At 41.2% G+C, this 72,089-nt stretch overlaps 2 protein-coding genes across 2 annotated transcripts; both read left to right on the top strand.

Annotated features, from left to right (window-relative positions):
• Positions 1-35,095: 35,095 nt before the first annotated feature.
• LOC140728268 (secreted phosphoprotein 24-like) lies at positions 35,096-45,103 on the top strand. The gene is made up of 7 exons (XM_073046762.1): positions 35,096-35,424; positions 35,626-35,729; positions 37,236-37,364; positions 39,663-39,929; positions 42,093-42,137; positions 43,601-43,642; positions 43,748-45,103. The coding sequence occupies exons 1-7, from the start codon at positions 35,256-35,258 to the stop codon at positions 43,787-43,789; spliced, it is 798 nt and encodes a 265-aa protein (XP_072902863.1). The 5' UTR covers positions 35,096-35,255; the 3' UTR covers positions 43,790-45,103.
• A 14,839-nt stretch (positions 45,104-59,942) lies between these two features.
• On the top strand, positions 59,943-63,659 carry LOC140728267 (secreted phosphoprotein 24-like). The gene is made up of 7 exons (XM_073046761.1): positions 59,943-60,100; positions 60,229-60,332; positions 60,920-61,048; positions 61,395-61,526; positions 62,354-62,393; positions 63,228-63,272; positions 63,402-63,659. The coding sequence occupies exons 1-6, from the start codon at positions 60,049-60,051 to the stop codon at positions 63,257-63,259; spliced, it is 489 nt and encodes a 162-aa protein (XP_072902862.1). The 5' UTR covers positions 59,943-60,048; the 3' UTR covers positions 63,260-63,272; positions 63,402-63,659.
• The last annotated feature ends 8,430 nt before the right edge of the window (positions 63,660-72,089 follow it).

Genomic DNA, 72,089 nt, shown 5'->3' with positions numbered 1-72,089 from the left:
TTCAATGGATTAACAGTTAGGGAGCAGTGACCACAATCATTATCTTTCAGGATACCTATAGATAAGGATAGGTATAGTCCTTGTGGGAGAGTTTTAAACTGGAGTAGGGCAAATCACGAGGGCATTAGACAGAAACTAAGAGAGTTCATTGAGAACATCTTTTCTCTGGCATGTCCACATTAGAAATGTGAAGGGTGTTTAAAGATCAGTTGCACAGTGTACGGGAAAGGTATCTTCCTGTTAGAAGGAAGGACGAGAGATGGAAAGATAAGAGAACCTTGGATATCTAGAGACATGACGAATTTAGTCAAGAAGGAAAAGGAAAAGTATGTAAAGCTTTCAAAGATTGGATCAAGCAAAGCACATGAGTATAAAGAAGCCAGAAAAGCTATTCCTCTAACTATAGAATCTTCTATCACTACTGCAGTCCTCTGAGCCACAGCACCAGACTCAATACCAGTGACCCAGTCGCTGCAGCTCCTGCTGGCAAGTCATCCCCTCAACTGTATCCAAAGTGGTATACTTACTATTGAGGGGAATGTCCACTGGGGTACTCTGCATTGGTTGTCCAGTCTTCTTCCTTCTAACAGTCACCCAGTTACCCTTCCTCCTGCAACCAAAGGCTGACTACCTCCCTATAACTCTTATCCATCACTTCCTCAGTCTCCCATATGTGCTGAAAGTCATCAAGCTGCCATTTTGGTTAGGCTCTCAAAATGACTGGCCATATGCATGACAAAAAAAACAAGTAGTTTTTTGTAAATCATGTTCACTGAATCAATTGATTCCCAAAGCAACCTTAAAGTAGCAATGGACAAAATCTATCTTGTCCTTTGTAACTTATAACATGACATTTATAACAGCCTAACATGGTAGGGAGATCAGAGAAAGGGAAGAAAGTTTGATCATATTTTGTGTGAGAGCTTTTTTTGATTCTTTGGGGTTTCAGATACTGAGGCTTCAGTTGAATATGGGATGAGAAACAGAACAAATTTCGACTTTCTGTCTGTGCTATTTTAAACTCTGTAAAATATCTAGAAATTATTGATGATATTGCTAACAATGCATTGTGCCTAGATATTTATAAAGCACATATCGTATTTATAAAGAAAATAGTAGTTGCAATGATGAGCTAATGTGAGAACTAATCTTGCTACCATTGCAATGAAAAAAAAAAAACAGGATATCATTTATATCCTCACAACACACTTCAAATGTGATGTTGCTTGTCCTGAAAACCATGTTGTTGAAAGATTAAACACTTGGAAGTGACTCAGAATAAATTATAGGTACCTTGCAGACAAATCAGGTAATATAGTCAGTGAGTGGGGTAGAAGTCAACATTACTGATGTTAACACAGGAAGGAACAGATTGCAGATTCTTAAATAATGCCACAGCCTTCATGACAACATCACTGTCGTTTCCAAACACTCACCACGTTTGGTTTCAATTGAAAAAGGAGCAGGTAGCTTTAAAGTGGAATTACCACCAATAACCACGATGTAGTTTTGTGCTGAATGTCCATGACAAAAGCCAAAGAAGGTGTGAACTCTGAAGTGCAGACTTTCAGTTTCCGGATCCCATTAAATGATCTTCACCTCCACAGAGAGCTGCTATAAATCAATAACAGCTCAGAAGGATGGGGTTTAGAGATTGCCAGCATTGATTGATTTATTTGTCAGGACAGGCTTTGAAAGAGACCTGAAGCCCTGTCCTTGTGCCATCTTTGCCTCTTGCAGTGATGTCAGTAAGGTGTTTGGTTCAAGTTCTTCCCAACTGCGGAAAATTAGGCTAATAATGCACTGCAGTACTAAACAAAAGCAAACCTGTCAGAGGTGAGATTGTTCACATGGGATGTCAAACAGTAGCATTTGCTTGATGCAGAAGTGGTCTAGAATTCCCTATACCCACTCCCCATATCACCCCTCTTGGAATGTCATAGTTGTTGACCAACTCATCAATGTTAATTCCTGCCAAGTGATGGTCCAATCATCAAAGGCAAGTCTTGTGCAAGGTCATGGATGTGTGAGAGACATCAAATGTGGCAAGACAGTACTAGCACAAATCATAAGATGGGTAAGAGGTAAAATAGCTGGCTAACTTAAATAATTCTGTATTATTTGTAGAGAAACTAGTATAAATCAACCAAAATGTTCAAAAGTTTAAGATATAACTAAGTGCATTTAAAAACATTGTAAAACTATGAACTTTATAGAATTCACTTCTTCATGAGCGGAGGACCTTAATGACCTCCTTGATGCAACAGGGGCATCAATTTTGCATTTCTCCAGTCTACATCCATGTTAACAGGACCTTGTTTTCCACAAGCTGTTCACAATTTCCCTACATAACAATAGTGACCACACTTCAAAAATAGTAGTTGTCTGTAACATTCTTTGAAGCTCTGGAAATTGTGATATATGCATTCTCGGTTCTTTAAAGTTGGTGATAGCTGGAAAGATAACTTTGTAAAAAAAAATAAGAGGGTTATTGTTGATAAACACAAGAGATTCTGCAAAGGTTCTCGGCATGAAATATTGACTGTTTATTCTTCTCCATAGATGCTGCCTGATCTCCTGAGTTCCTCTGGCATTTGGTGTGGGTTCTAGATGATACTGACTTTGCTATAATAAGCAGAGCAGAGCTTAATCATGTTTACCACAGTGGCAAAAATCCATTACTCTGGTGCTAAAGTTCCCTTTACCTTTCTCCCCGACCTTGCACTGACCCTTAACAACATGGGAAAGAAACGATCTGAGGAAAGGAAAATGTGGTAAAAAGTTTTGGCTTTCTTTTATGCTTATTTTTGTTACCACCTAGCCTTGTTAAAGAGAGTTTAATCAATGAGTTGTCTAGTAACTGATTATTTGGGAATCTTAGTCATGTGCTTAAGTGTCACAAGACAGTAAAGTCCAATTTATTCTTCAATGCTCCATCTGCAAATGTTTCCAGACAATTCGTCTGTTAAGCACAAATGATTCCACAGTACACAACACTTCGTAAACAAGTTTCAACTCAGTGTTGTGAAAGGCTCCCTTTATTTTTCAAAAGAAGGGGCGTGCTTGGTCTTGACACCTGTTAATCTGAAATTTCTATATTTCCTTTTAAGGTAAAAAGGATTTGGGATAAGGTTATGCAAGCGTAACCTAACCTGACCTGAGCTGTAAAATGAAAGCTACACTCATCTCTAACTCAGGTTGAAAGTAAGGTTAAGAAAATAAAATTGCTGGATTTCAATTCTACTATATCTCAGGGCGTTCTCTCTGATCATGATTGCTTCATGACAAAAAGACAAAATTCATCCATCAGGAAACCTTCAGGGTAATGAAATGTTCAATGAGTGTGTAAACATTCTGACATGAAAAGGTAATCAAAGAATTACAGACTCAACATGTACAGCACAGGATGAGCTCACACCCTCTATTAGCTTGACATCCAGGCTAATTATTGGTTTTATTCCAACGTCTGTATAACTCACAACACATCAAGTAAAGTAGGTAGTTTTAACCATTGAGAGGGTCTGACTAGATGTTGATGGGCTGGTTTCACTTGCTCAAGAGTTTAGGGCTGAGAAACAAAAGCCTTAATTTAAGGATTCAGCTATTTGAGTTTGAGATGGAGACATTTTTTCATATAGACAACTATAATGGTTTGAAATTCACTACCCCAAGGGCTGTGACTGTTTAGTTCATAGATATAAACCTGAACAGAACAATTTGGTACAGAAGCAGGCTGATCAAGGAAGATCGAGGAAGACAAAATCCAAAGGATGGACAGAGGTGGATGGCTTGGTGATTTTTTGATTATGCTATTGGATCAGCATCTAGAGGTCTAGATTATTCAATGCAGATACAATTTAATTAACTACTCAGGGGCTTGTCATGGTGATAGAAACTATGAAGGTATTTTAATTGTCACCTGCGTCACCTCTGTCCTTCAGAAAAGGACGTCTGCCTTCATTCCTGGTCTAACCTCCAGTGCACGTGACCCCACACTCCTTCTGAAATGGCTCGGCAAGCTTAGAGCTAACAGGGATGAACAATAAATGCTGGCATTGCATCTATGCCCTGGGAATGAATGAGTCCCTGGACTAGTGGAGACAGGAGAAGTTTATTCCTCTGCTTCTCTGACTGGCAGAGGGGGTCCATAGAAGGTAATCCTGGATCCTCACTAGCACTCAAATGGAGCCCAGCATATGGTTTTGGAGCTGCCAGGAAAATGGGCAACACATTCCCCAAGGCACAGAACATAGCCCTATTAAATGTTATTGACCTTGTTCTCCAATGAGTGGAAATGGAGGGGGCATTGATACTGAAATGAATGGAGTTTTGGTGCAGAACGGCAATTCAATTAGTAAGTGGTAAGTGAGGGAACAGCTCCTCATGCTAGCACCTTATGACCCAGCACTGAGACAGGCTTTTAGAATATTGGTCAACAGTTCTGCTCCCCTTCATGACCAAGTTTCCTGATCTCTTTGCATCTTATGCAGTCACAGTGAATTCCAAATCAGGCTCAGGGAAATATGTGGATGCAGTATTCCACCCCTCTTCAGCAGGGCTGCCACATGTTTTGAAGACCATCATTGTGAAATGGCAGAAGTTGCGTATGTGGTGGAATGGAGACTCATTTCTTATTCATTCAGTTTTAATTCCTTAAGGATAATATTGAGGTTTTACTTCTATAATCCAAAGAACACATTCATGGAAACATAGTGGTTAGTGCAATTGCTTTATAGCACCAGAGATTACTAATCAGGGTTTGAGCCCCACCACTGTCTGTAAGGAGACTGGATGGTGCATTCTCCCTGAGAGCTCATGGGTTTTCTCAGGGTGCACGAGATTCCTCCCACACTCCAAAGTTAGAGTTAGCGATTTGTCTGAATGCTATGTTAGTGCCAAAAGCATAGCGACACTTATGGGCTGCCCCCAGCACATCACAAATGAGACATTTCACTGTAGGTTTCAATGTACATTTGACAAATAAAGCCAATCTTTAAATAGCCAATTCTTTAAATTTCAAAACACGTTGTCAAACAACTAATTATGCATTTGTAGGTATGCAAATACTAACAAATGCCCCATAATCTACCCAGTCCGCTTTGTTATAGTTGGCTCATTAGAATTCTCCAATGTCTGATCAAAGCTGACAGTCTGACATTTCATTATTTCTCTCATTTGGCAGAATTTCGGTTTCTATAGCATTCCTGTCGATGCAACTAAGTTCAAGCTAAGCACTCATTCTGCCCTTTTAAAGAGATCACAAAATCCACTTCAGTAGAGCTGTCTTCCATCCTTGGCTTTGCCCAGGTTTGAATTTGTGAGCCCTGCATCCTCTAGCAGGAAGGATCTTGGTTCAGTGACGCCCTGGATGCGTGGGTCCTGAAATTCTGTCATGGATTTATTTGCTCATTTTCCAAGCTGGAGCATGACTCATTTCCCTGACCAGCTGAGATATCAGAACCCTACTGTTATGATGCATGGAAGTACTGTCTGGAATCACCACATCGATGGTCTCATTTCAGCTGAGGTACTTCAGATAGTTTATTGTCCTATGCACTACAGCGCAATGATATTCCAAGCTTGCATGATGTTCACAGCGTAAACGTATGCACAGTAACATAACAAATACAACGATGACTGCTCAGCAACAGCATGCACATCTGCCTTTCATTGACGTTTAAGCAGGTAGTACCCACTTCTGGCAGGCTCTCCTAATTAGAGCCATGTTACAATTTGTAACTGGTTTATTATAGTTTAGAAAAGAAATGCTGAAATGACAACAAAAATAACCGAAAAGCTAGAATTAAAAGTCCAAGAATGTCGCAGCATCTCAGGGAAAGGGATTTTTAAAAAAGTGATAGGGTTAATGGTCTGATATCAGTGGGAAGGAACCTGTTCTTGAGTCTGGTCACCTTGGCTTTCAAACTCCTGGATCTTTTCCAAGAAAGGAAAAGAGAGAAATGGGAACGGCCCAGAGTGCTTCCCCGATGGTGTTGTGGCACAGCTCGTCGAGCTGCTAACTCACAGTTCCCATGATTTGGGTTCAATCCCTCTTGTCCAACCTATGGAGATTACATGCCCTTCCTCTGACTGTGGCTGCACTGGTTTCCACCTACACACTAGGATGTGTAGCTTGCCAGGATATTTGAGAACTACATTGCACTTCAGGTGTGGTTGAGGGGCAGAAGCTTGTAGGATATGGATTACAGGGAAAATTAATGAAGGGATGGGACTGCTCTGTGCATGGAAATGGGTTTGATGGGCTGAATGGTTTCTTTTTCTCTTATTTTGGAATAACAGATCAGATCATCTTTGAAGATTTTAGGAGTAAGTTTCTTTTCCCAACTGACTAGAGGAATTGAAGAATTGAGTCATCTACTAAAAAGCTTTCTTCACTGTTTGACACTCATATTGATCAGAACACGTATAGTTACGCTAGAATATGGATGCAATGGTGGCAATTGTGCTATCCAAGCAGATTTGTGGCATTGTTGCACAGCCTGCAGTCTCCATGCCTTGGTGATTTATACCCATGGAGAACTGCGCTCCAGTTTTCTTCAGTGCACTGTGTACACTGAGTGATGTAGATTGCATCTATAATGGCTAATTTTCAGCTCAGACACTAGCGTGTGGCAGATGAAAATGTTTTGCTATGCAATAAAATTCCCTCGCATGCCGACACTTCAATATGTTTCTGGGGGAGGATTCATTGCACTTCCCTTTCAAAGAATTTCTTTCAGCAGAACCCTGCTGCAGAGTCAGCTAAAAGATCCAATGCCATTCTCCATTTCACCTGGGATGAGATGAACCATTACCCCTGTACACAGCATGCGGCTGTTCTCAGAAAATTACAGAGAGGAGGAATTGTTTCTGTGTACACAGAATAAAGCATGATAATGGAAAGATGTAATCAAGTCAAATTTGTATTCTCCTAAATATATAGATAGGTTCATTCTGCACCTCTGATAATCGGCAACAATTATCAAAGCCACAGTATTGGCACCTCCGCCTATTTGAACAGGTATTATCTATTCCTGGTAGGCTCTCCTAATTAGAGGCATGCTATAATTGGTAACTGGTTTATTACAGTCACATGTGCAAAGATGCAGGGAATAGCTTTGTTTGTTTTCCATCCAGACAGAACATTCCATATACAAGTACATTGAAGCAGTACATAAGGAAAAGCAGATGCAACCACTGAAAAGACAAATCCTCTTTTACTTCTAATTCTTAAGGAGATCAGCTTTATTTGTCATATGTACTGTACATTGAAACATGCCATTTGCAAGGGCATCGAGGATTGTGTTGGGCAGCCCGCAATTGTCGCCACACTTCCGGCACTAGCATAGCGTGCCCACAACTCACCAACCCTAACCGTACAGCTTTGGAATGTTGAGTAAACCCACGCGGTCACAGGAGAGCATACGCACTCTTTACTGGCAGCGGTGGGAATTGAACCCTGATCATTGATTGCTGGCTCGCGCTGTAAAGCGATGCCTTAACACTACACTACCGTTCTACTTGCATGTCTAAACACATCCCAAATTGCAAAATAGAAACAAATCAAAAGAGGTTCCAGGGAAATGCTAAGCGATCTATAAGTGTGCATCATAAAGCTTGAATAAAATATCTTTCTATGGATGAATTAAACTAATGAAACTATAGCTGTTTGAAGTGGTGTATTGGCCAATTCTTTGTGTTGATTGAACTATACCACATATAAATATTGTTCCAAAAGCTTTGCTTTGCCAAGAATTTTCTTTTAAGGTCATATAAAATATTTACAGTAGATGCGCACACTCGGGTTTGTATATGTTTTGTCCAAAAGCTTATGGAAAGCCTAGGTTCTGGCACAGAGCTGACGGTGACCTGAAATGGCTCGAAGGTAAATGGATCTGATGCTGGGTGAGGACTTGTCTTCAGTTTCAAAGTGATATCAGAGAATGTGGCGGAGTTATTCCTCGACTTAGCCAGGAACTGCGTTCCTGGAATACACTTAGGGAAAATTCATAAAGTTCCTCATTACTTTCATCATATGTTCTAGAACTCAAGAACTTCAGACAAAGCTTTCTTCAAAGTCCAGTGCGAGCAGAACATTTCTTGTTGACAGAATCTTGATGAGCAAGGGAGAAAAGTTGCCGGGGGATGATGATGGATTTAGATCAGTAATAATCATTGAAAGAGGGAGGGGAAGTTTGATTAGCCAAGCAGGTAATGGAGTCAATGCAGAGGATTGATACCCAGAGGTCTGATTTGAAGTCCAGATGTTGAGGCCTATTAACTGGAGCCCTGGATCTGCAAATCTCTGCAAGTCTGCAGGGTTAGCCAAGGGCCCAATATCTGCAAGCCCAAATCAGAATCTGTGTTTCCAGCTGAATGCTGGAGTCCAAAAAGATTACCTGTCTTGCGGTTAGAAGGCGTGTATGTGATTGGACGGGAGCCATGTTTGGCTCGTGTTTTTTTGTTGGTTATGTTCTGTCGTGTTCTGTCTGTTGTTCTGCTATATTGGGGCTGGAAGGTGAGGCAACACTGGACTGTTCCCAGCACTCCCTTGGATGTGACTCATTTCACCGCAAGATTTGATTTCCATGTAATAAGTAATCTTGAATCTTGCTCCAAGTTCATTCCTTCCCGAGTGATAGTGATGGTTTTGTGCATTTGCACACTATTGTGTGATTGGAGGTGGGAAGAAGTTGATTTGTCATTGGTGTTGGACTGGTTAGCTTGAGCTCGATACAGTCAGCAGCACTGATGGCGGGTTTCCTGTTGTGCCTGTTCCTGGAGGGCGCTGGTGAACAAGGCTTTAGGAAGGTGTTGGTTTAAATCCCGAGAGCTCTCCTTTTCATCTTATAAAGCTCCTCTTAGCCAAATTTGGCATCTTCCAACTTCAAACAAATCTGAGGATATGCTCAATAAGATTGTCATGCTCCATGAGTAAACTCCTTTAACCTTCTCACATCATCTCACTCCAACTCAACCCTATTCACAACCTGGATTTTGCCATCTTGGAGGACTTAAAGATTCTTATGTGTGCTCTCTGGCAAAATTTTCTTCATACACCATTTACCATTGCTTGCATCATCCCAAGAAGCATTAATGCAGTCTATAGCCATCTCATCACCACATTCGAGGGCACTAGGGATGGGCAATAAATGCTGGCTCAGCTGGTCATGCCCACATCCCGTAAATAAATTTAAAAAGATATTGCACCTGTTGAAACGTGAACAAAGTCACTGGAGAGATGCAGCTGGCAGACAAAAAAGTAGCCTTTACTCAACAAAATGAGACACTCTGGAGGAACAGGCCTGTCAACCCAATATTCCATGACATTTTATATGCTAAAGATCAAAGGACAACTCTATAGTTACAATGTATCTACAATGCTTCCTTTGAAGTACATATAATAATCACACCTTCTTATTGCACCCAGAATCCAGACACTCAAAATGAATGTTAATCAGCATTGTCTGGTTTTGCAAGTAACTGATGGCCACAGCTCCAGGAAACTACTGTCCACGGCTGTATGGTTGCTGGTTAATGTGTTATATACCACAAATCCAGAATATGCGCTAACAGTCCTACCTCTTGGCTCTTCTGGACAAAAATAACTTTGTTCCAAAAACAACAACAACAAAAAAAAAAGGCCAAACCTTGGAGGATCTAATCAAATACGGCAGCAAAAATGCCCTGTGCTTTGGAACCCCTTCCTCAATTATCTTATGTGCATCTACATCTATGCTGTCATTCCTAATGGCTATATCCAAGACTCTAAACAGATTTTGTTCCAGAAATTTGACCAACAGTCTTTACAGCACTGCTTTGTCATTTGTATGACAGTTGCCTCCTTCCCTGCTGACCGATTACAGCTTAATCACACTCTTTATCTTCACCCCTTCCTTCTCTGATAGCTAAAATTCTGTGACTACTAGTGGTTATTCTGTTAGGGGCACCAGCAAAGTTAGTTATTAGGCTCACAGGCCCTGTCATCAATGTACGGTGGCAGCTGTCTCTACTTGAATGACTGCAAGGACCTCTCCTAGGAGGCATTTCCTTCTGGACTGTTCAGTCGTTCGCTGTCCCAACCACTGAATAGGCCCAACTCATTTTGGATTCACTCCCTATTCAGGCTGGATGTCTACCCTCAGTCACTGTGTATTTTCTTCTCTTTATCAGTCTACCATGCCATTGAAGTTATGGAACTTTATCGGCCCAGACTCTTGGGACCTCCTGATATGATTCCCAGATATTGCCCTGTCTCTCTTCCAGGTTGGTGCTGTTGTCTTTCTCTGGATCATGTGATCTGCTTTGTGGGTTATAACGTTTGCTGTCCCAGTCTTGTCCATATTATTTCTCCTTTCCCTGACTCTATGATAGCTCCTGCCTTACTCAGTGTGTCTGTCCCCAGGATAGTACCTTCATTGTTTGGGCTCAGCCAGAAATCTACAGGAAGCTGCACTCCCAAGTACCTGGGGCTGACTTCTCTCCACCTTCATTGTTTCACCTCCTGCACTGCTAATGCAAATAGTCTTTCCAGACATGAGCAAGGGTAGATCAGTTATTGATACTGACAATGCCTTGTCCACTAACATTTCACATTGCTAATAAACCTCTTGTATACATCTGCAGATGACCACTACTGGCAATAGAGGTGGCTGTCAGCTATTTGTCTGACCTGACTGTTCAGCAGTCAAATTGGAAAGAAAGGGTGCTGTTGTGGATTCTGCCTTGTTTGGTGAGTGATTTTCACACTTTTCTCTGCTTTTAGGACACTGCCAACCATGACCTGAGAAGCCATAACTGTAACAAATCATCTCCTTTACCTCCCTCATCTATTCCAGCATTTCTTTGCTCTGTGACCCAGCTACCAGCACATAAAGCAAGTTCTCTGTGATGTCATGGAAACTACATTCACTACAGCTGCTTTATGACTTCTCTTCCTCCTCTGGTCCATCTCACTGGCCCAAGACACTATCAAGTCAACCCCACCACTATCTCCAAATCAAACCCTTTCTGATGGGCTGAGCACAGGCAATCCTTCAGCATTTTCAGGAAGACTGGGTTGTCCCTCCTTGATTATCAAACCCTGAATACTCGTATGCCTGATATTTACAAACTGCATAACCGAAGTTGGCTCATCAGCTCTCTGAACCTTTGACATTATCGTTCCCCAGTCACTGCTTCATTTCCCCCTTAAAGAAGCGATGTCTCTCTTCAGTGCTGGCATTCCCAGTTATTGCCCATGTACCATCCTGCACCCCCGGACCATACTGTCCTACATATTCTGAGCACTTTGCTTTTACCAGCACATGTATATCTTTGGGGTGCATCTGGTGAATTTCAACCATTTCCTTGAGCTTTTACCAAAGCTCTCTATTCTCACATGTGACTTCAGTGAGGGCAGCTCTGACAAAATGTTTTGCTTCTCCCCTGGGGGTGAAGGGCTTATGGATGGTTGTAGTCAAGGTCAAGGGCTGGCTCAGGTCATCAGAGTTCTCGACCTGACTCTGCCAGACCTCAGTAGGCACTAACCTAACATACATCTGGGTAAAACTTTCCCTCAAATATCTCCTCACTAATTCCCACATTATGCAAAATATAAATGAGGGGTAAAAACTAAACAGCACACACTTAAATCCACAGAGTTCAATATGTACTTGTGTGTCAGAACTCACAATGCTTGTTGCATTCCTTTGCATCTAACTGTTGGTAGGTCAAATATGATGACAGAATAGAGTATTAATGGTAAGACTCTTGACAGTGTGGAGGATCAGAGGGATCTTGGGGTCTGAGTCCACAGAACACTCAAAGAGGCTGCTGTGGTTAAGAAACCATACAGTGCATCAGCCTTCATCAATCATAGGATTGAGTTTAGGAGCCAAGAGGTAATGTTGCAGCTATATAGGACCCTGGTCAGATCCCACTTGGAGTTCTGTGCTCAGTTCTGGTCGCCTCACTACAGGAAGGATGTGGAAACTATAGAAAGCGTGCAGAAGAGATTTACAAGGATGTTGCCTGGATTGGAGAGCATGCCTTATGAGAATAGGTTGAGTGAACTCGGCCTTTTCTCCTTGGAGCGATGGAGGATGAGAGGTGACCTGATAGAGGTGTATAAGGTAATGAGAGGCATTGATCGTGTGGATAGTCAGAGGCTTTTCTCTCCCTAGGGCTGAAATGGCTAGCATGAGAGGGCTCAGTTTTAAGGTGCTTGGAAGTAGGTACAGAGGAGATGTCAGGTGTAAGTTTTCATTATTAATTATTATTATTATTATTATTATGCAGAGAGTGGTGAGTGCTTGGAATGGGCTGCCGGCGACAGTGGTGGAGGCGGATAAAATAGGGTCTTTTAAGAGACTCCTGGACAGATAAATGGATCTCAGAAAAAAAAAAGGTCTATGGGTAACCCTAGGTAATTTCTAAGGTAGGGACATGTTCAGCACAGCTTTGTGGGCCGAAGGGCCTGTATTGTGTTGTAGGTTTTTTATGGTTCTACGTTGCACCAAAGTTACAAATGTGTTTTTAAACCACACACCGCAAACGTGCCTGCCAAAATATAGCTCCCAGAACGAATATACGTGCTTCCAATGGCATCCCGAACCATCAGTAACCACCCTTCACAAATGGTGGCCCTGGCTCACCAAATTAAAACACAAATGTTTAGTCTCTTACCTAAATGCACATGCATGCACACACTACTTTATCTACTCATTCAGCTCTGTTGTGTTTGTGATCATTCATGAACCTGCAGCCACCGACCCGAATAGTTGCAAGTGTGAATGCTAATTTCAAAAATATTTACCCACCTAGATTGGTGAGATCGCTGGCCACGTGTTGGGTCACATGAAGGTATCCCAGCAAAGAACCCAAATGTTGTAATGCAAACAAAGTCGCCAGAGAGACGCAGCTGGTAGATACAAGTCTTTTATTCAACAAAAGGAGACTCTCTGGAGGAAGAGATCTGTTCGACCCAATATTGCATGACATTTTATATGCTAAAGATCAAAGGCAATCATATAGTTATAATGGATCTACAATGTTTCTATTGAATTACATACAATTTTTGCACCCACACTCCAAACACCCAAAATGCCTTTAATCAGCATTGTCTGGTTTTCAATTAACTGATGTCCACAGCTCCAAGAAACTATTGCTAGGGCTGCATTTTAAATTTAGTCTACAATCCACATTCAGGTCTACGTTCCCTATCAGTACCTATTCCAAATTCTCAGAAAGAGGGTTGTCATTGCTTGAAGAAATATGCCTTTATTATGCACTGCAGGGAGCTGGCAGTGGTATCCTGGACCATGTGCTCTGACAATGAACTGGTGTTAGTGGGCAAAACCTATATTTGGACTCTAAAGTTTAACCACATCTTTCCTATAACAGGATGACGAAAAATGTAAACAATACTCTAAGTGCAGCCTCACCAATGCAACACAATATCCTAACTCCTATACTCAGTGCCCTGACTAATGAAGGCCAGCATGCTAAATGTATTACATTATATATCAGTGACACCACTAACAAACAATGCACTTGTACTCTTGGGATCTTCTGTTCCATTGTGTTCCACCATTCACAGAGTATGTCCCAGACTGGTTTGACTTTACAAAATGCATTACTTATCTGTACTGAAATCCATTTGCTGCTCCTCAGCCCACTTTCCTAACCAATCAAGATCCACTTGTAATCTAGGATCACCTTCTTCAGAATCAACAATACCTTCTAGCTTTGTGTCATCTGTAAATTTACTGATCGAGCCTTGTGCATTTCCACCCAAATCATTTCTATAAATAACAAGGATCGCAATTCCAATCACTGCAGCATACCACTGGCCACCAGTGTCCATTCTGAAACTACCAAACTCTGCTTCCTATCTCCGAGCCAATGCTGAATCCATAGATGATGCCTGGCCTGCTGAGTTCCTCCAGCATTTAGTGTGTGTTGATTGGATTTACAACATCTGCAGATTTTCTCTTGCTTGTGGCTAAATCCATCTATCTAACTCTTCCTGAATTCCATGGGACTTAATCTTCCAGAGCAGCCTACCATGTGGGACCTTGAAGGCCTTGCTAAAGTTGAAAGAGACAACCTTCAGTGCCCCATCCTATTTTACCTTTCGGCAAAACACAAAATGGTTCATCCCAGTCACAAAACCATGTTGACTCTGCCTAATCAGTCATCTTTCGGTCTTGAGGAACTTCATCAGTGGTAACAAAGTAAATATTTCCACAAGGACCTCTGCAATTTCTTTTCTCACCTCCCACAAATTCCAAGGATGCACTTGGTCAGGTCTAGGCAATTTAGCCACCTTAATATGCTGCAAGGATGCAAGTACATCCTCATAATAGGAATACCCTTCTGTTGTCCTTTTCTCTTGAGCAATCATGATTTTCTCCTCAATAAACACTAAATCTTGGTTAAAAATCCCACCCATCTCCTGATTGCTCAAGATGTAGGCTTCCCTGCCAATCTCCAAGAGAAATTACTCTCCCTGTTCACCTTCTTACTCTTAATGTACTGTAGCTATAGAACCCTTTGGGATGTTATTTAACCTTACCTGCCAGGTTCATCTCATATCCTTTCTTTGCCCTCCTGATTTCTCTTAGGATATTCTTAATCTTTTTATAATCTTCAAGGAATTCACTTGAATCCACCCTCCTAAACCCAATGTACACTTCATTTGTTTTGACTAAGAGTTTCAATTTCCCTTGTCAGACAATGCTCCCTAAACTTGCCAGATTTACACTTCCCCTTAACAGAAACTTGTGAATCCTGGACCTTGATATCACTCTTTTAAAAGCTCCATCTTGCTTTCCATTCCTTTCCCTTCAAACAGGCTCATATAATTTCTGCTGGATCCTGTCTAACTCCTACATAATTAGCCCTGCTCCAGTTTAGGACCCTAGCCTTTAGGCCTGTCCTCACCTTTTCCCATGACTATCTCAGAACTAATGGAAGTATGGTCACTAAGCACAAAGTTCTCCCTAACTGCTACTTCTGTCACATGCCCTGCCTCATTCCCTAAGGGAAGGTCCAGTATTACACCTCTCAAGCAGTGCTGTCTTTCTATTGATTCAGGAAATTTTCCTGGACACAGACTCTTAGCACCCTGTGTAGTCCTATCAATACCGGAGAAATTATAATCTACCACTAATACAACCCCTTTATCCTTAGAATTATGATCAAGTTCTCCACACACCTGATCCTGAAGTCCCTTCTGACAACTGGGAGTTGTATCTCTAATATATCTCCACTAGTTTGACCCTCCTCTTCTTGCTTCTACACTGTACCCATATGACCTCACTAGATAATCCTCCAAAACATCACTTCAAAGTACTATTGTTTTGTCCTCTTATCAAAATGGCTACACTCCTCCTTGCATACCTGTATTTTGGTCTCACCTGTAGCTTCTGTATCCTGAAATATTGGGCTGCCAGTCTCTGTCACGCTTCTGTTATGGCTATAACTTCCCAGTCCTCAGAGCCAATCCACACTGTATTTGTCCACTTCACCTGCTAAACCTTGTGCATTGAATTAAATGCAGGTTTAACTCAACATTACATTCCTTGCCTTCATTGTGTTCCTGGCTATCTTGGTTAAGATTGCATTAACCCCCGTCTTACTCATGCTCAGAGTCTTAACCCACCTCGCAGGGGTAAATGATCCTGAAGGAATGTGAGGAAGAACTCTTCTACTCAGGTGGTTGAAATGTACCTCCAGAGTGGGTGATGGAGGCAAGTTCCCTTGTAAAAAAATGCTCTCAGTGGCCACCTTATTAGGTACCTGTTCACCTGCTCATTAATGCAAATATCTAATCAAGTAATCATGTGGCAGCAAGTCAATGCATAAAAGCATGCTGACATGGTCAAGAGGTTTCTCAGACCAAACATCAGAATGGGGAAGAAATGGACCTCAATGACGTTGTGGAATGATTGTCAGTGCCAGATAGGGTGGTTTGAGTATCTCAGAATTGCTGATCTCCTGGGATTTTCATGTACAACAGTCCCTAGAGTTTACATAGAATGATGCAAAAACAAAAACATCTGGTGAGCAGCAGATCTGTGGCCAAAAATCTCTTGTTAATGAGAGAGGTCAGAGGAGGATGCCTAGATTGGTTCAACCTGACAGGAAGCCAATAGGAAGGTAACAATAACTCAAACAACCATGGAATACAACAGTAATGTGTAGAAGAGCGTCTCTGAACCACATGTTAAACCTTGAAGTGGATGGGCTACAGTGGCAGAAGTCCATGAACATTCACTCAGCGGCCACTTTCTTAGGCACAGGAGGTCCCTAATAAATTGGCCACTGAGTGTATCTTGGCGAGTACTTCAATTCCCAAATCATAGTAGACTATGAACCAAGTGCTGGTAAATGGGATTAGTATAGATAGGTACTTGATGGCTGGCATGGACATGATAGAGGGAAGGTCTTAGCTCTGTATGCCTCTCAGATTCTATCCACTACTCACCTCATGTTTTTACAAATATTGCAGGAACAGCCTTGATTTTTTCCTACATCAAACTGAAAGACATGTTTGATCCTGATCTTCTAACAACACACTTAATACTTCTATTCTCTCCTTTATAACTTCTGTCCCTTAGAAACACACACTTCAGGGAAAACATGAAAGGCATTAACTTTTATTTTTGTCCGTGTTGTCAAGGACTGTTTGCACCATTGACTATAGAAGATTTAATGATGTCCACCAATGCTTATCTTATGTTTCTGCTAATCACATCCAATTCTCTTTTAATGCATTCAGCTTGCCTTGATTTCTTCAGAGGCCCGGGGGATTCTCAAAGCCATTTTGAATGATGCACAGAATAAATTGTAATGTATTCTGAAATGCCATGCTCTGGAAAATTTACAATTTTGAGAAAAACAAGATAGTTTGAGAAAGAGTACAGACTGCATTTAGGAGCACGAGTGCTTTACTTTTTACAAAACGGTCATTAATCAATCTTAGCTATCCTGAAAAATCAACAGCATTACTGTGAAAATTTGTAAATTAGATGCTTGTATATCATGGGATATCTGCACTGCATTAATTTATATGCACTATTTGATATGACTACCATATCAGAGGTCAATCAAATGACTGATATTTATAGATTTAATGCAAGTAAGAGCAGATGAGTGAAAAAGGTAACTCAAGAACAAAGTAGTCAATTAATCCAGGATTTTGTTAGAGGAAAAAGAAACATAATTCTTATTGGGAAAATTAAGTTGAGCTGGTCAGTTACATGTGCCAGGTGGACTTGGGTTGACAGAACTTCTGAGAACTGGTGGCAACATGATAATTGAGAGATCGCTTGCCCATTTTAAAACTGCCCCATTTTTTGTTCCATTCTTGCATCTACCTGGCACCTTTCTCAAGACATGATTCCAAACCAATAAAATAACCTCCATCACTGTTGTGGTGTGGGAAAGATAATGAAAGAGTACAATGATTGGAAAACAAACCTCATAACATAACTAAAAGGTTTGTTAGAACACACACAAAGTGCTGCAGCAACTTAGCAGATCAGGCAACACCTATGGAAAGGAATAAACAGTCAACAATTCGGGCCAAGATCCTTCATCAGGACTGAAAAGTAAAGGGGACAAAACCAGAATAAAAAGATGGTGGAGGGGAAGAGGTACAAGTTGGCAGTTGATAGGTGAGAGGGAAAGTGGATGGGTGGGGCAGCAGGGATGAAATAAGAAACTGGGAGGTGATAAGTAGAATAGGTAATGGATTGAAGAAGGAATTTGATAGGAGAGGACAGTGAACAAGAAAGGGAAAGAGGAGGGGCAGAGGGAGGTGATAGGCAGGTGAGGAGAAGAGGAAAGAGGCAAGAAGAAAGCCAGAATATGGGATGGAAAAAATGAGAAGGGGGAAGAGGGAGAAATTTCTAGACATTAGAGAAATTGATGTTTGTTATAAACTAGCTTTGTCCCATTCTCTTCATATGTTAGCCAAGCTGAAAGACAGCCAGATCTTTTACTGCTGGTATTGCCTGCCTGAGGAAAAGGTCAATATTTCCTTTAAGTTTTATATTTTCACTTTTCAGTTCAGAAAAACAAGCCCACCCACAAGTTCATTGGGAAAGTTGTGGAGTGCATGGTGAGAGGTTACTGCACACTAACACCAAGCCTTTTCTTCACAACATCTACTGAACACTGACTTGAGGACTGCCTTTTATCAAAACTAAGAGTCTAAGCCAAGTCTGCTCCAGGGGACAGAGACAAGGAGTATAGTCACCATTCTTCTAAGAAGGGCAAGATATCTGATCTGAAGGTATGCATTATTATTTTATAAGAACATTGCTGGAATAAATTAACATTATTTGTAATGCTAAATCCTGAAAATGGATTGCCCAGCAATACCTTTTAAAGTACAATGTACTTCACAATTTGCTTGAAGTAGCTCACAGTCACCACACAAGCGACTGCAAATGCTAGAATTCTGGAGCAACACAGTGGGAAACGGACATTTCATTCATTAGGCCAGATCACTGGAGGAATTCAGAAGGTCAGGCAGAATCTATGGAAGGAACTGGACACTAAACTCAATAGTGATGTGATTTTGATACCATTTAACTGAGTCTGATCCGAGTTCGAGTCTTCATATCCCACAGATAGTTACTTAAGTGTTTGCCATTCTAATATTTGGCTCATATCTGAAACTTAACAATTAACACAAGGACATAGTGAAAATGCAGGTAAGAAAATGATGTGGGCAGCTCTTCTAGAAATGAAGCATGGATATCTTGTCATCTTTCAGACAATCGAGCATTAGGGATTATTCTGGAGTTCTGCAATTATGATAGCAGATATTTATTCAAATGAGGACTCAAGACTTGGCAGAGGAAGCATTTAGAAAATAAAAACTGTTCCAATGTAACTTCAACTGATACTTTAAAGCTTGCTTTAAAACCTATCACTGGTGTGGGGCATTCTGCATCACGTTCATATTAATTGGTAGCCATTGAAAACTTCAGGAAGAGATCAGTGAAAACATTAAGTGGTCGTCTATATAAATGTCAAGGGCTATCTGAGGCTACATCCACACTAGACTGGATAATTTTGAAAATGTTGGTTTTGCGTAAAAGCGACAGGCCTCCACACTATGCGTTTTTAAAAATATCTCTGTCCACATTGAAATGGATATTTCAGTGAATCTCCTCCTACTGCACATGCGCAGGACACATCTACCAAAAACAAGTGACATGTTTGGTGTAGAATCTCACTGTGAAAGATGGTGCACGTCTGTTCAGTTACAGACTAGAAAAAAACTTAAAAGACAGACAGCTTTTGGCTCTCACGCAGGAGGACTTAAATGTAAAATAAAAACAAATACTGGAGCGTATGGAGGCAACGGACAGGAAGTTCATGGACAGTATGACCCAGCTGATGACGAACATTGAAAAATTGACTAACTCTGTTGCATTAATAAAGCCTCTTGTTAAATGTATAAAACACATCTGCATCAGTGTTATCTTGTATTTCCCAACAATGTTACATTAGGCTGTTACACATCTATTGTCAGAGAAGTACTTGTAACCACCTTCGAACGAGCAAGGACAGAAAACAGGGCAAAGTGAGTATACTTATTTATTCAGTAAGTTATTGGTCAAAGTTTTAGAGGAGTACATTTCTAACTCTTCTGGCTTCAGTCTTGTTGCCATCTGTTCTGAAATTGTTAGGTTGCGTTCAAGAAAACAATGAAATGGCGCGCTGCCGGCACTATCTGTTCTGGCAAGTCATGACATTTTCAGATTTTTCCGGTTACCCCCTCCACACTGATCTGCCCAAGTGGCATTTTCAAAATTACACACCCTGGAGAGCTTTTCTGAAAATCTCCAGTTTCAGGGGATGAATACGCCGTTTTAGCGCGGTCGAAGGGTAAAAATGAATAGAAAAAGCTTCGGATATGGATTTATCCGATGTAGTATGGACATAGACTGATAAGAAGGAATCTTGATCTCATGATTCTCGTCATTATGATCTTGCACCTACTTATCTACCTACACTGCACTTCCTCTATAACTGTAACACATTATTCTGTATTTTGCAATACACACAGGAAGCTGGAAGAACTCAACAGGCCATGCAGCATCTATGGAAGAGAGTAAACAGTCAATTTGTCAGGCTGAGACCCTTCATCAGGACTATTCACCCTCTTCCATGCATGCTGCCTAGCCTGTTGAGTTCCTTTGGCATTATGTGTATTACTTTGATTTCCAGCATCTGCAGATTTTCTCTTGTTTGTGATTGCTTTTTTACTTCAGTGCACAGTTATAAAAAAATTATATAAATGATACACATGACACGCTTTTCACTGTACCCATGACAATTCAAATTCAATTAATGCACTGTTCAGGGCAGGTCCTTTTGTTACGTAATATTCTGGCTAGTTACATGTTCATGGAGCCATCCCTCAACACTGTAATAAAAATGATATATTTTGTCTGGACTTTGTGCTGAGAAGCTTTTGGTCTAGCTACCAGTAATATAATTTTTCAATGCGATTCTGCCAGTTGGGATATACTCCCATTATAAATATGCAATTCTGCACAGTTACCTGTCTATATTGAAATGGCTTAGAGTACTAGAAGGCACATGATAAAATAGGCTGTAGTGTCACACACAAGGCTGCTTAACAGGCTACAAACTCATGGTATTACAGCAAAGGTTCTAGCATGTACAAAGCAGTGGCTGATTGGCAGGAGACAACGATTAAAGGGAGCCTTTTCTGACTGGCTACTGGTGATTAATGGTGTTCCACAGGGATCTGGTTGGGACCAGTTCTTTTATGTTATAATTCAGTGATTTAGATGATGGAGTTAATGGCTTTGTTGCAAAGTTTGCAGATGATATGAAGATAGGTAGAAGGGCAGGTTGTTTTGAGGAAGTAGAGAGGCTATAGAAGGACATAGATAGATTAGGAGAATAGGCAATGTGGCAGATGCAATACAGAATTAGGAAATGTGTGGTTATGCACTTTGGTAGAAGAAATGAACGTGTTGACCATTTTCTAAATGACAAGAAAATACAAAAAACTGAGGTGAAAGGAGATTTGGAAGTCCCTGTGCAGGATTCCCTAAAGGTTAATTTTAGGTTGAGTCTGTGGTGAAGACGACAAATGCAATGATAGCATTCATTTCAAGAGGACTAGAATATAAAAACAACAATGTAATGTTGAAGCTTTGAAGCACTGGAGAGGCCTCACTTGGAGTACTGAGCAGGCTTGTGCACCTTAGCTTGAAAAGGATATGATGAAACTGGAGAGGGTTCAAAGGAGGTTCACGAAAACCATTCCAGGATTGAACGGCTTGTCATATGAAGAGTGCCTGATGGTTCTGGGCCTGTATTCACTAGAATTCAGAAGAATGAGGGGTGATCTCATTGAAACCTATCGAATGGTGAAAGGCCTTTATAGAGTGGATGTAGAGGGGATGTTTCCTATGATGGGAATGTCTAAGACCAGAGGACACAGCCTCAGAGAGGGGTATCCTTTTAGAATGGAGATGAGGAGGAATTTTTTTTTTTTTTTTAGCCAGAGAGTGGCGAATCTGTGGAATTCTTTGCCACGGGCAGCTGTGGAGGCCAAGACTTTGTGTATATTTAAGGCAGAAGTTGATAGATTCTTGGTTGGTAGGGGTATGAAGGGATACAGGGAGAAGGCAAGAGATTGGGGCTGAGACAAAAATTGGATCAGCCATGATGAAATAGCAGAGCAGACTAGATGGGCCAAATGGCCTAATTCTGCCCCTATATCTTTTGGTCTTATGTTATAATAGGTGATTATAGCCATTGAAACCGTGGCTAATCATTTATTGTTGTCTTTGTGTTGGGGGCGGAGGGGGAGGAGATTTCTAGGTTCTTTCCAAAAGACCTGATATGTTCAATAAAAATCTTTTATACTTCCCAGTTAATGCTTCATGTGATGCAGTTTAATCAGTCACAGCAATGGAATGGATAGCAGATTCATTGTGCAATGCCCCTTGACAATGGGATACATTTCATGGCCATTATCAATTTTTTTTTATACTTGTTTTTGCCTCTTTTCTGATAATGCCTCTTCTCCACTACTAATTTCTGTCAGCTTTAAAGTTTGCAGTTGTATGCTTCACACCAGTATTTAAGACTGTATGGTCTTTGGCCTGAAATGACTACTGCCCATTTCCCTTTATAGACACTGCCTGACTTGCTGAGTTCCTCCAGTACTTTGTGTGTGCTGCTTAAGATTTCCAGCATCAATAGAATCTTTTATGGTCTTTGGCTACTTTTCCCACGTATAGGAAAGCTGACATGGTTCCACTTATCAGTAGAGCTGGATTGTACTGATCATAGTTGATTTTTTTCCCTGGAAGGAAATATCAGTGTTGAGCTATTCCAATCATGAAATAAGAACCGGCCCTTTATCTCCCTGCCAGCCATGATGCCTAGCTACACTAATCACACCTGTATGCATTAATTATGTATCCCTACATGCATTGCTCATTTAAGTACATCTCAAAATGATTTTAAATGTTGAAGATGGTTGTTACCTGGGAAGCCCTGTTGACAGTAGATCACCTCAAACATACAGTACTCCAGCTGGAACTTTTTGGTGAAGAGATCACTAGTGCAGGAGTACTTCTCACTAAGGTCCCTCTCTGCCAGACTTATGAATCTCCTGTCTCCCTCTCGAGGCGTTCATCCCCGCAGCCATCATGATGGAGCTGGTTGTTTATAGCAGATTTAGTTGCTAGGAAAGGTACTGCATCATCGCCATGTCAGCAGGTTAAGTTCTCATCTGGCAGCCATTTGGTTGTGAAGAGTTGTCTTCCTTCTTGAATGTTTATGTTCATCCACTCTCTGCTTCCATGACTGCTGTCCTGGGAGATCAGCACTGGTGATCACACATTCTCCCCTGTCAGGTGAGGCCCTGGTGCTCACTGATTATCCCTGTCTGGTAAAAATTGGACACTTAAACAAGCTGAAGAAAAACCAAGGAGAACTGTCTTTCTGAGCATATTCTCTTTCCTGTTCACTCCAAGGAACTTAAAGCTCTCATCTCCTGAACTCAACACTTTTGATGTACACAGGAGTATGTGTACTGACCCCCCTCCTGAAATCAATATCCAGGTTTTTTGTCTTATTGACATTGAGGGAAAGGTTGTTGTCATGAAACCATGGAGTACAGGGATCACTGCTGAGTTATTTATTGTTTATCATATATATTAGTGAGTTGGGCTTGAATGTTTTCATGATTATTAATTTTGCAGATGGCACCAAAATGAGGATTGTCAAGGATACAAAAGGATCTAGGTTAACTGGAAAAGTGGATAAGGGAATGGCAAGTCAGCAAGTTTGAAGTGATGCATTTCTCAAAATTACACTAAGGCAAAATCTACATGGTGGATTGTAGGGTCATGGGCAGTTTTATAGAACAAAGTGACCTTAGGGTACAAGTATATAGTTCCATGAAAATGGTAGTACAGTTTGACGGGAAGGTGAGGATATTGAATGTCTTGTTTGCCTTTATCAGACAAGGCACCAAGCACAAATGTATGGGTGTCATGTTACACTTGATGAAAATGTTGCTGAGGCCACACTTGGAGTACTGTATGCTGTTCAGTAGAGAAGGATGAAGCTAAATGGTGCAGAAACAATTCACAAGGATGTTGTTTGGATTGGAGAGCATGGGTTAAATGAAGAGATTGTATAGTCTGAGATTGTTTTCCCTAGAGTGGAGAAGGCTAATAGATGACATGATAGATTCATACAAAATCACAAGAGGCAGAGAAAGGGTAAATAACTAGTGTCACTCATCTGTTTCTTATGTTCAAATTTCAAAGTAAATTTATTATCAATTTTAATATACATGTCATTATATACTACCTTGAGATTAATTTTCCTGTAAAATCCTGGAGGAAAATTAAGAGTTTCTAAAACTAGAAGGCATTGGTTTAAGGCAAGGAGGAAGTTCAAAAGGAATCCAAGGGTCCACTTTTCAGACAGAGTGGTTGGTATCTTGTCTGAGCTGCCAGAGGAAGCAGGAAGAGTAATGGCATTTCAAGTGCCTGTTAAGTTGGCAGATGTTGCAGGATGATCGGGAAAAAGGGGACAAGGCTCCACCGTTAACGTTGAAGACACAGCCACTCTTCATCTCCCCCAACCAGAAATAGTGTACGCGCCCACTGTGAATGTCCTCACACTCCTGGCTTGTTACTTTGAGGGAGCAGGAAAGTGCATGGCCACCAGGAACCAGTTTTAGATCTGGACCAACAAACAAGTGCCGGGTGAAGCTCAAGACCATAGGACACAAGAGCAGAATTAAGCCACTCGGCAATTTGTGTCTGCTCTGTTACTCGATCTTGACTGATTTATTACCTTCTCAAATCCATTTGCCTGCCTTCTCCCTGTAACCTTTGATGCCCGTACTAACCAAGCTATACTTTAAATAGACTCCATGTTGTGGCCTCACAACCATCTATGAGGAGGAATTCCACAGATTCACTACCCTCTAGCTAAAGAAATTCCTCATCTCTATTCTAAATGGATACCCCTCGATTCTGTGTGTAGTGTGAAGCAAACCATTTGAAGTGTTACTGCCTTGCAATACCTTGCCAAGATCAAGGTAATTATGATACATAGGAGATGAATTTGACTATTCGCCTTATCAAGTCTGCTCTGCCATTTCATGATGACTGATCCATTTCCCTTTCAGGCCAATGATCCTGCCTTCTTCCCGTTGCCTTTCAAGCCCTGACCACAAACCTATCAAACTCAGTCTTAAATATACCCAGTGATCCGGCCTCCACAGCTGCCTGTGGCAATAGGTTCCACAGATTCACCACTCTCTAGCTAAGGAAATTCTTCCTCAACTTCCATTCTAAATGAATGTCCCTCTATTGTGAGGCTGTGCCCTCTGGTCCTAGATTCCCCCACTATAGGAAACATCCTCTCCACATCCACTCTATCTAGGCATTTCAATATTCAATAGATTTCTAATAGACCCCCACATTATTCTTCTAAATTCCAGCAGGTACAGGCCCAGAACCATCAAATGCTCTTCATACAATAACCCTTTCATTCCTGGAATCATTCTCATGAACCTCCTATAAACCCCCTTCAATGCCGGGACATCCTTTCTTAGATAAGGAGCCCAAAACTGCTCATAGAACACCAAGTGTGGCCTCACCAGTGCCTCAACATTACATCCTTTCTTTTATATATTAATCCTCAAAATGAATGTTAACATTGTATTTGCCTTCCTCACCACCTTCTCAAAGGCCTTCTAAAAATCCAAACACAAAACTTCCATTGATTCTTCTTTGGCTATCCTGCTTGTTATTTCCTCAAAGAATTCAAACATACTTGTCAGGCAAGATTTTTCCTTGAGGAAACCATGCTGATTACAAACTACAGTGCATTATTATGTGCTTCCAAGTATCCCAAAACCTCGTCCTTAACAATTGACTCCAACATCTTCCCGACCACTGAGGCCAGGCTAACCTGCCAATAATTTCCTTTCTTCTGCCTCTCTCCCTTTTTGAAGAGTGGAGTGACATTTGCAGTTTTTCAGTCCTCTGGGACTGTGCCAGCATCTATTGATTCTTGAAAGAGCATTACTAATGCCTCAGTAATCTCTTTACCTTCCTCTTTTGGAACCCTGGGGTGGAGTCCATCTGGCCCAGATGATTTATGTACCTTCAGTGCTTTCAGCTTCCCAAGCACCTTCTCCCTAGTAATATCATATCTGCCCCCTGACACTCCAGAAATTCTCTGGCATACTGCTCGTATTTTCCACAGTGAACATTGATGGAAAATACATATTCAGTTTGTCTGCCATTTCCTTATCCCCTATTATTACCTCTCCAGTGTAATTTTCCAGCAGTTCGGTATCTACTCTTCCCCCCTTTTACTCTGTATCTGAAAAAAACTTCTGATATTCTCTTTGATATTATTGGCTAGTTTGCCTTCATATTTCATCTATTCACTCCTCATAGCTTTCTTAGTTGCTTGCTGGTGGTTTTTAGAAGCTTCCAATTATCTTACTACCCACTAATTTGTGCTCTATTATATGTCCTCTCTAGTGCTTTTATGTTGGCTTTGAATTCCCTTGTCAGTCACAGTTGCATCACCCTGACTTTAAAATACTACTTCTTTGGGATATGTCTATCCTAGGCCTTCCAAATTGTTCCCAGAAACTTCAGCCATTGTTGCTCTGCCGTCATCCTTGCCAGTGTCACTTTCCACTCAACTTTGGCCATCTGTTTCCTTGTGCCTCTGAATTTCCCTTTACTCCACTGTAATAGTGACACATTTGACTTGAGCTTCTCCCCTCAAATTGCAGAGAGAGTTCTACCGTATTATGTTCACTACCTCCTAAGGGTTCATTTACTTTAAGCTCCCTAATCAAATCTGGTTCATTACAGGACATCCATTCCAGACTGATCCCCTAATGGGCTCAACCACAAACTGTTCTAAAGCCATCATGTATGCCTTCTACAAATTTTCTCATTTTGGATCTAAAAGTCAGCACCAACCTGATTTTCCCAATCTACCTGCATATCGAAACTCCCCCATGATTACTGAAACATTGCCCTTTTGACTTGCCTTTTCTGTCCCCCATTGTAATTTGTAGCCTACATCCTGGCTACTGTTTGGATGCCTGTATATACACAGGCTTTTTTTTTTCTCTTTGCAGTTTTGTAACTCTACCCTCAAAGATTGCACATCTTCTGATCTTATGTCACCTCTTTCTAAGGAATTGATTTTGTTTTTTACTAACGAAGCCAACCCACCTCCTCTGCCTACCTGATTGTCCTTTGGATACAACGTGTATCCTTGGATTTTAATTTACCAATGTGTCAGGACCCTGGAGCAGGGATCCAATTGCAGACCCAGTGATATTAATTGAGTAACAAATCCCAAGGTCCAAAAAGTCAGTGTAAAGTTCAGGCAGAGATCAAAACACCTAGAAAAATCCAAAAACCAGAATCGGCAAATAGGCAGAGTCGATATTCAGACAGACAGTGTACAGATACGAATGCTGGCAAGGTTCAGGAAAATTCACTGGCACAATCTAGCAACAAACAGGTGAAAACACAGGACTGAAATACACTGAGCAATAAACAGAGGCAGATGATAGGTGGAGCACAATGAGACACAAGTGGCAGCAAAACAGGTAATAATGAGAAACAGGTGAGAGGGAGTACTCAGTAATACAGGGGCTGGCGTAGAGCAGGATTGGGGACAGGAGCACATGGGGCATGAAAACAAACAAGAGTACATGGCAATACAAAACCACAGAATGACGGCTAGTGGGAAAACACACAAAAAGACAGTTCAACTGAAGGTGCGGACAGGATGATAAGCTTCTTTCAGCCATGACTTAACGATGCCCACAACGTCATACATGCCAATCTCCAAATGTGCTACAAGATCATTTATCTTAAATTGCATTCTATATACATAGAGATAACACTTTCAGTCTTGTATTTGTCACCTCTTTCATTTTTGTCCCCCATTACACCACATGTGATCCCATTAGCTGAAATTTTTCCCATCATCTGCCTGTCCTTTCTGACAGTCTCAGTGCACACTGCTTCTCCCTGTAAACCAGCTGCTCCATCCTCAGCCCTATCACTCCAAATTAGTTTAAACCCTCCCCAACAGTCCTAGCAAACCAGCCCGCAAGGATATAGGTCACCCTCGGGTTCAGGTATAACCCACACCTTTTGTACAGGTCATACATTCTCCAGAATAGATCCCAATGATCCAGAAATCTGAAGCCCTGCTATGTACACCAGTTCCTCAGCCACACATTCATCTGCCAAGCCATCTTAGTCTTACCTTCTCTAGCACATGCAACTGGCAGCAATCCAGAGTGTACTACCCTGGAGGTCTTGGTTTTCAGCTTTCTACCAGACTCCCTAAATTCTCTCTTCAGGTCCTCCTCCCTTTTCCTACCTATGTCATTGGTGCCAATATGTACCAAGACTTCTGGTTGCTCACCCTCCCAGTTTAGAATGTCATGGACCCAATCTGAGACATCCCTGACCCTGGGAGTCAATATACCCACTGGTTATCTCTATCATATCCACAGAATCTTCTGTCTACTCCTCAGACTGTGGATTTCCCTTTCACTACATCTTGTCCTCCCCCTTCCCTTTTGAACCACAGTGCCAGAGACCCAGTTGCTGCAACTCCTCCAGTAGGTCATCCCCTCAATTGTATCCAAGTTTGTATACTTATTATTATGGGGAATGGCTACAGGGGTACTCTGTACTGGCTGCCCATTTCTTTTCCCTCTCCTAACATTCACCCAGGTACCTGCCTCCTGCAACTTATAGGTGACTACCTCCCTTGTAGTTTATTTCTATCATCTTCTCTGTTTCACATATGAGCCAAAGTCCATCAAGCTGAAGCTCTGGTTCCTTAACATATTCTGAGGAGTTGCAGCTTAGTGCACCTGAAGGTCTCCCAGAATCCCCACATCTCACACACAGAACATAACACAACCCCCTTGAGACATCCTCATTACTCTACTTATGCACTAACAGATAAAGGATGAAGAAGAAACTTGCCAGATATCAAGCAGTAGTAAATCAAGGCAACTGGACTTGCTGTGTTGTCTAGAAGACATTTCACCACTCACCCAGAGGCTTCTTCAGTTCTGATCCCTGGTGGGTAGTTTTCTGGCTTATAAACCTTTATAAACTCTTATTGCACTCACATGAGGGTCGTTAAGAGTCATGGAGTTAATTAGAGGGTGATTAGTCTTATCTTTGCATGAGTGGAAGTGTGAACTGTTGTGGAGATGTTAGGACTGATAGGTGGTGTCTCTGTTCAGGGATGGGTTTTCCAGTTTGACAAAGCTGGCTTCTTGGACCCCTGTTTCAAACCACCTGTCCAAAATGTGCACATTGTTATCATCAAAGGAGTGTCCCTTGTCCTTCAGGTGTAGGTATACAGCTGAGTCTTGACCTAAGGATTTACCCCTCCTATGCTGGGCCATCCGTTTGTGAAGTGGCTGTTTTGTCTCACCGATATACAAATCTGTGCTGTTCTCAATGCACTGGATAGCATATACAATATTGCTCTGTCTATGTTTGGGTATAGGATCCTTAGGGTGGACGAGTTTCTATCTGAGTGTGTTTGCAGGATTGAAAAATACAGGGATTTGGTGTTTGTTGAAAATCCTTCTGAGTTTCTCTGAAACTCCAGCTACATATAGGATGAGTCTGCTTTGCTCCTTACCTCTGTCTGTTGGGCTGATGTCCCTGCTGGTTTTTGTTGCTGTCTTGATGATTGTGGAGCAAAATGAGATGTGCTCATGCTTCATCTTCTGAAAGGTTCATGGAGGAGCTCTGAGATCCACAACCTTAAGGAAGAGGACCACTCAGTAGTTGTCCTTGCAGGCAGACATTCAGGATCTACAGAATCTTCTATGCTGATCCATATGATAGGAAGGCTACAGCCAACACAACTTCCAAGAACTTCCCGTCTTCCATCACACAGAGGTGTTAGATGACAGCAAGCAAGAAAGTCTGGACCTGCCACTAACCCTGGAGAAGGAGCAGCTTGGCTCCATCCACTCCCTCAGCATGAATAAAACTCCCAGAAGATATGGCTTACTGGCAGAATTGTACTTGGTTCTGCCGGAGCTGCTGGAAATATATATTGCTACATCCCTGGCTGGCTACATGTCAGACTCCATATAGAACAGCATTATCATCTTCATCCACAAGCAGGAGGGAGAGAGGGAGGATGTCACCTAGTGGAATTCCATTTCTCTTTTGAATGTGGATTGGGCAATCCTTTCGAAGGCCATCACACACCATGTCAACTGTCTCAAGTTGGGTCTGAGACAGGTGATTAACCTAAACTAAACCTGTGATGCACCAGGCAGGAAAATCACTGACAGCCTTGCACTGCTCAGGGATAGCATTGCCTACATGTAGGACAGATGAGTGGATCCTGTCTAGTCAGCTTGGATCAGAGGAAGGCCTTCGACAGAATATCACACATGTATATGATGGACAAGATCTCCAAATTGAGTTTTGGGGAGGGAGTCAGAAATTCGATCCAATTGTTGTACTTAGATGCTTTAGTGCAGTGTGAATTAATGCATGGGAAGCAGATAGTTTCCCCGTCGTCTAGAATCAGGCAGGGTTGTCCATTCTCCTCTGTTTTGTTCGTGTGCTATATAGGGCCCTTTGCTGATTCTGTCAGGAAGGATGGGAGTATAAGAGGGGTGACACCATCAGTCAGTGGAATCACACAAGACAGAAGTTCCTGGTACATGGACAATGTTCCCATCTTCATCCCCGGATCCAATGAAAATTTACAGCTTGATCAGCATCTGTGACCGGCCTGAGATTGCATTTGTTCCCAGAGTCAAGCGTAGTCAAAACAAGACCAGGCCATGGTCTTTGGCAAATGGCTGACCAATCCAATGTCTTCTTCACTGTCAGGTCTGACTACCTGAAAGTGCTGAGACTCTGGTTTGGAGAGTCTAAGATGTGTAACAAGAATTGGCTGGTGGATTGGGAAAGTAAAACAAAAACTGTGTTTGTGAAAATGGTGTTCTCTGTCAATAACTGGGGAGAACTTGGTTATAAGGTGCGGTGTGCTCTCAGTGCTGCTGTACTTGGTGAAGTTGTGGACTGTTCTGCATTCCTCTGCCTTCGTAATTGCCTGGGACAAAGTCCAATTTATCAGAGGGTCTGAGATGAAGTTACTCTGTAAGGGCAGGTTGCACACCCCTGAGAATGTGGGCAAAATCATATCCAACTTGGCTCTCAACCTGATGACTGTCTTCAAGTGTAGCTGTATCAGGCAGTGTATGGAGCAAAGAACATGGGCACTACATGCTGAGGTTCTATCTGCTGGTGTTGCAGAGGATCAGCCTCATCCTGTTACCAAGCAACATCCTAGTCAGCTGAACATTGCTGCCCTACCTGTCATTCATGGAAGAGTTCTTCCAAATAAACATTTTGACCACAAGTCTATTGGGCAGTGTTAAGTACAAAATGCTGTGCAGACACTGTGGGGCAGGGACATTTTGAATACTGTGGGGTGGTTCCCTGAGCAAACAATCCAAATCACCTGGCAGAATGCTTCATCACCAGATCTCACCAACAAGCATCAAGACTTCACTTGTCTGGTGGTGAGAGGGACCCTCCCAGTCAGAGCTTTCCTCTGTCACTCCCACTGTCCCCTCCCCCTTGCATGTTGCCCTTGAGATGGCTGTGATGGAAAGAAATGGTTGTTCACCATTTTGCAAACTATGTTCTTGCTATCAGGGTGTGCAAATATATGCAGAGTTCCGTGACCTGGTTCATCCCAAGCAGCCGAGCATCAGAGGTCTTTCTGATCTGTGGGCACACATTGAGACAGACATGAAATGCTACTGGAAGGCCATCAACTTAATGAAAGATGCACTTTGTTCTGCTCAAAGCTTGCTGGTCTTCCAGCACATCAAGATGTCTGTAAGGGAATGCTACAGAAAAACACAGTCCAGAAGCAGGAGTATGTGCTGAGGGTTGCACTGAAGCTCAGTGCAGCCAATGCTAAATTCTCAATTCTCTTGTGAAGGACCGCAGTCCAGTCTCCTTCTGCTACCTCATATGGAAAGGCTGAGTTGGGGGAATACCCCTCAAACAATGAAAAAGTGTTTCCTCAGAGCACCATGTGCATGACAATGGTGTTACTTTTTGTCTTTTAAAAGTTTACACCACTGAAGCAGTAACCATGAATGTAAAAACTCTTTGAACTCCTTCATTTGAATATATTTTATTATCAGTAAAGCCTACTTTTGATATTAAAAAAAAACCATAGAAAACATCCTGTCCAGATGCATCATGGAGTATGGCAAACACTCCGCCTGAGACTATTGAGGATGCAAATCAGCACATCCAGTCTCCTCTCTATGGGCTTTGTCTACACTTGTTGCTGCCTCAGTAATGCAGTCAATATAAACAAGGACTTAACCTACCCTGGTTGTTCTCTCTTCTGGCTCCCATTGGGCAGGAATTACACAAGCCTGAAATCACGTAGCACCAGGCTCAAGGAAGGCTCCTACCCCACTGTTATAATAGTATTGAATGGTCTACTGTACGATAAGATTGAGTCTTGGCCTTACAACCTATCTTGTCAAGCCTTGCATCTTATTGTCTGCCTGCACTATGCTTTTTCTGTAGCTGTAACACTATATACTATATTCTGTCATTACTTGTCCCTTGCACTATCTCAGTGTATGATGTGATGAAGTGATTTGCAATGATAACATGCATAACACTGCTTTTCACCATGCCTCTGTGCATGTGACAATAAAAATCCAATTCTCCAACCCTCCACTACCATTTTCTGACACTTAAAACCAAGCCTTTTTGTATCCAACTAGCTAATTTACCCTGGATTCCATGTAATCTAACCTTCTAGATCAGCTATCACATTAAAGGATTTAATAAAGACCATACAGATAACATCTACTACTTTGCCCTCATCGGTCCTCTTGGTCTCCTCTCAAATATTTCCATGCACAAAGCCATGCTGACTATTCATAATTTGCTATTGCTTTCCTGAATGTAAATAAAATATGTCCTACAGAATTAAACATGCTCCTTAGAATTCCTTCCAGTGACCTTCCCACCGCTGATATGAGGTTCCCTGCTGCCCTTCTTAAATGAAGACAACAATAACTATCTTGTGGTCTTCCAATACCTCACCCATGGCCAACAAAGGTACAAGTATCTCTGCAGGATCCCAGCAGTATCCTCCCTAGCTTTCCATAATATCCTTGTTAACACCTGTTTGGACCCCAGGGATTTATCCATTTAATATGTTTTAAGTCATCTAACACATCTTCCTTTGTTATGTTGACATATTCCAGGATAACTCTATTCGGTCTGTGTATATTAGCTTCTGATGTCCTGTTACAGAAATAGTGACAAATCCTTTATCCCCACTGATGCGGTTTGAACTAGACACAAGTGATTCGGCAGATGCTAGAAATCTAGAGAAATACACACAAAAATCTGGTGGAACTCAGCAGATCAAGCATGATATATGGAAGGGAATAAACAGCCGACATTTCTGGCCGAGTCCCTTCAGTCCTGATGATGATTTTGCCTGCGTTCCTCCAGCATTTAGTGTGTGTTGCTGTTTGAACGGCTGATTTCCTGCAGCAGTTTGTGTTTATCACTAGCTTCCTCTTCCTTCTCCATGGTAAATACAGATGGGAAGTATTTATTTAAGACCTCACCCATTTCCCATCACTCCACACATAGATTACCACATTCATAAATTCCCAACATATGTGGAGCCACTGCAAGAGTAAGACTTCGAAACCAACAGTTTTCACTTACATTTCTCATTCTGTAGTACTCAGACCTGGCAGCTGAGTGTAAGGAAGCTGGTTGGAGGACCAACATCTACCCTGTGAAGGTAGGATGCTGGGGCTTCGTCGGCACTTTGTTACTCCTTAATGGGGCAGTGACTGGAGCGAGGCTCAGGAAGGCCACAAGGGAGATGGCTGAGGAGGCAGAAAAGGGCAACTTTTGCCTGTGGCTGAGGAGGAAGGACAGAACTTGGATGACGGACTAACCCCACTGGAGAATGCAGGTGGTGGCAGGGAGAACGTCCCTGTCACTGTTCCACCACCAGGAGGTGCACCAGGGCTAAGGGAGCAAAGCATCAATGAGTGGTGGTCCCCGGTTGATGACCCTGCAGCTGACCTAAGGGTACAGTTGGATGTGTGGCAGGTAGCCATGCCAAGAAGGAAACAACATCTTACTGTGAATCTCATTGTGGACCCCAGATTTGCTGGGAATTGTTATCATTGTTCTAGACAACTTGCTTCTTCCATTTCTGCCCAACCCAGATGAATGAAATTCATTGTTATACAGTTCTTCAAGTTTTGCTAAATGCAAATCCTTGAGGCAGATTTCAGTATACATTCAGTATGGCTCCTCGCTTGACTTGAAGAGGCAGATAGACAATGGTTGTGCTGATCATGACGGCAATCTGGACGAAGGCCATTTTCCTGAACCATGTCTCCATCCTTACATTCCCTGCCAGTTTACGTGCCCATTAATGTTGCTCTGTTATCTGCTTCCTCCACTGCCCCAGGCAGCATGTCCCTACTGCTCTCTGTGTAAAAAAGAATTTGCTATACAAATCTCTTTCAAACTTACCACCTCTCACTCTAAAATTATACCCTTTAGGGTCTAACACATCCACCACGGGAAAATGACTCTAACTCCCTACCCTATCTATGCCTCTCAAAATTTAATGTACTTCTATTAGATTGCCCCCTAACCTTTCATACTCCAAAGAAACCAATTCAAGTTTATCCAGCTTCTCCGTATATACTCTTGAATCCAGGAAACATCCAGGTAAAGCAAGGCCACTGTGTTATATTTGCATGTAAATGCCTATTGTCAGTGATTGGTAATTTACTAAACTTAGTTATTAAGGATTTAGTAATGGACTTCCAAGGAAATTGTAACTTGATTAGTTAACATGACATTTTATAGAGGAGAAATGGAGATTCTTGAGGATAGAATGTGGGAACTGGTGGATGAAGAATATTTGGATCTTCACCATTCAGTTAATGATCTGCCTTTCAAAACACAGTCACAAAGAATAAGGACTCATTGGGTTGAATGGTAGTTGAAGGTCAGGGAAAGAAAGTAAAAAGTAAAAAGAAACATTCTGATCAATAGTTTTTCAGCTGAAACACTAACTGTTTCTTTCTCCACAGATGCTGTCAGGCCGACTGGATATTTTCAGCATTTTCTGATTCGTACTGTTTTGCTTTAAGAATCTCTGGCGGGATAATCCTTCTAACCCTTTCACAATAGTTGCTTTGTTTTCTCTCCAACCTCTGGTCAAGATCATTGCCACGATATACTTCGTGCACTAAATGAATGAGTCATGTGGGAGAATTTGGTTGCTTTGTATATATTTTCATCTGAGGAAACAATAAACCTTTTGAAAGAGAGACTCACTACAACAACATGCCAATAATCAACTCACACAAATTGAAGAAAAATTCTTAAAGGAAATTATTTTACTAAGAATCCATGCATAGTTCTGTTATTTGCTGTTACTTCTGCACTCTGAAAAGTTTGCAACTGAGCGTTTACATTTTTAGAACAGAAACATCTGGCTGTAGTTACAGAAACTTTAATCATATTACAGCTCAGTTGTCAGCAGATTTCTGTGCCCACAATCACCAAACTGTGCAAATATGAGTCAGTGTTTAAATGTGGTGGAGGTGCAGTATAAAAAGACCGAAGCCAGTGAGGCGAGGGCAGATCGAGAGAGAGAGTAACAGCTCCTTCGCTCTGAAAAACCAGCCTGCTCATCTCACACGAAGCAGAATGAAAACCTTCCTGCTCGCCATCGCTGCCTTGCAGATCCTCCACTGCTTAGGTAGGTACTGGCACCTCAGAGTGTCGGGAGTTATTGATCATGAGCTTCCATCAGCGTAATTTCACCCATGTGTAAGAAGAATTGATGGTAAAGGGTACATTGTGTAAATTTATTCTAACAAGTTCTGACTAATACCACTTGAACAAAGCAGCTGAGTTTATTCCGGAATATTTTCTGCAACTGTTCCTTTTCTGTCTACAGGAGTGCCAAACCCGGAGGATGCCCTGAGAGCAGCGATTATAAAGCTGAATGAAATAAGTGAAATCAGTCATCTTTGCGGCATTGTCAGCAGCACAGTAACAGACGTAAGCATGTTCTGGTCCCTGAGTGTTTCATTGCTTAAACTCCGGAAAAATACCAGTGAGAGCAGAATTTTACTGTCACTCGCTCTGCAGAGGGTGAACCCCAGTTGGACATCAACCCTTCTTTGATTCTGATTAGAGTCAAATCTGTGCGAAACAAATGTAAAGTTCTTTTGAGGGTTTGCTAAGAAGTCCTCTTTCGTTTTCTGCTTCTTTGCTGTTTTGCAATTAACTACCTGGTGAATTATCAAGAGGAGATTTTGATTCGCTCTCACCCCTGGAGGCAAGGTAGTGTTAGGATTGGCTTTCAGCCCGGCCTTGTTCTCCTGGGGCCTCCCATAGTCAACCCAGATCACATGAGGACCTCATTTCACACATTGGAGGTTATTGCAGTTCAGTGGCCTCCTGGGTTAAGTAGTATATGATCTACTCAGTGTCATCCAATGCCAGGATCAAGAGACCCTGAACGTTAAGAAGGTTAACCCCATTCTTCAATGAGCAGGGTGATCAGCAACGCCTCCTGAAGGCACTGCAATCATTATGTGCACTAATGTCATCCATCCCATCCCTAACCTCCTGTGACTCCACACAACCAGCTGCTGATCACTGTTACCTAGTTCAGAAACTACCTGTGATCGTAGCGCCTTAGTTCCATTCACACGGAAAGCCACCCCATCAAAACCCTTTGACAACCTTTCACACACTTAACCTTCCGAAATCCGGGTCTTACTGTTGCTACCACACACCCCTAGTCACAGACGGCACACACAACTACACAACCCCTGAATGAACAATCCACCCCCTTCCTGAGGTCATCATCACCTCCACAGTGACTAACACCATCACACCTCGCCCCACGGAAGACGATCATATGCTTCCTGTGATCACAGCCCCACCCACAGTAAACACAATCCTTCTACAATCATTATGCAACACTCTAATTTTTCCATTATCCTTTAAATTCCTTCACAGTGTAACACGAGCACCCCACAACAGCCTAACCCCTCATGATCACACCACTCTTCATAAATCTCCCATAACCCAATCCCACGATGTTAGACCACATCTGCTTCCCTCAATTACAACAGTTTTTAATTTGCACCAGAAGGACACATTGATTTAATTTACTTAATCTGATTAAATTCATTCTGATCTCTTTATGTGGAGTGTGTAGCAGTCCTGACAAGATATTGCTTGTAAGAGGAGTATAGCATTCCATTTACCAGAAGAGTCACCCCAGAAACCTGGGAAATGGTCTGGACTCTTGGTCAGAAAATTGCCTGGAGTGAATGGTCTTCGGTGTAACTTACTGATGATTTTCTACAGCCCAACAGTCACAGACGAGTGCACTGAGCTTCTAAATGCCACATCATATGAAGCAGAAAATAACTAAGCTGGAAACTGGGCAATTTTCCTGTTGCGATGCTGAAAGCAACAGCTGATACACCTCAAAGCATAGCTGGTGGTCATGTTTGAGAGTTTATAACTGACACCTGTTTTTTCACGTAGCTTTCTCCCACAGGAAAATTGTCATACAATGTGGATTTGGCATTTGCTGTGCAAGAAACGGTCTGCTCCAAAAATTCTGGGCTAGAATTTGATGACTCTAGTTGCCCTTTCCGGCCAGCAAGAATAGCTGTAAGTACTGAGGTTATGCCTCTCTCTTCAGTAGTTTTCAGTGAAGTTAACCAACAATGCAAAACACTTTCATAAACAATGGTAAATATTATCCGACCCCTGGTTACCGGGAGTTTGTCAGCCCTCAGCCACAGAGTCCTGCACTTTTACTTTACAAGATCCTCACATATTTTCATTAAAGTGAAGACAGTGTTGAGCCTGACATCCAAGAGGTTTCAGCACAGAGTTTCTGTATTATGTTCATGGTCAGAGGCATTCAGCTCGGCATGGTGTGGAGTTGGCTGTTCTGAGCACTGCGGAGAACTGAAATGCTGAAATTGTTTCTCTCCAAATAGAAGGCCTGAAGAAAGGGGGGAGTGTAGCAGAGGCAACTCTGCCAATAAAGCAAATTATGGCTTCAATCAGAAATAAGTTGAATAAATCCAAATTAGCCTCAGGGATAAAAGGATACGGCTCTATTGAAGTGATTTTATGCTCTAATTAGTTCAATTCTATTTTGCTGCATCAATTCCTGTAAACTTCTCGGCCCTTTTACATTTCTTGTACTGGAAGGAATGTGAACAAAACTCCACATTATGGAGATGTTAAATAATCCACATGGTTTTGTGGTTTGATCCTGGGAGGCAGTATATGAGATGACATCAAGGCAGATATAAAAACATCTCAAGATTTAATATTTCAAATGCATTAACATCCACATTCTTTATATTGCATTCCTCTTTCAGCATGTTGTTGTGAAATTGGCCAACAACAGCTTGCTGAGAACTTAACCCTTCCATGACTAGGTGACTGTCAAGTGGCAGGCGTTGGCTGAGCTCCATCCTTGCCTTGATCTCCAGAGAACTGGCAATGGACGAGCAGGAAAGAAGCTGAGCAGTGGAGAAAGTGTGTAATGCTGGAATACAGCAGAGGCTACTACATACCACATCCCATTGCATCCCAATATCAGCTCTGCGAGGCAGGCATTTTCCTCACTCCTTGCACAAATGTTCTTAGTTGGGTGGAAACAGAATGGGCCAAATTGCAAGATGACTGGTCAATCCACTCCTCCATACTGCAGCTCCTTCTACATTATTTACTTTTCTCTGGCAAAAGAACAGGCCATCTTCTCTGTTCCCTGTGTTTACCTTCTGCTCATAACACCTAAGAGAAATAAAACATTTATAAAAATTTTAAAAACAATGCTTTTAAAGCGAATGTCAATTATACCCAATTATTTCATCTTCACAGTTGCTTGTGGCAATGCATTCCACAGAATTGCCACCCTCTGGCTGATGAAAGCCCCTCCCCATCTTTGTTCTAAAGGGACTTCCTTCTATTCTGAGGCTGTGTCCTCTCATGATGTTCTGAGGTCTTAAATTGGGTTATCTTGAGGAAACGACCACAAGAAATTGTGAGCTCTAGTATATATAGGCAGAAGTCAGATCTACTTTTGGCATTCGCCACCACCACCACCCCTCCCATGCCCACTGGACTGACTCCCTGCTAAAATGATGCTGGCGGGGTGGAGACCAGGAAATTGTGCAGACTGAGCATGCCGACAAATTCCACCCTACTGTCACTACAGACATACTGTAAGTGAAGGACCAGGAAAAGATTACCTGTCTGAGCTCATCCCAAGTATTGGCAACACCTTGCACTTCTCCTTATATATGAACACCTAACAGATTCCACTCAGAATCTCCAGGTAGACACCAAACTCGGGCTAAAAATATAGTCATATATAGACTTATAGTTACATTCTGTAAATATAAACTATTGAAAAGATCAATTTTTGCCTCCTTAACATACAGCACAATTCTTTAAGAGCAAGATACCGCTCTGTTAAATCATTCCATCAGTTTATTTCATTAACCAATTGGGGCAGCATGCTAGCATAGCGATTAGTGTAATGTTATGACAGCAACAGCAATCCAGGCTCAATTCTCACTGCTGCCTGTAAGGAATTTGTACATTCTCACTGTGACCATGTGGGATTTGGTTTCTTTCCACATTGCAAAGATGTATGGGTTAGTAGGTTAATCGGTCACATGGGTGTAATTGAACAGGCTGTCTTGTTAGGCTGGAAAGGCCTGTTATTGTGCTATATCTATAAAAACAAATTGGATACTAAATAAGATGGTTAGGTTCTCATTATGAATATTGTTAGAATAATGCCAAGAGTAAAATACAATAATTTCAGTTGACTATTTTACTCAAGAAAGTGTAATCTGCAACTCTTGAGAGTGTGTTAATGAAGCACAGGATTTTAAAGGGCCCAGTAATTATGCTTCAAGAATTTGAGTTTTGTTTTCTCAGGAAACTGCTAACTGCAGAAGTCGTGTTAAGTACATGGTTGATGAGGTGCTGGACGTGGATGTGGAATGCCATGGCTTCAGGAAGGCCAAGGGCAACGGAAACTCGATGGAAAGGGTGAAAGTGAATGGAGGGAGAGGTCAGAGTGAACCAGCTGCAGGAACAAAGAGCCACACTAAGCCACCCAAAAGGGGGAAAGGACACAGAAGGCCATTCCAAAGATTCATCTATAGTGGAGTATCTTCAGAATTAATAAACAGCAGTGAAGAGGTAACCTCCAAACAAACATAAGACACAGGAGCAGATTTTGACCATTCAGCCCATTGAGTCTGCTCCACCATTCCATCATGGCTGCTTTATGATTCCTCTCAACATCATTCTCCTGCCTTCTCCCTGTAACCTTTAAGACCCTTACTAATTAAGAACCTATTAACCTACCCTCTAAATATACCCAATGACTTGGCCTCCACAGGTTCACGTGACAATGTATTCCATAGAGTCACCACTCTCTGTCTGAAGAAATTCATTCTCACCTCTGTTCTAAAGGGACTTCTTTCTATTTTGAGGCTGTGCTCTCTCATGATGTTCTGAGATCTTATATCGGGCCGTCTTGACCCGTTCTCATATCACGCTAACAAGATGATCATCTTTTAGAATGTATAATATGGAGGAGAGAAAAAAACTTTCAGTTATAAGATAGTGTTGTCTTCAGATCTAGATTGCTACACAGATGCTTATTCCATACTGTTTAATCTTCTCCTATAATCAGCAAAGTGATTGATTATTGAAGAATTCCCTATGTCCTTTATGCACTGCATCTGCCACATTTACCTTCAAAATTCAATAACAAACTTTGTGAGTTCTATTAAGCAGAAACCACTCTCCAGAAACGTGTGTATTTGCTGGGCAGCACAGTGATATACCTTTTAGAGAAGCTGCCAGAGATCCAGGTTCAATCCTAACCTTGGGTATGTCTGCGTGGAGTTTGCATGCTCTCTCAATGACTGCATGCATTCCCTCCAAGTACTCCAGTTTCCTCCCACATTCCAAAGATGTGTGGGTCAGTAGATTAATTAAGCACTGGAAACTGTGCATGGTAGAATCTGGGGGAGAATGTGGCAATGTGGGGAGAATAAAATGAATAAGTTAGGATCAATGCAAATAGGAGCTCATTGGTTGGTGTTCACTTGCTGGGTCAAAGGTCCTGTGTTTGTGCCGCATCTCTCTATGATTCAATGCATTTTCTACTTACCAAAGGAGTCTGAGAGAGCAACATTATTTTGTCTAGTTAGATGACATCATGGTTCAATGTGATATATTTATATCAATTTTTCCTCTAATCCTTGCCATTAAGCTTTCAACAAGTAGAGGTAAATATTGATCTCAGTTAGCTCCAGCTATAAGAATGAATTACCAGTGCATGCAAAACTGCAATGAGACTGCCTTTCCACATCATTCTCCAAGGTGGTTCAATTCCAGAACCTGGCTGGCCCAAGAGGGAGCCAAGTTATGATAGCCAGGAGGCTGCCTGCGTTGCTTTGCAGAAGCTAAATAGAATTTATAGATCCCATTGGCAGAGCTCGGATTGTACTAATCTGAGTTCCCAAAGCTATTCAAAGGTCCAAAGGTTAATTTTATGCATGTACAAAACAACTCTGAAATTCGTCCTTCTCCGGATAGCCATGAAATAAAGAAAAACATGGGAATTATTGAAAGAAGAGGCATCAACATCCCCACCTCCCAGCACAAAAAAAACAAAAATAAATAAAACTCCCAAACCCCAAAATACCCCGCCCCCTCCCTTGTACAAAAAAAACTAACAGATCACCCACATGGTAAATGGCAGCTTGAACTTCAAAAAACCCAAAACCCCAACCCTTCCCTCACAAACAAGACAGCAACAATAACATCAAATCCCCAACCCCTCCCCTTGGCAAAAAACAAGTGACAATAACTTCAAACACCCAACCCCTTCCCCCCCCCCCTCAGAAAAGAACAGAAACAATAGCACCATATTGGCACATATTCTGCAAGGATGGAAAATTATGAGCAAGGAGCAATTAGAAATTCCTCCCTAAATAATGGCTTGGCTTCACACTCCTCTCTTATTCCCAAATATTACTCCTGCATTTCCCAACCTCTGATTTGGTGTGCTGCTTGTTCAATGCCCAAGGACCAACCATCCACGGTCAGTACAGATATGCTGGGCTGAAGGGCCTTTGCACAGACTTTACTGTTCTATATTTATGTTCCATGTTCTAAGATCTGTTCATCAAATTTTTTTTGTGCCCCTTGTTGGGAATAACATTGAGGATGGCAGCATAGAGTTCTGCTGCTTGTCAGTATCGTTTGATGACTGATTTCACTTTGCTAAACATAGATATTTTCTTCATTCCCCTGTACTAACATGAACTTCTTAATATTTTAATACAGCTGAGAATCACCTCAGAAGAATTATCACATGAGTCATCATCGAAGGTATGTGAGCTGAGCTTTCTTGGATTGGGAATAGCATACGCTAAGGATTGAGAAGCACGCATACTAGTATGTTTCCTTTGGCATTCAGACTGACCACTGTTGAGTCTAGAGCAACTAAAGCTTTCAAAACTATCATTGATAACCTCTGCCATGTTACATTCTTTCCTACAAAGCAGTTTAAGATTACTTTGGTGTCACCTTCCGCAAGGCATGAATGCAGTTGTAGTATTTCCTATACATTCAGCAGCCACTTTATTAGGTAAAGAGGTTCAGTTGTCGTTCAGAGTAAACATCAAAAAGGGGAAGAAAGGTTTAACATATAGTGCATTCAGAGACGTGCTTCTGCACACCATTGTTCTAATATCTGGCTATTTGAGTTACTGTCACCATCCTGTCAGCTTGTGCTAGCTCAGCCATTCTCCTCTGATCTCTCTCATTAACAAGGCGTTTTCACCCAAGAACTGCCGCACACTAGGTGCGATGTTTTTTGTTTGTTGCACCATCCTCTGTAAACTCTAGAAATCCCAGGAGATCAGCAGTTTCTGAGAAACTCAAACCACCCCATCTGGCACCAACTATCATTCCACTGTCAAAGTCACTTAGATCACATTTCTTGATCATATCTGCATTCTTTTATTTATTGAGTTGCTGCTTCATGATTGGCAGATTAGATATTTGCATTAATGAGCTGGTATACAGTTGTACCTAATAAAGTGGTCACTGAGTTTATATTCTCCAGTTTTGGGCACGCCTACCCTGGGAAACAAACACTGGGCACTTACCTGCTCTGTGCCCTTCATAATTTTATATACCTCTATTATATCACCTCTCAGCCTACTTTACTGCAAACAAACTAGATCCAGCCTCTCCAATCTTTCCTTGCAACTCATGCCCTACCTTATGAATCTTTCCTGCACTGTCTCTAGATAAATGACGCCTCTCCTGTACTGTGGTGACCAGAACTGCACGTGTGCAATCTAACCAAAATGTTGTGAAATTGTAGCATGACTTGCCAGCTATTGTACTCAGGTACTGGCCAAGGAGGACAAGCATGCCAAATCCCACCTTCACTACTCTGTCTACATCTTGAAATTTTCCATGGAGCAAAGGAGGCTGAATCCGGTCCTGATAGACGCATGCTAAATTTTGAGGACCATAGACAAGGGAACCAGAGGACAGAGGTCTAAGGTGATAGGTCAGAGATGTCTGTGAAGTTTTATTTTTAACTAAAAGGTGATTGCAGTCTGGAACTCACTGCCTCACACTTCTTTCATTCATGTACTAAAAGGTGTTTAAGAAGAACCCAAAGAAAGATTGAGTCTTGGCTCACATATGTAATTAAGAAATTAATAGCTTTCATATTTTTGTCCAATATTACTTAGATTGTTTTTTCAGTGTTATTTCCAAAGTCTGAGATCATTGGACCCCTGATTGTACTAAATATATTGTATATTTTAATGCAGCTGAAATTCACCTCAGAAGAGTCATCATTCGGTGCTTCAAGGGTATGTATAATTTTGGATTTTTTCTATGATTTCATATTTATATTATCGACTGTAATAACTTGTTTAAAATTGGATTTGGTTAATAAATGATTCCATTCATCGCAGGAATACAATGACGATTCAAGAGTCCGACATCGCAGACACTAAACATGAATGGCATTTTTGAAAGGCAAAGTTTGGGGTGAATTCAAGGAGACCTTGTTCAGATTAAAGTTAACATTTGTATTTGTTGATATATAAGGGAGACATTTTGCGACAACAAAGAAATCTCTGTACTTTGTAACTGTCCTCCTATGTATACTGCCTTTCATTTTAAACATATGTGAAATATTGCACTCTAACATTCATCAACTTGCTGTTACTTTTCTCTTCAATGCCAAGCATGGAATTCTAACTCAGGCACCTAGTAACTGCCTATGAAATGCTTATAACAAGGTTCCTCTGTCTAATGGTTGCTGCTTCTGGAAATGGGCCATTAGCTGCAAAAGAACCGGTGTGGGATAGAAAGGCTACAACTTTAGAGCCTCTTACCTTCCCAGTATGAAGGTTTAAGTTCATGAGGTACCTGTACTCACATCTGGTCTACAACAGCATGCTGGAAGCATTTGTGAGATGGTGCCTACAGCTGGACAGAAGCAAATAATGAATATAGATGAGTCTTGTTTTGTTGAAAACTTCCCTCCTCAACTGGGTTCCTAGAGCCATACTTATAACTTCAGTCTCATAAGCATAGTGAGATTTTAAAAAAAAGATTAGGGCAGGACATATGCAGCAGGTCTGTAAACTTATGAAGAGAGGGAGATGAAGTTAATGTTTCAGCAGGAGCCTTCAGTCCTAAACATTTTTCCATCCAGCAAAGTCTGGATCAAGTTTAAGAATTTAGCTGAACTTAAAAGACTGTATGTACCTTTCCTCCAATGAGTGCGATACGAGGGGCAATGTGGCATTAACAGAAGGCTCATTAAGAAACATTGGCGAGAAAGCTTCAATGGTCTCATTCACTGGAGGTTCAGGGCAGCAGCTGTTGGGAATGAAGAGCAAGAGGAGAGAGAAGGATGTGGATGTGAGGCTGAAGCCTGTAAATTATCCTCTTATTTGTTTGTTCCCACTTTTCTTCTTCAGTGTTTACGTAGGATTGCGCCTGTTTCCTGCCCCAGGTTGTCGGGTGCAGCTCTGTACAGCTGCTCTCCACACTGGTCTACTTTCAGCTGGCGCAGTGTATGTGTGTGTGTGTGTGTCCGTGTGTGTGCTTGAGGTTGGAGAGGCCTTTGCCAATTCCAGTAAGAAGAACTTGCACATTTGAAACAGACAAATAATTTCAGAGAACTGTTTAAATGTTCTGCCTGTTTCATGTGTTGCCTTTTGCTGCCATTGTCAATGCAATGTATTTTTTAAATCTAATTCTACGGTTTACTGAAAGAGAATCAATAAAAATGATTTTATTGTTGACAGTAAGAACAATTCATTGCCCTGTTTCTGCTTAATGACTGTTATCCCCACACTGTGCATTGTTACAGGTTCCCCTGTAATTTTCTTTTTCTCAGTCTGAGTCAAACGTGTAATGAGCTCAAGTATGTAGTCTTTGTCCAACTCCACCAGAGTTATGACCACATCACAAAATTGCACCTAAAAATAGCAAAATTTGGAACAAAATGTTTAAACTGATACAGGGGTGATAAGTGTGAGTTATGGAAAAGTTGAATAACTTGTGATAACATTACTCATGAATGAAAAAAAATTGTTCATGATGCATTAAATACTCATTGTCTGTTAAAGCTTCTAATTGGCTTGAAGAAGTAATTCATCCCTTACCAGGCCAACTAAAACCAGTAGGCACAATACTTTACCTCCAATAAGATCACAATAGTAGGCTGCTGAAATTAATGGTAGTATGGACAATGACTTGATTAAACCCTGAAACATTCACATGATGAGGGACACCATACGGAAGCAAGCAAGATACTAGCCACTTATACTGTCAAACTGCACAAAGGTATCATCCCTTACCTATAAATTCAGCGGCAACAATGATTCAACAATGTTCCCTCTAAGGTGTGCATGTGTGCGCGCGCAAACATCTTTTTCTTTTTGCTACTAGCGCATAAGGGAATTTGCACTGCGCACAAAAGCTTGTCACCCTCTACCTTGTTGGCATGTTAAGTATATTTCATGATCATTCACTATCACATTTTCTTTTCCAATTCCTGATGTGGATAGTGCTGACAACGTGGAGTTTGCTATGATTTGCCTGTGCATTTTAGAACTGGCTTAATATATACTGTTTTTATTGAAGAAATTATTCAGTGTGCACACGTTGTGGTCACTGGGCAAAAAAACTGCACAGCACAAGATTTTTGCGCACACTGGTCATTACAAGTTAGAGGGAACATTGTGACTGAGATATGTCAGTGATGAAGTGTTGCAGAAATGATCTGTCTTTAATTTAGAGAAAGAGAGAATTTGGAACTGAATGGTTAAAAAAATAAATGGGACGGTCTTGAAGTTGAATGCTGGAGAGAGGCTGAAATATCACATCGCAGAATTAATCTTGGAAGAGGAAAGCAAGAGTGTTATTCAGTGAGTTATATAACAAGTCCTATTCGATGTTTGTTAATGTGGATCTCAAGCCCTCATCTTTGCTACTTATTTTTGTTCAAGTTAATTAACACCAAGCTAGCTATTTCACCTAATCTGTATTGTTTATGCTCCTAAGGATTAATATGTTTTGTATAATATACCCTTCAATATTCTCTCCAAATGCAGAATGACCCAAAAAAACCCGTGGACAGTGCCAGTGAAATCAAACACTCAAGATAACATTTACATTTCCATTTCTTGTCCTCTATAGCAATTTGGAAAATCCAGCACCCTGCCTGAAGCAAGAGAGGATGAGATATTCCACTGCGTAAATGCGTAAATAGTTGGGGTAACAGGGAGATCAAGGAAAAATCATGACACAATTGCAGACACACTGTCACCCTAAATCAAATGTGAACACTGCGCATCATTGATACATTCCTGGACTCTTCACTTTGGTGAACAAGCAGTGACTGCTGATACCTTTTAGGAACAAAGCAGAAATAATTGGAGAAAGACATTATGACACAATTGTGGCATTGCAGCAGCGCATTTAGTGGAATTGCTGCTTCACAACTCCGGCCATCCAGTTTGATAGTGATATCTGAGTTTGTATGTTCTCCCTGAGACTGTGTGTGTGATTTCCTCAGATGCTCCAGTTTCTTCCCACATCCTAATGACATGCAGATGGCTAGATTAATTGGCCACTGTAAATTGCTCCCTCGTGTACAGATGAAGGGTAGAATCTTGGACAACGTGAATGCGGGGAGAATAAATTGTTAGATTGTTTAGGAACAAATGGGTGTTTTCATCCAGGAATTAAATGGGTGTTAGAAAGGGTTAATGATGTCTGTGTGGATTCACTGTGTGCATGCTCTTACACTGTTTCACTCTGATACCATAATGGCAATGGTTGTACGCACAATGTAAAAAAACACAAGGGAATGTTTTGCAGTTTTCTTCCTGCACATATCTGGCAGAATCCACAGTTGAACATCCTTGTCCCATGAGTCTCAAAGCCATCACCTGCAAGTATAAGACATGCTGGGCCTAGAAGGGTGACCCTTTCATTCTGTTGGCCTTCCTTCTGTTCCTGTTATCTTTTCCCTGAATACAGCAAAGTTCAAAGTTCATGGTGAAACTTATTATCAGAGTACATACATGTCACCACATACAACCCTGAGATTCTTTTCCTCTTTTCCTGCGGGCATACTTAGCAAATCTATAGAGTAGTAACTGTAAACAGTAATCATCAGGAACTATAATCTGTAAACAAACTGTGCAAATGCAGATATAAATAAATAGCAATAAATAACGAGTGTGAAATAACAATATAACGGAGTCTTTAAATGAGTTTAGTTATCTTCTCTCGCTCAAGAGAGGCAGTAACACTTCTTGAACTTGGTGCTGCGAGTCCTGAGGTATCAGAGTGAGTATCAGGCAGTAGTGAGAAAAGAGCATGGCCCGGGCGGTAAGGATCTGTGATGATGGATGCTGCTTTTCTATAGCAATGTTTCTTGTAGATTTGCTCAATGGTTGGGAGGGTTTTACCTGTGATGTACTGGACCAAATCCACTACCTTCTGTAGGATTTTCCACTCAAAGGGATTTGTGTTCCCATACAAGGTTGTAAGGCAGCGAGTCAGCACACTTTCCACCACACGTCTACAGAAGTTTAACAAGGTTTCCATGACATGCTGAATCTCTGCAGATTCATGATGAAATAGAGGTACTGCCGTGCTTTCTTCGCAATCATATTTATATGATGGGTCCAGGGCAGGTCCTCTGAGATAGTGGCACATAAGAATTTACTAACCTTCTCCACCGTTGATCCTACAATGATAATTGGCTCATGGACTTTGACAAGTGAAAAATCATAAAGTCACTAAGTCGTCACTTCATAGTTAGTGGACTTCTACTCCCAGCAATGACTGCTCTGGCCTCCGGTTGCTTGACTTTTTGTAGAGCAGCCCTGGTCAATCTTCTGCACTCTTTCCTCTAAGCAGAGGACCTCTGTCCTGGGTCTACTGCTGACACCAGCACCTTATCTTCTCTTTGCATACATCTGGGAGCTCGATCCCTCTTCATGAAAGAATCTCTGCTTGGCCCCATTGTATATAATGTGTCCGGTTGCAGTCAGTGTACAGTTATGAGCTGAGAACCTGCCAAACAGATGAGTCTACAATAATCTAAACTAAGGTAAATGGCTGCATAACATGAACAGGTCGAAATATGACTCTGTGTGCAAACTGTAACAATAATTTTTTATGGCCACTTTGCACAACTTTCCCATTGTTTGCAAGTTCCCCTGATTTTGTAAGAAAAAAATGTAGCCATACTCGGGAGCACAAAACTGGATGAAATCCAATTTCTAGCCTAAAGTGTTTACAAAGATACATACACCAATGAAACAATTGAGCATTATGTGAGTATGAAATGATTGAAAAGTATTAGGTTTTGAAATGGTGAAAAGCAGATACACCTATACAGAGGATCCCCGTAAACAAGCATGAACAGAAGATCCCAGTAAACATCCGTGTGTAGAGGACCTCAGTAAACATGCATGAGCAGACAATCCTGGAAAACATACTAATCTAGAGGATCACAATAAACATATGCATGTAGAGGATCTCAGACAACATTTGTGCAAGGGAGTGACCTTATCATTCAGTCTGACATACTCTAGGCATTGTATTCACGTTTCAGCAAGCATCTTGCACATTCCTTGTGGAATAACAAGGTCTGTGTTTGAAGATGAACCCTGCAAGCAGTAACCTGTTTTCTGGATTTATATGGGATTTCTATGTCTTCACTTGTTCATCCAATGAAAAATAGCAAATCAATTATCTGCAGACCAAAAGCAATTTATTTATTCCAGCTGCACGGAATAAGTTACCATATCTTATTGGAATGTTCACTTAAATACCCAATTTTCTTTCTTCTTCTCCTAGGTGGAAAGTTTCAACTTTTCACTTCATTCTAAATAGCACCCAGATGGGCCTCCCTTTACAATCAACATCCATATAACCTGAAAAATGTTGAAAACTAGTTAGTTTCGAGAACACCTGATCAATTCACAACAATTACTGTCATTGGAATCCCTGCCAGACCCTTCCAGTGAAAGGATTGGCAGATGTCAAATGCTGTTATTCTATTGAGTCCTTGAAGTCTCAAAGACTACAGAATAGAAAAAGAGCTAATGGTTATATTTAAAGGGGAGGTTGATAGGTTCTTGATTAGTAATGACATTAAGGATTATGGGGAGAAGGGGAATGGGGCTGAGAGAGAAAATAAATCAGCCATGATCAAATTGAAGAGCAAACTTGATGGGCTAAATGGCCTAATTCCACTCCTGTGTTTTATGGTCTTATGATCTTTCTTAGGGGAAAAAAAACTCCTGCACTTTGTGCATATGATGGATCTTGAACTGATCTTCCATGAATAATTGAAGCCCTTTCAAGGAAATCAATTAATTTTTCCAATGATAATATGATCAGAGTAGCAATGATCCAGATTTTGCACTGAAACTAATAAAGAAATTTACAATCCTTATTATCAGGGAGCATGCACAGCATCAATCTCTGCCAGATACTGCTAAATCTGGAGCTCTGGAAACTGAAATTCTCTAAAAGCAATATGTAACCACATCTCACTGATGTGGTAGTATGGTAGCATAGCTGTTGGCATTACAATTTTACAGAGCCAGTGATTTCCAGTTGGAGTTCAATACTCACCACTGTCCGTAAGGAGTTTGTGCATTCCCTCTGTGATCATGTGGATGTCCTCCAGGTGCTCCTGTTCTTCCCACATTCCAAAGGCATATGGTTCAGGTTAGCGAGTTGTGGGTATGGTGTGCTGGCGCCGGAAGAGTGTTGATACTTGAAGGCAACCCAGCAAAATGCTTGCTGATTTGATTTAATGCCAACAATGCATCTCACGGTATGTTTTGACGTACATGTTCCAAATAAAGCTAATCTTTATCTAGCATTGTGCACCTTCACATGTTCTACATTTTAGTTGAGTTTTGTTGAGAGTTGGGATGCTATGATAGGGTTTGTCCTGAATTATTATACAGCATAGGACTCAGTGATGTATGGCAGGTCCTAGGAATATCATTGAAATAAATGGGATGCCAGCAACTGAGTGAAGGATACTCGCTAGTATGCCTCAGATTCACTGCGTTCCCGAGCAAAGTATCGACCAGACAGAGAGTTTCAAACTGGCAGGCTTGAATGTCCAGGTATAATTGCAAAGGGATGGATGCTGCAAGGCTCCATGAAAATTATCCACCATTGTACGTGTACCAAAGAAGAACAAGCTAACATGCCTGAACGACTGGCATCCTGTTCCACTTACCTCAATAATAAGCAAATGCTTTGGGAGGCTGGTCAAGGATTACATCTGCAGCTTGCTTCCACCCAAGCTGGACCCCCTACAATTTGCCTGCTGACACAACCGATCAACAGAAGACGCAGTAACCACTGCTCTATATACCGTTCTTACACATCTGGAGAAGAAGGATGCTTATGTGAGAATGCTGTTCTTGGACTACAGTTCAGCATTCAACATAATTCCATCCAGGCTCAACAGGAAGCTCAGAGACTTTGTCCTTGACCCTGCCTTGTGCAGCTGGATCCTGGACTTCCTGTCAGATTACTGGCAGGTGGTAAGTCTGGGCTCCCTCACCTCCAACCCTCTGATTCTCCACATAGGAGCCCCTCAGGTTGTGTACTAAGTCCCTTCCTTTACTCCCTGTATACCTATGACTGCGTCACCACCCACAGCTCTAAACTGCTAATTAAATTTGATGATGACAGGACATTGATTGGCCTAATCTCAAAAAAAATGAGGAAGAAGTCATCTCTCTGACACAGTGGTTTCAAGAAAACAACCTCTCCCTCAATGTTGCAAAAACAAAGGAGCTGGTTGTGGATTACAGGAGGAATGGAGACAGGTTAATCTCTTTTGACATCAATGGATCTGGGGTTGAGAGGATAAACAGCTTTAAGTTCCGTGGCACCCACATCGCCAAGGACCTCACGTGGTCTGTACACACCAGCTGTCTGGTGAAAAAGGTACAGCAGCGCCTCTTTCACCTCAGACAGCTAAGGAAGTTTGGTATGGGCCTCCAATTTCTAAGAACTTTCAACAGGGGGACAATTGAGAGCATCCTGACTGGTTGCATCACTGCCTGGTATGGGAACTGAACTTCCCTCAATTGCAGGACTCTGCAGAGAGTGGTAAGGACAGCCCAGAGCATCTGTAGTTGTGAACTTCTTATGATTCAGGACATTTACAAGGATTGGTGTGCAAAAAGGGCACAAAGCATCTTTGAGGAACTGAGTCACCCCAGCCACAAATTGTTCCAGCTGTTACCATCTGGGAAACGGTACCGCAGCATTAAATCCAGAGCCAACAGGCTCCGGGACAGCTTCTTCCACCAGGCCATCAGACTGATTAAATCACACTGATTTGAGTGTATTCTATGTTACATTGACTGATCTATTTATCAAAATTATTATAAATTACTATGATGGCACATTGCACATTTAGACGAAGACCACACTTGGAGTACTGTGTCCAGTTCTGGTCGCCTCACTATAGGAAGAATATGGAAGCATTGGAAAGGGTACAGAGGAGATTTACCAGGATGCTGCCTGGTTTAGAGAATATGGATTATGATCAGAGATTAAGGAGCTAGGGCTTTACTCTTTGGAGAGAAGGAGGATGAGAGGAGACATGATAGAGGTATACAAGGTATTAAGAGGAATAGATAGAGTGGACAGCCAGCGCCTCTTTCCCAGGGCACCACTGCTCAATACAAGAGGACATGGCTTTAAGGTAAAGGGGGTTATTAGAGGAAGGTTTTTTACTCAGAGAGTGGTTAGTGCGTTGATGCACCATCAATAACTCTCCGAGACGTGAGGCGAGATATTGGCTTTTATTGACTGGAAGAAAGAACAAGCAGTAATTGACCACCATACTACATCCTGGAGACTGAGGGCCGGGCTCAGGCCTCAAATCGCCTTTATACCGGGGTCTGTGGGAGGAGCCACAGTCAGTGAGAGGAGCCACAGGAGCAGTCAGCAGGGGGGCGTGTCCAGACAGGTATATGTAGTTCACCACATTCGTGGAATGCACTGCCTGAGTCAGTGGTGGAGGCAGATACACTAGTGAAATTTAAGGGACTACTAGACAGGTGTATAGAGGAATTTAAGGTGGGGGGGGGTTATATGGGAGGCAGGGTTTAGGTGTCGGCACGACATTTTGGGCCAAAGGGCCTGTACTGTGCTGTACTATTCTATGTTCTATGTTCTGGGCGTAACAAAGATTTTTACTCCTCGTGTATGTGAAGGATGTAAGAAATAAAGTTAATTCAATTTTAAAAAAGGCAAGTTTATTCCATTCCTAACAATACACATTAATTGGATTAGATTTGTTAATACTGCATAAGCTATTTGCTTTAAAGTTGTAAATCAATTATAATTGATGATGTGCTGACATTAGCTAATAGGAATAATGTAATTGCGAGAGTTTCTTCATTATAAAGTAAGACGCTTAAAACTGAGGTAGGGAATCTCTGGAATTTATGGTGAAGGACAGGTCATCAGGTATATTTCAAGGGAAGACAAACAAATGTTTGAAAGACTGAGGGGAAGTGGCACAGAAAGGGAACTGAAATCACCATAGATCACTCATGGTCACATTGACTGGCAGGACCAGTTCCAAATCAGGGTGACATTTATTATCACTGACTTACTGTGTCAGGAAATTTGTTGTTTGATGGCTGTATATAAAATAATTAAATTAAATAAGTAGTGCAGAAATAATGAGGTAGTGTTTGTGGGTTGGTTCATTGTCCATTCAGAAATCTGATGGTGGAGGGGACGAAGCTGTTCCTGAATTGCTGAGTGTGTGTTTCTGGGTTCCTCTCTGAAGGCAGTAATGAGAAAAGAGCATGTCCTGTGTAGTGGGGCCCTTAGTAATGGATGACAGGCTTGAGGAGCTGAGTGGCCTACTCCTGTTTCCATATTCTTGTGTTCTTGTGAGTTGACATAAAAATATTGATCTGAATGATCTGTATGACATAATTACGGTCTTCCGTGAATAAAGAATGTTTTGAATAACTTAAAAGATTAAAATACCTTTATACATGCATCAGATTAAATGTGGCAGTAAACATTGAATTAGCTGAATTGAAGGATAAATTAGCTTTTAATTCTATCTTTCCTTCCATATCTTTAGTTCACAGTTTGCACACGATGCAGAGGTAATCAGAGCTCCCTGGTTTTGATCCTGAATAGCTTAGTGTGAATATTTTCAGCCTGACTTGTTGAAATGGGCACAGCCCATTGAAACATGCAGATCCACTGAAGGGTGCCATACAGGAACAGACACCCGATTTCAGCAAGGCCACGCAGAGACTATACCAGAAGCACTGTGGGCAGTGGCAGAATCGGGCAAGGAGAAGGTATTCTCTGGCAGTTGAATGGAAAATCTTGGCTGTCCTTATTTTGTCCTTGACAGTGTTATGATCCCAGCCCCCTCCTTTGTGAGAATCGCCAGAGCCCTAGTGAAGGGGGGTCAATGACCCAAGAGAAGAGAGAGATACGTGCGGTGTCCCACGTTTCACGGCGAGGCGAAGCTGGCGACTGTGGTCATTGTCTCGTGGAGACACCTTTGTGAATTGGGAACTGTACTACGTGTATACCCTCAGGGCAATGTGGGTGGAGAGATGGAGAGAGATTGCATCATCCCAACCTGATTGACATTTGAGACCCCGTGAGTTCAGATAAAAGAGGGGTTGTAAAGACGGCCCCCCAGACGCACCAGAAGTCACGCTGGAAATCCTGCGACAGCATTTAAGAGCAACTGCCGGCGGTGGGGTTTGTGTGCGTCTTTTCCTTTCCTGGGATTGGCGACCTCACCACGAAAGAACGGCTTAGCTACAGGGGAGGCCACAAGTGAGCGTCCATTCCCCAATGAGACTCCGACGAATCGAACTCCTAAAGGTTGGAAAAAACCCCGCCGGGTAACTGTTTCATTTAATCTCTATCTCTCTCTCTTTAACAAAGTGCACCAACGCGACACCACCAAAAGACGGCAGCCGGTGGAACTGCAGTGACCGCAAGAGACTTTCAGATATACAGTAGACAATATATACATTACCCCTAGACAACGATAGAGTTTATTTCTTATGGGTTATTACTATACCTGCACTTTAGATTGAGTATTGACGACTTATGGTATCTGAATGTTTGTATTAACCTTACTTTTGTGCCCCTTTATAAATAAAAACGTTTGAAAATGGTACCATCAGACTTCAGCAGACCTCTCTATCTTTGCTGGTAAGTGACCCAGTTACGGGATACGTAACAACAGTAATGTTTCCAAAGTTTCCATGTTTTAGGCTGCCATTCTGCAGAAAAGACAGATATTGACCATGCCATACAGTGGTGATAGGGATGTATATAGTGTGCCTGTCTTCATTAGATGGGGCATTGGCTGTGGGAGTAGGGACATCATGTTACAGTTGTATAAAATGTTGGTGAAACTGCAGGAAAAGATTCTCAAGGATGTTGCCTTGATCAGAGGGCTTTAATTATGGAGAAAGGCTGAAAAGGCTTTGTCTGCTTTCCCTGCAGTGAAGGAGTTTGAGAGGTGATCTTACAGTAGTTTATAAAATTATCAGGTAGATAGTGGGCATCTCTTTCCTATGGTAGTGGTATTTAAATCTAGAGGGTATGATATTAAAGCGACAGGGCACAGAAGAACATGGAATTAATGCAGGCAACCATATAAGCATGATAGTTGGGACTGAGGAAGTGGAACAAATGAGCCATTTCTTTTTCTATGCTTAGCAACTTTATGATTCAAGAATTTCTTAAGGCTAGTGCAGATGGATACCTGCAAGACAAGTGGCTGAAAGATTATACAGTGTGTGGAGGTGAGGTTATAAAGAGATCAGCACAATCACATTGAACGGTGAAGCAAATCTGAGGGGCTGACTGGTCCCAGTGTCCAGGGCTTGTTTAGAATTTCAGATTCAGATTTATTTGTCAAGTGTATTTCAAAACATACAGTGAAATGCATCATTTGCATTAACAACCAACACACCCAAGGATGTGCTAGGGACAGCCCACAAGTGTCACCACACATTCTGGCGCCAACAGATAAAGATAGACATTAGCCACAGACACAAACACATATGAAAAAACACACACATGCACGCACACACACACACATACGCACGCACGCACACACATACACAGATACACATGCATACATATGCGTACCTACAGACACACATACAAATGATAAAGGCAGCTACATAAACAAACACACACACTCACATACATGGAGATACACATGCACACACAAACATATACAGACATACATAATGCACACAGATGCGCACGCACACACATACATACAAACACACACAAATACACACACACAATCACATACGCAGAGGCAATGGGTCAGTTTCTTCATGACTACTATCAAACTTCACTGAACATTGCTCAGTTTCGCCATCGTGTGGAAAAACCAGGATCAACTTCATGTGGTGAAATACACATTTCTTGATATAGAAATTCTGATTCCCATAACATCTCAGTGACACAACAGACAATTCAGAATGTTATCCCTAAAAATAATTTTGGTTGGAGTAAACAAAAACAGCAAATCTGTGTGTAAACTTACATGCAAACATAATTATTTTGCTACCAAATGCTGCAGATGCTGGAAATCTGAAACAAAAAAATGAACAAATGGGAAAAACACTATTCTGGAAAGAGCCAAAAGGATGGGGAGCATCGGCTGAGGAATAATTGCACTTCAGGTTGAAATCTTTGCATCAGAAGAGGAAGGATGTAAAGACGTGGCAGGCTTTGGGGTATAGAAAAGAGGAAGAAGCAAAGATCTAGAGTAAATGTCTATCAAAAGGTAAAAAGACGAAGATTAATTGAAGTGAGGGATGCTTGTAGAAAGTTAAAGAGGTGACATTTTGGGACAAGGGAGGGTTAAATGGTCATCTCAACAATCTATTGTAAAACAGAAAATGTCGGCAGGTTAGGGAGCATGGGATAAACAGATAGAAAGAGAAAAAGTGAGAGCAGTAGGGGAAGAAATTGCTGAAATGTGAGAACATTTTAGAGCACCACAGTAACACAGGGGTTAGCTGAGTTGGAGTTGCAGTTCAGTTCTGATACTGTCTGTAAGAAGCTCGGACGTCTGTCCTGTGAGTGCATGGGTTTCCTCCGGGTGCTCTGGTTTCCTCCCATAGTCCAAAGACATACCGGTTAGCAGGTTAATTGGTCATTGTAAACTGTCCTGTGGTTATGCTAAGATTAAATAGATAGGCTGCTGGGTAATGCAGCTTGTTGGGCTGAAGGGCCTGTTCCACACCATATCTCTAAATAAAGAAGATTTCATTGGACCGAGCAGTGTTTGGCTTCTGAAGAAGCATAAGGCCCTCCGGTCAGATATAAGGAGAGGTGTGTAAAGTCATTATTTAAGGGGAAATGATTAACAGTGGAACACAGTATATTTCTAAGGAGCCCAAAATGTCAGGAATGATGTGGATAATTGATAGAAGATTGACAGGAGAATTGGAAAAGGAGGGAATAAATCTCTTCCATTTGCTTATCACCCGTCCTCATATGGATCCACCTATTGCTCGCTAGCTCCTGCTCCAGTCCTTCCCTTCACCTTTCCTCTCTACTCTTTCATTCCTGACAAAGTGTCCTGGCCTGAAACGTTGACTGTTCAGTTCCTTCCGCAGATACTGCCTGATACGTTAAGTTCCCATAGATCTTGTTTATTACTCTGGATTCAAGCATTTTCAGTTTCTTATATTGACAAGAAATCAGTTTCTCTGAATGCTTTGCTCATGGATTGGTTAGGAGGCAGAGGACCACTTCGGGCCCCCACCGCCCCCTCCCTTCCAATAATGTGAAAACAGCTTAGAGTGATGTAAGAAGATGCAACTGTTCATAAATGCTCAGCAAAAGGCACAAACAGCATTGATTAAACGATTAGATTATTTGCTTCCGGTTACCTCGGCCAAGTGTTGACCAACGTGTCTGGTTTATCTTCTCCTAAGTCTTCAAAATTCTTCTCTCTTGACCTTAAGCACCCCTTCCCTCATAACATCTTGCCCTCAGTTCCATCAGGGCCGAAAAGCAGGAAACCTCAAGTATGAAGTTCTCCACATCGGTCAACAAACCCCTAGTCCAAAACAAATCCCTGGTGTATTTCCTACGCATGTGGACTGAATGACCTCTCTTGTCAGGCATACGTTGCTGAGATCACTCTCAAAGGTTTCTTTTCATAACCTTCTCATATATCAGCTCCACTGAAAATGAATTAAAGGAAACTAATGACTAAATTCATCTCCAATCAATCAGCTGAAATGATGGAACCAGGGTGGCTTTAGCTAGCAAAATTGAGGTTATATTTAAAATGTAATTTGGGGTTTTATAAATCTGCTGTTTATTTGAGAACAGCAAACTGAAACAGAAAAACATCTTAATGTGCAAATCTAATTTGGATCTTAAGGTTAAGATTTTAACTGTTGTAAACCAGTTTTTTTTCTAAACCTTCTTAAAAATTCAAACTATGTGTGAATCAAGGGAAGTAAAAAAACGGTTGTGTTTCAGGAACTGTTGCAAATACTGTGGCTGGGTGGGAGATGTAGGCTAATGCTCTTTTGCCTTAACTTGCCACATTATGAGAACATGCTGAAAATGAATTACATATCTGCCTATAGAGAGAGAGATACCAAGCTTTGCAGGACCTAATTATAAATATTTTCCATGCATAAGTATAGTTACAGATTCCACAGGCTAGGGAGAGCTCGTTTCGCCCCGCTGGCATATATTGCCAGTTATGCTTCACACAGTCCTCCTCTCACCTCATTCCACTCAATATTCCCCACTAATTTTCCATCTCCGTCTCTGCTGCTGTTCTTATCCAGTACTTGTGGAGGGCTTACCACGTTCTTAACATTCTTTGAGTAAAAGAGATATTTCTGAACTACCTATTGAATTTGATAATGATAATCTTATATTAATTGGGCTTTGGTTTCACTCAAGTCTGGGAGCGTCTTCTCCACGCCCGCCATATTGTTACCTTGAAGACGTTAATCAGGCCACCGGGAGCCTCTCTTTTCTTGGGAAAAATAAATAGCCTGTTTGGTCTCCCCTGGTCAGAATATCTCCCCAGACCTAATGTCACCCTTGTGAACTTTCACTGGATCTTCTATGACAGTTTTATAACATAGAGACGCAAACAATTTGGAGTACACCAAGTGTGCACTAATCAAAGATCTACATGTCTAACTTACCTACTTTATAACATTATCCCATTAAAATAAACAGCAAGATGTTATTTACTATCTTTAATAACTTAATCTGACTTTTGGTCCATGATCTTACTTAGTCACTTATTTTCCTCATTTTCCTCTAATTTTCTGATGGAATTTACTTTGAACTTTGATATTCAACATGATCATAAGCGACTCATTTGCAGCTGTCAACATTTTAAGTGTGTTTCACATTTGTTTTACATCCTTTCAGGTCTAAAATCAAGTTTAACAATTTCAGATTATAATGTTACTATTTCCACATACGTTTCATCCAGTGCCATGATTTATTTCAAATCAAAAATCAAATCAAATCGAATCCAGTTTAATTATCATTCACGCCATACATAGATACAACTGAACAAGAGAGTGTTCCTTTGGGGCCAAGGTGCAAAACATTCAAAATAGCAAGCAAACATTCAAAATTAGCAAGTAATATAATTCAAAATAACAAGCAAAGAAGCAATGTCACATCCTTTTACACTTTCACGTTTTTAATCATTTATCCTCTGCTGCTTTCCACTTCGTAAGTGATGTGTTTGTTTCTTCGCCTATCCCTATTCTCATCCCACTCTTCACCCTCCATCTCCACTCTCCTTCCTCCTTATTGTAAGATCTATTTTTATCTCAAACTTTTCCCAGTTTTTGATGATTCATCAAAAAAATTAACTATGTTTCTTTCTGCACATTGGAACTGTCTGATATACTGAAGAACTTCCTGCATATTCTGTATTTCTTGTGTAATTTCCAAGCAATTTGAAACCTTCCTAGCAAATGCAACACCTCACAAAAAGACAACCTAAGCCGTTGACTTAAAAAAGACCCACCAATGCAAGAGATTTTGATGCAGAGATGCCTCAGCTTGGACATTGGGAGAGTGAGATTTTCTCTTGTGTAAATAGATGATTGGGCAGAGGAGTTTATGATTGCACTTTTGGCTTTCAACTAGCATTAAATTAAGCTTGCCCTTGCTATAAGTGGTCATTGTTCCAATAATTTCAAGTACTAATTGTAATAGATGAGAGTGGCATTGTATAGATACAGATATCAGAACCAATTCTGCTTACTAACACACACAAAATGCTGAAGGAACTCAGCAGGTCAGGCAGCATCTATGGAAAGGAATAAAGAGTTGACATTTCTGGCCAAGACCTTTCATCAGAACTCTGCTTACTTTTGTTCCCCTCTCAGGAATAAAGCCTGATCTCTCTCTTTTACCAGTGGATCTTAAAATGATGATGCTATTCGGAAGAAGCACTGCCCAGATCACAGCTCACTTGTCAGCAGATTTCTGTGCCCACGGTCAACAAGCTGAGCAAATATGAATCAGTGTTTGAATGTGGTGGAGGCACAGTATAAAAAGACCAAAGGCAGTGAGGTGAAGGCAGATCGAGAGAGAGAGAAAGAGAGAGAAGCAGCTCCTTCACACTGAGAACCAGCTGGCTGATCCCGCTCGAGGCAAAATGAAAACCTTCCTGCTCACCATCGCTGCCGTGCAGATCCTCCACTGCTCAGGTAGGTACTGGGGAGAGTGGTGATAATCCTGCTAATGAGCTCTAGTTGGCAACATTTCACATGTGTGCAAGAACAATTCACTGAGGTTTGTTGGAATGTCTTGTACAACTTTCTCTTTCTGTCTGCAGGACTGCCAAGCACCAAGAGAGCTCTGAGAGCGTCAGTTATAAAGCTGAATGAAATGACCGAGATCCCCAACCTCTGTGGTATCACTGGCAGAAGAGGAAAGAACGTAAGTTTGCTCTGTTTCCAGATTCTTCACAGGTGATGCTCTTTTAACAGTGTTACTAAGTGTAGGTAGACCCATCATTGGTAATTGGTTCATTATAGACACAAGTACAGTGAAGTGCTTCTACTTGAATGCCATGGAGACAAGTCATTCCATACATAAGTAAGATTATTCCAGTCATATTCACACAGGAGCTGTACATGATAGGCATGTAACTGGCCAATTTTTGTTCAGATGAAAACTGTGTCTATTATTTTGGAGATTTGAATTGGAACTAAGGTTCAGATTAGAAAATGGAAATTTCCAGAGATTGGGATTTGGGGTTTATTTCTGTCTTGGTTACCTCCAAATCCCATAATAGGATAACCTGTTTGTTAAATTCTTTTCATTAATAACTCCTGTGTTTCAAACATCTCCAGCTTAATGGTTAAAGAGGTGATTTAGTTATTGGACAAATTATATCTCATGCCTTTGCCATTGATGATTCTGAGTACCTCAGGGGAGACAGACCCTGAAAGTAAAGACCTATGTTCTGAGTTTTATCTGATCAGAAATGGTGACACATTAACTGTATGGTTTCCTATCATTAGGTCTACCGCACGGGGAAACTGTCATACAACGTGGATCTAATATTTTCAGTGAAAGAAACTGTCTGTTCCAAAAATTCCAGACTGGAATTTGATGATCGCAGATGTCACTTCCGTCCCAAAAAGACTGCGGTAAGACCTGATTTACATTATATCATCCAAACCACCATTTCTACTGAGGTGTATCACAAAAAGGCTATGAATGTTTGAATGATCAATAGAGGCATGAATACTGAGTCACTTGATGGAAAGGGCTAGTTATACTGCAGTTAATCATGGAATATGCCAGTGGTACTGACGTAAATCATAGAAATAGCTGTGAGTGGTGAATTATATCAAAGAAATTACTGCGGGCACTGAATTATTATCTTACCAAAGGGTCATTAGTATTGAGTTATTTCATAGCAATTGCCTATTAATTACATTGTGCAATAAAGAGCAACACGTAACAATAATTTCTCTTTTGCTATCTTCACAGGCAAAAGGAATCTGCAAAAGCAGTGTTGAATACTTTGCTGGCAAGGTTGTTGACATTGATGTGGAGTGTCGAGGTCTGAGGACAATTGATAGCAAAAGTCATTCATTAGAGTCGAGCGAAAACAGCATAGAGGTAAGTTCCTTGTCATACAGATCAGTTCAAGACAACACACACAAAATGCTGAAGGAACTCAGCAGGTCAGGCAGAATCTATGGAAATAAACAAACAGTTTTCGGTCGAGACCCATCTTGTGTTTTTGATACAGTTCAGTTTAGTGGGCCTTTGTGATCTGGATCAGGTTTATAACTTTGCTTACTTTACATGGAGAAAGCCGGGAAGCACTGGAGCAGACTCTGAGCTCTATTTTATTGTTTCATTGGATGCACAGATGTCAGGAAACATCAGAATTCTGTCATAACTTCCTTGTGCAAAGTGTGCTGTACATTAGACAGTAATGGACACAATGCTTCTCTGAAATATGGTTCTGTTCAAGTCAATAGAATGGAATTTCAGAAGCGTATTGCATGATGCCTACGTTACAAGACTGGGTGTTTAGAGTTTGCAAATGAGGTCCAATTGCAGCCAGAGCTAAGCAAACAATACCTCTCTATTGATGAAGGAATAAGACAACAGAGTTCATTGCGTGACTGGCTGTATTGCTATTGCTAGGATATCCAAATCCCGTGCCCTTTCTGAGCCAATTCAACTACAAGTGAATATTAAAGATGCAGTATTAGTGTCTCCTCATTTCTTCTTTTATTTTATGATAAACTTTATCAACTTTATTTGCTTTATGCATTTTCATGTAAGGGAATTAGCAGTGGTGTGTTTGCGTGACATGCAACCAAAAACAATAGTCAATAATTATCAGTTAGAAGTTTGACTTTTGAGGTAATACTTAAGCATTGAATTAAAGAACCTCATCTTACTAATCCTAATTATATTAATATTTTATATAGCTAAAAGCCTGGAGAGCACCTGTTCGAGAAGTCTATAAACGTAAGTACTGTTTGCCAGATTATTAATAATGCAGCATCAACACCTGGGCTTTACCAGCTGGATTACAATTTGTCACAACAATGATTCAGAATTAGTTCCCATGGAGTCATTAATAGGACCTTCAGCCCAAATCACCCATGTCAACCAAGTTGACTATCAGAGTTTGTCCTATTTGTCTACATTTTAGCCATATCTCTCGAAACCTCTGCTATCCATGTAACTGTTTAGATTCCATGCATGTTCCCACCATGAACATTAAGCTGACCTGTCTGTGATTCCCTGGACATGCCCCATTCCCCTTTTCAAACAAAGGCATTTATACTACTTGAGTCCTCCAGTACTCTGCAATTACTTGAACATTGCTGAGTACTGGAGAAATCCATTGCCAACCAAAAGATTTTCAATTCAGCCTAAACAACAGATATTTTATTATTTTGTAAATGTTAGGTCAAAATAAATTAATATCTTGGTTTCATAGGTATAGCTGCGTCCATTGACATCATCTACTAGATCATCATTGTTAGTTCTTTTGGGTGTAGAGCAGAATATAGGCTAATTAATTTCAGCAATCATGAGTTATCCATTGACTCCACAGTCTCACTCTATCTGGGACATATTGACTGAAGTGGTACTGTAGAATGTGTCATATTTAATAAGGACTTTCCATTTCACTTAGTCATTGAAGCAACATAGATATTTATAGAGTTAGCACATAAGCATATTTTCATTTAGTTATATGGTATCTGTTGCTTACAGATTATTATGATAGATTTCAAGTATTAAGAATATTCTCTGATACTTAGATTAAACAGGAAACCTAATATTTCATTACAGGTGTAAAACAAGTCAAACAAATCGTTGGTTGAAGAATCTTCAAATGTAAGTGTACACTGTTTTGTGTAAGACACTTCAATGATCTTGATCACCTTTATCAATAATAATAAAACTCTAAGTTCAGATGGAAATCATCTCATTAAAAATGACCATTCTGTGATTTCTTTATTCCAGGAGAACAAGAAGATTCAAAAGTCGAAAACCAAAAATGAATGAAATGCCTGAAAGATCAAGTGTAAACACAAGAAGACCTCATTCAGTTTAAATATTTAATCAATTATACAGTACATGTTCATATTTAGTGGGGGTTCTGGGGATTCCTGACTGTACATTTTGCTGTAACTGGAAGATTCCTTAGATTGTATATGTTCTGTCATTCAGTTTGTATTGTAATCCTGTATTCTGTGAATCAAATTAAAAGTATAAAGAAAATATTTACTCATCTTCCAACTGCCGTTTCTCAGTTCACACAAACCATCCATGCATACATTTGGGTGAAGTGTCCTCAGTCTATTGACAGCTGCTGGTAGGTTTGCTTGTTTAGGGCTTGTGTGGGTTGGGGTGGGTGGATGTAGGAGTATTTGGTGGAGAGGCATTGCAGTTTCCAATCATAAACACTCCTCACCTTCTCTCTTGTTCAAGATAAAGGTCTAAGAATAAACTGGGAAATTATAGGCCAGTGAGCCTGACGTCAGTCATGGGTAAATTATTGGAAGGTATTCTAAAGGACAGGATATATAAGTATTTGGATAGATAAGACCTGATTACAGATAATCGATATGGTTTTGTGCATGGCTTGTCATGTTTCCTGATTATTATTATAGAGTTTTTTGAGATGGGTTCCAAGAAGGTTGATGAAGGAAAGGTGGTGGATGTTATCTATATGGGCTATAGCAAGGCCTTTGACAAAGTTATGCATGGGAGGGTGCCCGAGAAGTGTTCAATTGGATTAAATATCAACTTAGCAGGAGAAGCCAGAGAGTGGTAGTAGATAGATGTCTCTCTGACTGGAGGATTGTGACTAGTAGTGTGCTAGTGGAATTGGTGTTGGGTTCAATTGTCATCTATTTTGTATGACTTAGATGATAATGTGGTAAACTGGATCAACAAATTTGAGGATGACATCAAATTTGGGGACACAGTGAACAGCAACAAAGGATACCAAAGCTTTTAGTGTGATCTCAACTGGTTGAGAAAATGGGCAGAAAAATGACAGATGGAATTTAATGCAAACAAAAGAGAGGTGTTGCCCTTTTGAAGAACAAACCAGGATAGATTAACACAGTGAATGGTAGTGCATGGAGGCACAAGGGCCTAGGAATACAGATCTATAATTCCTTAAAAGTCACATCACAAGTAGATAGTATCATTAGAGAGAATTTAGCACATCGGACTCCATAAATCAGGACATTGATTACAAGAAACAACAACACACACAAAATGCTGGGGGAACACAGCTGGCTAGGCAGCATCTATAGGGAGAAGCGATGTTGACATTTCGGGCTTTGGTCTCGGCCCGAAACGTCGACATCGCTTCTCCTTATAGATGCTGCCTGGCCTGCTGTGTTCTACCAGCATTTTGTGTGTGTTGTTGTTTGAATTTCCAGCATCTGCAGATTTCCTCGTGTTTGCTCATTGATTACAAGAGTTGGGATGTTATGTTGACATAAGTTAAGTTGAATTTGGAGTATTGTATGCAGTTCTGGTCACTTACCTATTAAAAAAAATTATCAATAATCATGAAAGAATACAGAGAAAATGTACAAGAATTTTTTCAGTATAATTGAAGACCTCAATTTTAGGGAAAGATTCAATAGATTAGGACTTTATTCCTAAAATGCAGGTCAATGAGGTATAGAGGTTATTATAAAGGTACACAAAATCACAAGGAGCATATACAGTACAGGGTCAATGCATGTAGGCTTTTCCCCCTCAGGCTGGGTTAGACTAAAACTAGAAGTCATTGTTTAGGGGGCAAGAGTAATATTTAAGGGAATCTGAGGGGCAGCTTCTTCACTCAGATATTAGAGCAAGAGTAGAACATCAGCGGAACGAAACCACTGACTACTGCTATTGTCTCTTGGAGAAGGAATTGTGTATTGAGTACTGTACTATTCATTGTTCTAAGTTGTCTTAGAATCTCAGATTCCCTGCTTTCAGTATCTCATCACTCGTAACATGCCAGTACTTCCATTCTATCCACATTTTGTAGTTTCAATGCCCTTTCTAACACTCTGGCAGGTTGTTTCCTTGGTATCAGCAGAGCCCAACACAGGATGTTACAGGAGCATGTGAGACATGACCAGTTCAAAAGGTATATTACTGTTGAGACCATTTCTTGGCATCATTGATGTAGTGCTTTACATGGTCATCAATTGGTAGGCAATGTCACGGGTGAAGTCTGAGTGACAGACAGAGACCTGAAGCAATATCGTGCCACTCCATCATCTGCAAAGTTCTAACGTAAGAGCATTCAATAACATCCAACTCCGAGTTGGCTTGTGGTGCGCTGCACATCTCTTAGCTCTGCCACAATTTTCCAGGCATCATTCCAGTAACACTAACCTTAACTCTTTCATTTTCAATGGGTTAAACTTGGAGCAAACATGTCAGTGTTTGGTTAATCAGATCTGTAAACAGAATGACGATTTCCCACAGTTGAGTATTTCTGAGCAGCACTGACCGTTGAGGTGATCCACTGTGCCGTGAGTGGGAGTACCAGTTCACTGATGCAGAGGCAGTGTGCACACGTTGGGCACGTCCAGCATGGTTTTGTGGGAAGCTCATGAACTGATGGTCTCTTTATCTACCAGCCAAGTTTGTGTGGGATGCCTTCCCCATTTCACTCCCAAGAATCCAGTTTGCTGATAAATAACTTAACAAACGTGCTGATAAACAGTAATCAAGGATTATGAGTAATCCAACACCCAGAAGCTGAAGCATTCACACTGCAACAGACAACAAGATGCTGCAATGCCCCAGTGCTGTCTCTGAGATAGTGATATAAGAATGTGTTGTTCTGTTCCAGTCACCTAGTGTCAACAATAGCAATAGTGCAGTAAACACCTAATGTATTGATAATCCAATGTTCATGTTTAGTCCAGAGTTAATGCTCGAAGATTTGAATCACAGGTCTTTGGGAAAGTTTTGACCATGGTCATGCATTGATCTTCAATGTGTTGAGCACTTGCTCAAACCTCTTTAGGATATATGGCAAAATATTAACTATTAACTTCAGCCACCAATCTTCAGATTTGAATATGTTCTGTAGATCTGGTCAATGAGTTCCAAAGTGCCCATTGAAAAATCAGAAAATGATGATTTAACATTCGTTTGGATATCTGTAGTGTGGGTACAAAGAAAGAGGTGTGAAAGATATATGTAATTCAAAGGAAGTATTGTAGATACATCGTAAATATAGAATTGTCCTTTGATCTGTAGCATAGAAAATGTCATGTAATGTTGGGTCAAGCAAGCCTCTTCCTCTGAAAGGGTATCAATATGATGCCTGCTGTGTCTCATGTTGTTGAACAAAGAGACTATTTCATATCTACCAGCTACCTCTACCCACATTGAGTTAATATTATTGTAGCATTACTACAGAATCATATCTGAATAAAGGGCAGGGTATCAGAATAAACAGAAGCTATTTAGTGACCCGAGTATGGGCACTTCACCCAGGGCTTTGTTTTTGGACTGGGGGTTGTTGACAGTGGTCATGAGAGCTGTGGTCAGGGTTCCTGGCTCCTGGGCTGTATGCTGACCTCAGAGTTCATGTGGGAGGGGAAAGGGAGAGTGAAGGAGAAAACACTATATCAATTAGTGCAGGAAAACAGCTCAGGAAAAGGAAGGAAGTCAACATCTGCCTGGAAAACCTGTGCCAACATTTGCATGAAATTATCAGTCCTATTTTGAACAGAATGAAGCTCTCACCTTTTCAACATAAAGACTTACAAAATGCTTTAAAACTAGGAAGAGTGCAATCCAGTTATATTGTGAGAAGTCCATTTATTCTCAGTTTTTACTGGGCAATACATTTAAGTTAACTCTCTTCAAGACAAAATTCATTAGATGTGGCTGGTGTTCCATCGTCATGTTGCTCATTGAAACAAAGTTTCTGTCAGTAATGTAGCTGTATGAGGTGCTGCAGGCTCTGCTTTCAAAGGAGGATGGGATACCAAGAATAGTTTGGTGATTGGCATTTGCATAGAAAACTAAGTATGAACAAGTTGACACTCTATGCATTATACAAGGTGGATTGGATCTGGAGGAACACCAGAATGCCATCTCTCAATTCAGCAATGACACAGTTGTTGTTGGCGGTGTTACGAAGGTGAAGCAACTCTGAGGGGCCGAAGGGTACAAAGTCGCCCCCTCCTTTTTGAGAATCGCAAGATCGCTATTATTTCGGGTCTGAGACCCAGGAAATGAGAGGGGTACACATCATGAGGGAGAGAGATGCAGAATACACAACCAGGTGGAATGTGTCCTGACATCAGCGGAACGAAACCACTGACTACTGCTATTGTCTCTTGGAGAAGGAATTGTGTATTGAGTACTGTACTATTCATTGAAACCCCTCAGGGGACAACCAGAGTGGTCTGGTTGAGGGATTGCATCATCCCAACCTGATTGACATCTGAGACCCCGTGAGTAAGGATGATCTATGGCTGATCTAAGGACTGCAGGAATTCATCAACTTACAAGAAGTGGTGTGTTCCTGGAAAATGCTTTGCCAAATGAAAAGCTGTAGAGCAAGTATTGGGTGATAATAATCATTTAAAAAAATCAGAAATAGCTGGCTACGTCCGAAAGAGTGACAGTTTGATTCCATGATGGGTAATGTATACTGAACTATTGGAACAGTATTTTGAAGCAATTGAAATAACCAATAAGAAATGGGTGCAAATTTTGCTAAATGAATTAGGTTTAAAGGCATACAGTTTGTTTCAAAATTTGACTGCTTCAACCAAACCATCAGAACTGAAACTTGCTGCTATTGTACAAGTAATGCAGGAACACTTAAAAACCCAAACTGTTGCTGATTGCAAAAGGCTTTATGTTTCATAAGTGGAATTAAAGGAAGGGGTGTCCATTTCAGCATACATGGCTGATTTGAAGAGATTGTCTGAGCATTTGTCACTTTGGTAGTGGGCTTTAGGATACACTAAGAGATCGTTTAGTTTGTGGAATCTTACAAAACTGGCTCCTAACTGAACCATGGCTTACATTTAAAAGAAAAGTGGAAATCGCTGTTTCAATGGAAATCGCAGACAGAGATGCAATTGAGTTCCAATTGGGAATGAAATTAAGTGTGACCAAAATTGCATTGTCTAAACAAAAACCAGGCTGGCTAAACAAATTTTGTTACCACTGTGGCAGGGGCTCACGGACACCAAACAAATGCAGATTTAAAGATGAAATTTGCAGAAAATGCAACAAAGTAAGACACGTACAAAGAGCATGTTGGACAAACAAAAATAATTGGACTGCACTGATAAGAGAAAAAGGTGAAAATCCAAGTTGCAGTTTCAAAAAGAGAACTAGTCTGCATGCTGTTGATGAAAAATCTGATAGTGATTAGAATTACACAGGATAGTGTAGCTATTCTGTAAAAATTAACAATAGACAAACAATATGGCTTACATGGGAAGTGAATGGTAAATTAATTAAAATGGAATTAGACACAGGTTCTGTTCTTTCAGTCATTCCACAAAATGAGTTTGAATGGCATTTCAAAGATAATACACTGAAGCCTGCCGATATCTAACGAAGAACATATACTGGAGAAAAGATAACTACTGTGGGTATGACATTTGTAACTGTGAAATATGACAATCAATAAGTAACATTGGCTTGTATGTGGAAAAAACTGACCAGCATTGTAGGGCATGATTGGCTGAGACAACTATCACTTGATTGGCGATCCATTCACAATTTGCATGCTATATCCCTGCAATGATGCCATATTAAATCGAATTATGAAAGATACTGGATGATGCCCCAGCAGTGCTCAAGAATGTCATTGAAAAACTCAAAAATATCAAAGGTTTTAAATGAAAATGCCACACCCAAGTTTTGTAAAGCCCATCCGGTACTTATACCATCCGTGATAAAGTAGCCAGTGAGCTAGATTGTATTGAGGCTGAAGGAATTCTTTCCAAGGTTGAGTGGAGCCCATGGGCAATGCCAGCGGTCCCAGTAGCCAAGAAGAATGGATCTGTCAGGATCTGTGACGATTTTAAGATTACCATCCACCCAGTACTGGAAGCAAATCGGTACCCTCTGCCCAGGATAGAGGATATCTTTGCAAACTTTTTTGGAGGAAAACTCTTCAGAAAATTGGACTTAGCCGAGGCCCATTTACAGATGGAAATGGAAGAAGAATATGAAGTGTTTCTCACCATAGACATTCTCAATGGGCTTTATCACTATAATAGGCTTCTATTTGGAGTAGCAACTGCAGCTACACACTGGTAGAAAACTATGGGCCAGGGACTGCAAGGCTGCCTGGGCACTCAGGGTTTGTTACTGGTAAGAATGAAAAGGAACATCTCCAAAACCTAACGACAGCATTAAAAAATTAGATTATGGGGTCAGAGCCGGTTGTGACTGCTGTGAATTCTTTAGACCAAGCATCACTTACTGTGGTCACACAATTGACACACAAGAATTACACGTGTTCTGAGGAAATTCAAGTTCTGGTGGATGCTCCAAAGCCAAAGGATGTGTCCCAGTTGTGGTCCTTTTCAGGATTTGTCAATTACTATGCCAGGTTCTGCAAAACCTGGCTACTGTGCTCCACCGCTTGAACTCATTATTGCAGATCAGAAAGAAATGGCAATGGACAAAGCAGTGTTTCAAAAAGGTAAAGGAAGTGGTGACGTCAGACACTATATTGACACACTATGATTCACATTGTCCAGTGAAACTTGCCTGTGATGCCTGGCCTTATGGTACAGGTGCAGTCATGTCACATGTGACGAGTGATGGAAGTGAACACCCTATCACCTTTGCATCATGTTCCCTTACTGCTCCAGAGAAAAATCTTGCACAGGTTGACAGAGAGGCCTTGAGTCTGCTTTGGGGTGTAAAATATTTCAACCAGTACCTGTATGGGAGAGAGTTTATCCTTGTTACTAGTGTCCACTTTCAATCTACAGAAGGTTGTTCCACTAACAGCAGCAGCATGAATACAAAGATGGGCTCTGTTTCTTGGAGGACACAATTACAAGACTAAATTCAAAAGGACAACTAATCATTGAAATACTGATGGATTGTTCTGTTTACCCTTGGAAAAGGAAGTACCAGAAAATTTTACCAAAATAGACACTCCCCTTGAAGTATTCTCCCTAACTCTCTATTACAGCAGGGTGATCCATAGGGAAACTAGAAAAGATGCCACACTGTCTGAGGTCTACATGGCCACCAAAAATGGCTGGAATGTGCAACAGAATATCCAGTTTCCCTTTTTTTTTTACCAGTGCCAAAATGAACTTGCCCTTGACAGAGATCGCCTTATGTGGGGATTGAGAGTTGTTGTACTATCCAAGCTGAGAGCTAAAGTGTTAGATGAGCTACATGCCGGTCATCTGGGCATGTTTAAAATGAAAGCATTGGCTCGAAGCTTTGTCTGGTGGCCTGGGAGAGATTAGCAGATCGAGTAGCTAGCCATGTACTGTACAGGATGCCAACATGTCCAGAAGATGCCAAAAGATTCCATCTTGGGAATGGTCTGCATTGCCCTGGTGGAAGAATCATGTGGATTTTGCTGGACTGTCTAAATTTCAGCTGCAAAGTGTCCAGAAGTGTTCCCAATAGCCTCCCTACAGGTTTGCACACTGTTAATGTGTTGAGAAGCCTCTTCTCAAGGACTGGTGTTGCAGAAAACGTAGTCAGTGACAATGGAGCACTGTTCGTATGGGAATGGTTTCAATCATTCCTAAAAATGAATGGAATAAGATATAGTACATCTGCACTGTACCACTCAGCTACAAATGGCTTGGTGGAAAGATTTGTCCCGCATCTAAAGAATACTGTCAGCAGACACACTGTACTAACACTGAACCAGAAGCTCGTCAGTTTCCTTCCTGCACGTTATAATGCCACACACTCCACAAACAATGACTGACCAGCTACACTATTCCTTGGTAGTCCCTTGTGGTCACGCTCAGACCTCTGCAAACCCAATCTCAGAATCAAAATGCAGAACAAGCAGTTGAGAGAGCTCCTCAAAGAGGTTCGATGCTTCACTCCTGGACAAGGCGTCCTGGCAACGGACTACAGAGGTGATCAGAAGAGGGTACTCAGGAGGATTAAGGACAGAACTGGACCACTTTCCTATACAGTGGAGATTGATATCATCTGGAGGTGACACATCGGTCAGCTGAGGAGAGCAGAGTCAATTGATTGAGTAGAAAGTCGGCTACCACTATCAGAACCTCTTTCTGCAGTCTGAAGTCAAATGCTACAACCACCATGGAGGAGGCCCCAGAACTTAAAATTGTTTCACAGCCACAAGTCTCACCTGATAAGCAGAGTGATCCCCCTTGTCAGGAAAGATATAATTCCACAAGTGTAAGAGATCTTCCACAGCAATTAAATCGTTAGGAGTGAGTAGGGCAATTTAAAATTTACTATGCTGTGGGTGTTTGAATATAGTAGTTATGTTATATAATATATTGTGTATATAGTTGAGATGAGTTCTGCATTGAGTTGGAGTTTATAGCCAAGCAGGGAGGAGTGTGTGTATTTGTGAGTAATCTTGTGTGTGTGTGTATATATATATATAGTTCAAATAAGCATTCTTGTTCATTTAAATGCATAAATACATCAATTGCATACATCGTCACACTACTATGT

Source organism: Hemitrygon akajei, chromosome 5, assembly GCF_048418815.1.
Source record: "Hemitrygon akajei chromosome 5, sHemAka1.3, whole genome shotgun sequence".
Taxonomy (NCBI): domain Eukaryota; kingdom Metazoa; phylum Chordata; class Chondrichthyes; order Myliobatiformes; family Dasyatidae; genus Hemitrygon; species Hemitrygon akajei.
Note: the sequence above shows the minus strand (reverse complement) of the source record. Positions and strands in the feature narration are given on the sequence as shown.

Coding starts and splice junctions, on each gene's coding strand:
- LOC140728267 (XM_073046761.1), top strand. CDS start 60,049: ATGAAAACCTTCCTGCTCACCATCGCTGCCGTGCAGATCCTCCACTGC. Junction 60,101..60,228: donor GCAGATCCTCCACTGCTCAG/GTAGGTACTGGG, acceptor TTCTGTCTGCAG/GACTGCCAAGCACCAAGAGA. Junction 61,527..62,353: donor CGAGCGAAAACAGCATAGAG/GTAAGTTCCTTG, acceptor TATTTTATATAG/CTAAAAGCCTGGAGAGCACC.
- LOC140728268 (XM_073046762.1), top strand. CDS start 35,256: ATGTGGTGGAGGTGCAGTATAAAAAGACCGAAGCCAGTGAGGCGAGGG. Junction 35,425..35,625: donor GCAGATCCTCCACTGCTTAG/GTAGGTACTGGC, acceptor TTCTGTCTACAG/GAGTGCCAAACCCGGAGGAT. Junction 39,930..42,092: donor TAATAAACAGCAGTGAAGAG/GTAACCTCCAAA, acceptor ATTTTAATACAG/CTGAGAATCACCTCAGAAGA.